General features: G+C 61.2%; 6 protein-coding genes, 2 long non-coding RNA genes and 1 pseudogene across 8 annotated transcripts; 3 read left to right on the forward strand and 6 right to left on the reverse strand.

The window, feature by feature from the left end:
* Positions 1 to 509: 509 nt before the first annotated feature.
* Positions 510 to 8,855, reverse strand: LOC136302913 (Fc receptor-like protein 4). The gene is given in 14 exon segments (XM_066206494.1): positions 510 to 521; positions 766 to 980; positions 1,543 to 1,743; positions 1,983 to 2,213; positions 2,302 to 2,317; positions 4,770 to 5,064; positions 5,286 to 5,307; positions 5,870 to 5,956; positions 6,037 to 6,339; positions 6,429 to 6,698; positions 7,482 to 7,748; positions 8,003 to 8,233; positions 8,322 to 8,342; positions 8,825 to 8,855. Coding segments are annotated over 14 exon segments (2,202 nt in total).
* Positions 8,856 to 11,501: 2,646 nt separating this feature from the next.
* LOC136302914 (Fc receptor-like protein 4) lies at positions 11,502 to 15,113 on the reverse strand. Its single transcript, XM_066206495.1, has 10 exons — positions 15,065 to 15,113; positions 14,579 to 14,599; positions 14,260 to 14,490; positions 13,756 to 14,019; positions 12,987 to 13,256; positions 12,555 to 12,800; positions 12,276 to 12,362; positions 11,865 to 11,886; positions 11,698 to 11,777; positions 11,502 to 11,611 (listed from the first exon to the last, which is right to left on the reverse strand). Exons 1-10 carry the CDS (start codon positions 15,111 to 15,113, stop codon positions 11,502 to 11,504), a joined length of 1,380 nt encoding a protein of 459 aa, XP_066062592.1.
* A 2,716-nt stretch (positions 15,114 to 17,829) lies between these two features.
* On the forward strand, positions 17,830 to 20,720 carry LOC136302915 (Fc receptor-like protein 2). Its single transcript, XM_066206496.1, has 6 exons — positions 17,830 to 17,878; positions 18,613 to 18,843; positions 19,094 to 19,357; positions 19,884 to 20,153; positions 20,243 to 20,545; positions 20,626 to 20,720. Exons 1-6 carry the CDS (start codon positions 17,830 to 17,832, stop codon positions 20,718 to 20,720), a joined length of 1,212 nt encoding a protein of 403 aa, XP_066062593.1.
* Positions 20,721 to 26,092: 5,372 nt separating this feature from the next.
* Positions 26,093 to 27,131, reverse strand: LOC136303193 (uncharacterized). The gene is made up of 4 exons (XR_010724166.1): positions 27,046 to 27,131; positions 26,674 to 26,695; positions 26,508 to 26,587; positions 26,093 to 26,426 (listed from the first exon to the last, which is right to left on the reverse strand). It is a non-coding gene; the product is annotated as an uncharacterized lncRNA (long non-coding RNA).
* Positions 27,132 to 27,159: 28 nt separating this feature from the next.
* Positions 27,160 to 30,133, reverse strand: LOC136302916 (Fc receptor-like protein 2). Its single transcript, XM_066206497.1, has 7 exons — positions 30,124 to 30,133; positions 29,554 to 29,574; positions 28,708 to 28,971; positions 28,306 to 28,584; positions 27,606 to 27,875; positions 27,242 to 27,516; positions 27,160 to 27,180 (listed from the first exon to the last, which is right to left on the reverse strand). The coding sequence occupies exons 1-7, from the start codon at positions 30,131 to 30,133 to the stop codon at positions 27,160 to 27,162; spliced, it is 1,140 nt and encodes a 379-aa protein (XP_066062594.1).
* A 3,237-nt stretch (positions 30,134 to 33,370) lies between these two features.
* Positions 33,371 to 35,846, forward strand: LOC136302917 (low affinity immunoglobulin gamma Fc region receptor III-like). Its single transcript, XM_066206498.1, has 6 exons — positions 33,371 to 33,419; positions 34,042 to 34,062; positions 34,151 to 34,381; positions 34,621 to 34,884; positions 35,384 to 35,653; positions 35,833 to 35,846. Exons 1-6 carry the CDS (start codon positions 33,371 to 33,373, stop codon positions 35,844 to 35,846), a joined length of 849 nt encoding a protein of 282 aa, XP_066062595.1.
* Positions 35,847 to 36,575: 729 nt separating this feature from the next.
* Positions 36,576 to 37,409, forward strand: LOC136303090 (uncharacterized). The gene is made up of 2 exons (XR_010724160.1): positions 36,576 to 36,740; positions 36,825 to 37,409. It is a non-coding gene; the product is annotated as an uncharacterized lncRNA (long non-coding RNA).
* Positions 37,410 to 52,172: 14,763 nt separating this feature from the next.
* Positions 52,173 to 56,113, reverse strand: LOC136303099 (Fc receptor-like protein 4; annotated as a pseudogene).
* Positions 56,114 to 61,497: 5,384 nt separating this feature from the next.
* Positions 61,498 to 65,936, reverse strand: LOC136302919 (Fc receptor-like protein 6). Its single transcript, XM_066206499.1, has 9 exons — positions 65,906 to 65,936; positions 65,111 to 65,341; positions 64,600 to 64,851; positions 64,220 to 64,498; positions 62,570 to 62,872; positions 62,403 to 62,489; positions 61,804 to 61,825; positions 61,668 to 61,729; positions 61,498 to 61,586 (listed from the first exon to the last, which is right to left on the reverse strand). Exons 1-9 carry the CDS (start codon positions 65,934 to 65,936, stop codon positions 61,498 to 61,500), a joined length of 1,356 nt encoding a protein of 451 aa, XP_066062596.1.
* Between the last annotated feature and the right edge of the window lie 418 nt (positions 65,937 to 66,354).

Genomic DNA, 66,354 nt, shown 5'->3' on the forward strand with positions numbered 1-66,354 from the left:
CCAAGGACCCCCAGGCGAGATCACTGTGGGCTCAGTTTCCTCCATCTCTGCCCCCACTCTGGGGGCTTCCCCTCACTCCAGGACCCCCACCCCCCCACTGTCACCCACCCCGGCGGTGCCAGCAGTGACAGCCCCCGATGACAGCCAGGAGCAGGAGCAGGAACAGGAGGGTCCTGCCGACATTCACAGCCACTGCTGGGGACAGAGGGGGACACATTTGGGTCAGTGTGAACCCTGGGGGTCCTGAACACCCCGGTGACCCCGTGTGACCTCACCTGTGACCCAGGGTGAGCCAGGGGTCACCTCCAGGGCCAGCTCAGGGCTGAGTGCCCGGAACACGCGGTGCCCGTCCTGTCCCAGCTGGTTGGTGGCCACGCACTGGTAGGTGCCCGAATGTCCCACACTGACGTTCCCAAGCTCCAGGACGGGACCCCGGGCCACCTCCTGGCCGTTGTGCAGCCAGGTGAAGGTGACAGGGGCTGACCCCACCTGCACTGAGCAGCGCAGGGTCACGGGGTCACCTGCGTGCACCGGGTGTGACAGGGGACCGGGGGTGATGGTGACATTGGCCACGGGCACTGCGGGGACAGAGACAGGGTGAGGGTGGGGGGAGGGGCTGGCAGCCAGCAAGAGGGACAGGGACACGGGGATGAGAGTTTCCTGGAGCATGCTGTGGGTGAGGCCCCCCCCAGCCTGAGGGTCACACTCACCAAGGACGGTGACATTCAGGGGGACAATCTCGGCCGTGCTGCCCCCATCACTGACCCAGCACTGGTATTGGCCGCTGTCATTGTCCCCAACATGGCGCAGCTCCAGGCGGGGTCCACTGCCCTGCGGAGTTCCTGAGCCCCCCCGGTGCCAGGTGAAGGACCGGGGACCTGTCCCCATGGCCACTGCACAGCTCAGCACCAGGCGGTCCCCCAGTGCCACCTGTCCCCCGGGGGGCCGCACTGACACGGACACCCCCGAGACGGGGACCCCTGCGGGGAGACACAGGTAAGATGATCTTGCCATGATGGGTGGAGGACACAAGACGGGAAGGAGGGGGGATTGGAGGGGAGCACAGAGGACCCCAGTGAGAAGTGGACCCTGGGAGGTGCGTTGGGATCTGGTGACCATGGAGTGACCCCATGGAAAGGTGGAGAGAGTCAGGCAGGGATGGGGGACTACACAAGAGACTGAGGAGACTCAGGGAATGATGTGGGGTTTGGAGAGGGGTGGGTGGACCCAGGGACGGAAGTGCAACCAGAGGGTTGAGCAGAGACCTTGGAAGGGGTGTGGGATGCCAGGGAGGGGTGGGGGGACAGAGAGAGGGATGAGGGATGCGGAGAGGGAACCGGGCAGTCATGGGGTAACAAGGAGGCACTTGGGAAATTTTGGGTGACCCAGGGAGGAGTGAAGGGAAGGATGAAGGATGCAGGTAGAGGGGGGAAACCCTCGGAGGATGTCAGGGTTGCCTGTCCCCATTCCTGCACTCACTGCGCACTGTCACTGTCACCAGCTGTGACTCCATCCACTCTGGCATTACAGCCCCCACCCTACCCCTGCAGCGGTAGCGGCCGCTGTGGTGCAGCTGCAGGGGGGACAGGGACAGCTCGGTCCTGTCATGGGGCCCTCCCAGATCCTTCCCTTCATGGAAGAAGTGCACACTGGTGAGCGATTTGTCCTGCCAGCTCCGGCAGCACAGTGTCACCCTGTCCCCCTCCAGCAGCGGCCGCGCCGGCACCTGCAGCACCAGCCAGTCTGGGGGACAGAGGGGTCCTGTCACACCAGGGGCATCTGAAGAGTCCTGATGACACTGGGGGGCAGCAGGGGCCACCCATTGCAAGGGAAGAGTCCCCTCAGACCTGGATGCTCTGGGATGTCCCCGTGTGCAGGGGACGGGCTCTGGTCACCCCAGGAGGTGACCCATGGAGCGGAGACAACCCAGAGCCCTCAGGGTCTCACAGGTTCCCGGCTGGAGACCCTGAAACCCCCCTTACCATTTAAGACTGTCACGGGGGGGCTGCGCCCACTGCCGGGTCTGTCACACTCGTAGCTGCCACTCTCGGTGACAGCGAAGTGTCCGGATCTCTGCTGTCCCCAGCGCTGCCCATCCTTGTACCAGGTGGTGGCACCGGCAGTCCCTGAGCCCTGGCAGGTCAGTGTCACCTGGTCCCACAGCACTGCTGGTGTCCAGGGAGGCTCCACCAGGATCTCAGTGGTCTGGGCACCTGTGGGTGACAGGGGACACCAGCCTGCCAGGGCCACCACGGGTCTGGGGACAGTGGGGTGGGGACATGGCATCTGCCAAGGACTCACCAGCGAGGCCGAGGGTCTGGGCTGGAAGGGAGAAGGGACAATGGCTGGATGGGAGTGGCCCTGCAGGGACAGCAGCACCTGGGGAATCCGGTGCTGTGTCTCACTGCAGACTGTCCCCAAAGGAACACTGGTGTAGCACAGAGGTGTTGAGGTAAGACACACCTCAGTCACCCTGGGCTGAGGCAGGACATGGGGACACTGTGGACACCCCATGCTCATCCAGGACACCACCACCATCCTCACAGCTCCTGTCCCAACAGCCACATCGTCATTGCCCTGTGCCCATGATCCCATTCTAATGGCACCTGTCTTCATGCCCCATCCCCATGGTATGTGGCCCTTGTCCCTGTCCCTGCATCCCTGTTCCCCTGTCCCTGCCTTGGGGACCTCAGGGGACCCCGCAGCCCCCCTGTGCCCCCTCCCCACCGGTCTCTGCCCCACCAGGGCCCATCCCCGGGGTGTCAGGCCCGTGCCCGGGGCACTCACCCCACAGGAGCAGCGCCACCTTCCCGGCCATCCCCGTGTCCCCGGCCATGTGCACTGGCTGTCACTCGCTGCTGTGGCCACCGGTCCCCTGGGTGGTGGCTCTTTGGACAAAGGGGAAGGAAACGAGTTCACGTCTCGTCCCCACGTGTAGGTGGCCCTTGGTGGGGGCAGGGTGGGGGAACAGGCTGTGGGCAGGCTGGGGACACTGAGGGACATGTGGGTGATGGTGGGACGTGGTGGGGACACGGTGGGGACCCGGTAGGGCCACGGTGTTGCCAAAATTTGAAGGATGGGAGCTGTAGGAAGCCAAGTATAGGTCTCCTGGGGGAATCAAGGTCCCCAGGCTGTGGGGTCCTCTGAGGTCCCCAGTGGAGGTCCCAGGGGCTGGAATTCCCAGGATGGGGGTCCTTGGGAATGGAGGTCCTGAGGAATGGCACTCCCGGGATGGGGGACCCAGGGAGGGGGGGCAGAAGGAATGGGGGCTCCCATGGTTGGGTTGGCAGGGAAATGGGGCTCCCAGGGATGGGCAGTGGCTGGGTGGGCCTGTGGGTTGCAGCTCCTTCCCTGGCTGCCTCAAATTTTGGGGTGACCCATGGCCCAGAGCTGCCCCCCTGGTGTGCTCGTGGTTTGCTGGGGGTCACCACAGGTGGATTCTGAGGGGCTCTGGGTCTGTGTTCCCCTGCCCCCAAGGAGCATTTTTCCTCTCCTCATTTCCATATTCTTCCTTTTATCCCTCAATTTCACAGCCCCCCAGTTCATGCCTTGATAAACCCTGGGGAGCTCCTGAGCCGGTACCAGGTGCAGGGGAACCCGTGGAGGGGAAAAGGAGGTGTGTGGGCTGGAGGGGAGGTGGGGGGGTTTGGGGGCTGGGAGTGTCCGGCCGTGTCCCCCCACACTTTCACTTTCTCTCTCCCGCAGCAGAAGGAAGAGGCTGTTTGTGCTGAGTCAGGGAGGGAGGGGCGGGTTCTGTCCTCGTGGGACACATCCAGGGGGTCCTGTCCCTGTTCAGGGATGTCCCTGTTCTGTGGGTGACACATCCTGGGGGTGGCACATCCCAGCCGGTGGCGTCCTGTCCTGGGAGAAGGGCAGGGAGGGCTCAGCCCGCGAGCTCCGTCACGGCCGAAATGGACTCGACTTGGGGAAATGAATTGAATTTATCTTTCCTCAGTTCAGAGTTGAAAAAGGAGAAGTGAAACACCTTCCCCTCTCGGGAACTGCTCCAGCGGGGGCTTCCCGGCCCTGGCAGCGCGATGGCAGCCGCGACGTGCGACAGTGACCCGAGGCCGGGACTCGGCTCCCGCCGTGCCGGGGGCTCCTCCCCGGGCTCCCGGGTCCCCTCGGCCCTCCCGGCACCTCCGTCCCGGCGCCCCCCGCCCGCCCCGGGGCCGCGCCCGGCGGAGGCTCCGCGGCAGCTCCGGGGCTCAGACGCCGCTCGGGGAGCGCCGGGTGCGGGGCTCTGGGCACCGGGGGTCTCCGGGGGGCACCGGGCAGGGCTGGGGCTGGGGCTGGCTTTGGGTTTGGATCTGGGGACACCTCCGGCTGCCCTCAGCTCTGTCCCGGGGCTCCAGCTCGGCCCGAGGGGTTCGGCAGCTGCGGGATCGGTGCCCGTGGCCACGGGGCGGCACCGCCGCAGGACCCCGAGCCCTTGGCCGGTGTCACCGAGAGGGGACAAACAGGGAGCGGCAGCTCCTTCCCCTGAGCGGGGCAGCTGCGACGGAACCAGTCCGGAAATGCCCCAACTGATCATTTTGTCCCTGTCCCCAAGGGACTGAGGGAGTCCCAAAAATCCTGCAAATCCCACACGGATCTGCTCAACAACCTGACCGGGACCCTCCTCCGTCCGAGCTGACCGGGCACATCTGAACAAACAAAAACCATTTCTCCCGGTTTAATCAAAATGCTGCGTTTTGGGTGCAATGGGAGGGACAAGGGTCCTGTGCCCCCCGGCACTGGGGGAGGGAGTGGGGAGTCCCTGGGGGTACTGGGAGCACTGGGAGCACTGGAACGGGGAGCTCTGGGCAGCTCCACATGGGACCCCCCACTCGTGGCCCCCACCCAGGCACGGTGGGCACCCATGGGAGCCGGGTGTGGGAGGGGGCGACACACTGGGGGTGCCCTTGTGCAGGGACCGGCAATGCCCCCAGTGCCCCCAGTGTCACAGCACGTTCTCATAGATGTCACTGGGGTCCTGCTGTCCTGTGTGGGTTCCCAGCAGCTCCACATTGGTCACTGGTGGATCCAGAGGTGGGGCAGGGCGCAGGGATATCTGTGGGTGCCCTGAGAGTGACACTGGTTGTGTGAGGACCTGGGTGGAGGGTGACACCCGTGGGTGACTTTTCCTTGTGTCCCCCTGTACTCACCCCCTGCCCTCTCGGTGCTCACGATGTGGGGGTCCAGCACTGCCACCTCCACTGGGTGGGGTCCTGTGGGGATAAGGGGGATCTGAGGGGTGTCTGGGGAGGGGGAAAGGGGAGTCCTGGCTGGAGCCCTCCACTCACCTGTCCTGGGGCTTCCTGGCGGCTGCAAGGAAAAAAGGAGGGGGTGACCGTGGGGAGCTTGGGACCCCTGAACCTTCCTGGGACCTCGGCAGCCCCAACCACGCATAGGACAGCCAAATCCCCACTGGAGCCCTGATTCCCACTAGCCCCCTGAGTCCCCTAGGCCACTACAAGCACCCCTGGAACCCCCCAGAACTTCTACACCACCTCAGTGCCCCCAATTCCCCCAGCGTCCCGCACCTTCTGAGCCCCAGAATCCCAAGATCAGCAGGGAGGGTCACCCCCCAAACTCCCACGGGACCCCAGAAAGATCACCCAACGTCCCTGCACGGCTCTCCAAGAGTTCTCCAAACCCACCAGAAGCTCCCAATGCCATTCCAATGTCCCTCAAAGCCCACCCAAAAATGGCCCTGGAGCCCAAACAAGACCCTCCAAATTTACCCCACAACCCTCAGCAACCCAGCCGAGGTCACTGTGGGCTTAGTTTCCCCCAGCTCAGGGGCCCTGGGTGCTGCCCTGTCTCTGCCCCCACTCTGGGGGCTTCCCCTCACTCCAGGACGCCCATCGCCCCCATTGTCACCCACCCCGGCGGTGCCAGCAGTGACAGCCCCCGATGACAGCCAGGAGCAGGAGCAGGAACAGGAGGGTCCTGCCGACATTCACAGCCACTGCTGGGGACAGAGGGGGACACATTGGGGTCACCTTGAACTCAGGGGATCCTGAACACCCCAGTGACCCCTTGTGAGCCCACCTGTGACCCAGGGTGAGCCAGGGGTCACCTCCAGGGCCAGCTCAGGGCTGAGTGCCCGGAACACACGTTGCCCGTCCTGTCCCAGCTGGTTGGTGGCCACGCACTGGTAGGTGCCCGAATGTCCCACACTGATGTTCCCAAGCTCCAGGACGGGACCCCGGGCCACCTCCTGGCCATTGTGCAGCCAGGTGAAGGTGACAGGGGCTGAGCCCACCTGCACCGAGCAGCACAGGGTCACGGGGTCACCTGCTTGCACCTGGTGTGACAGGGGACCGGGGGTGATGGTGGCATTGGCCACGGGCACTGTGGGGACACAGACAGGGCTGGCACCTCGGGACGTGGGATGGGAGTGCTGTGGATTGGGTCGGCCCCAGCCCGAGGGTCCCACTTACCCAGGATGGTGACATTCAGGGGGACACTCTTGGCCACGCTGTCCCCATCACTGACCCGGCACTGGTATTGGCCACTGTCATTGTCCCCAACATGCTGCAGGTCCAGGCGGGGGCCGGTGCCCAGTGGTGTCCCCGAGCCCCCCCGGTGCCAGGTGAAGGACAGGGGACCTGTCCCCATGGCCACGGCACAGCTCAGCACCAGGCGGTCCCCCAGTGCCACCTGTCCCCCGGGAGGCTGCGCTGACACGGACACACCCGAGAGTTGCACCCCTGTAGGAGAGGGGACACCAGAAGACACTCAGGGACCCGCGGGGGCAGGCAGAACAGAGAAGGGCAGGAGGACCCAGTGAGGAAGAAAGGGCACAGAGCTATAGGGGGCTTGGAGAGGAACCCCAATAAAGGATGCGGAGTTTAGGGAGACAACACTTAAAGAGGGATGGGGGGGACACCTGGGAGGGTATGGGGACACAGGAAAGACATGATGGGACCTGGGGACCAAGCTGGGAGATCAGAGAAGGATGTGGAGAGCCATGTAGCAGTGAAGGGACCTCCAGATGGGAGGACATGGAGGGGGACCTGAGCAGTGAGGGGGAGACGTTGAAGAAGTTTAAGAGGAAGATGGGAGTACCCACGTAGCACTGGGGGACCCAGGGAGGCTGTGGGGGCTCCCCGTGCCCATCCCCGCACTCACTGCGCACCGTGACGCGGAGCCGGGCGCTGCTCTTCTGCACGGTTCCCCCCTTGGAGCGCACCTGGCAGCTGTAATTCCCCGAGTCGGAGACCCCCACGGCGGGCACCAGGAGCTGCGAGGACACCTGCGGGCCCCCCACCAACTGCTCGTCCCGGTAGAAGAGGTGCAGGAGGGGGGCTGGGGCCCGCAGGGGCCTGGGGCTGCTGAGGCAGCTGAGATGGAGGGGCGTCCCCTCGGTGAGCTTGCGGGGACCCTCCAGCACCGGAGAGAGCTCTGGGAAGGAGAGGGGAGGAGGATTTGTGACCCCGAGTCCACAGGGAGGGGCTCTGGGGGTGTCAGGCTGGGGGCTGGGGCGTGCTCACCGTGCACTGTCACTGTCACCGGCGCCGACTCCTGCCACCCCCGTGATACCACGGAGTCCATCTGGCCCCCACAGCGGTAGCGGCCGCTGTGGTGCAGGTGCAGAGGGGACAGGGACAGCTCAGTCCCACGGAGGGACTTTCTGACCTCCTCATTCACATGGTAGAATCGCACCCCAGTGACCAACATGTCCCACCGGAATCGGCAGCGCAGTGTCACCGTGTCCCCCTCCAGCAGTGGCCACGCCGGCACCTGCAGCACCAGCCAGTCTGGGGGACATGTTGGTTCCGTCACATAGCGGAGGCCCGGGAGATCCTGATGGAGCCCCCCATTGGGTCACAGCCAGAGCACCAGAGGTCCCCAATTCCATAAACAGGGTCCCCCTGCACTGGGATGCTCTGGGATGTCCCCGTGTGCAGGGGATGGGCTCTGGTCACACCAGGAGGTGACCCATGGAGTCCAGCCCATCCTCAGCCCTGGGCATCCCCGCAGGTGCGAGGCTGGGGACACGTACCCCCCTCACCATTTAAGACTCTCACGGGGGGGCTGAGCCCGGTGCCAGGTCTGTCACACGTGTAGATTCCTCGCTCAGTGACAAAGAAGTTGTCACGTCCCTCCTGCCCCCATCGCTGCCCGTCCTTGTACCAGGTGGTGTCACCGGCTGTGCCCGAGCCCTGGCAGGTCAGTGTCACCTGGTCCCACAGCACTGCTGGACTCCAGGGCGGATCCACCAGGAGCTGGGTGGTCTGGGCACCTGCGGGTGACAGGGGACACCAGCCTGCCAGGGCCACCACGGGGCTGGGGACAGCGAGATGGGGACATGGCATCCCCTGAGGACTCACCAGCGAGGCCGAGGGTCTGGGCTGGAAGGGAGAAGGGACAGGGCTGGGTGGGGTGGCCCCGTGGAGACAGGTGTCATGGGGACATGGAGTGTGGGGCCTAGCCACAAACTGTCCTTGTGTAGCATGGACCTCTCGGGGACAGGGACACCTCAGCCAACCCATGCTGTCACAGATAAGCCCCACCAGCCCCAAGGCCTCTGTCCCCACGGCCCATCCACATGGTGCTTGTCCCCTTGTCCCTGTCCCGTCATCCTTGTGCCCCATGCCTGTCCCCACTGCTGCCACAGCCCCATAATTCCTCTCCCCACATTCCTGTCTTTCCAGTCCCTGCCCCATCTCCTGAACCCACAGCCAACCTACAGCCCTGGTCACCATATTGCACTGGCTCTGCTGGCCTTGGGGACCTCAGGGGACCCCACAGCCGCCCTGTGCCCCCTCCCCACCGGTCTCTGCCTCACCAGGGCCCATCCCCGGGGTGTCAGGCTCGTGTCCGGGGCACTCACCCCACAGGAGCAGCGCCACCTTCCCAGCCATCCCCGTGCCCCTGGCCATCCAGACTGGCGGTCGCACACTGACAGTGGCGGCTGTCCCCTGGGTGGTGGCTCTTCGGCCAGGGTGGAAGGAAGGGAGGTCAGGTCTCATCCTCATGCGTAGGTGGTACCTGGTGGGGGCAGGGTGGCCACAAACTGGGGACAGGATGTGGGCAGGCTGGGGACAAGGCTGGGTGGCACATGGTGGGACATTGGGTTCTCAGGAGTGGGGGGCTCAGGGGTTTGGGGAGCCAGGGATGGGTGTCCAGGGGAATGGGGGGTCCCAGGGATGGGGAGACTCAGGGCTGGGAGTCCCAGAAGAATGTTGGCTCCAGGGATTTGGGGTCATACGATGGGGGTCCCAGGGATGAGGGTGCCGGGGGAATGGGGGATTATGTGGGAATGTGAGGGTCCTGGGAGAAACAAATCCATGGGTGAAGAGGGATTGTAGGGGATGGAATTTGGGGGAGACTGTTCCTTGGGAATGGGGGTCCTGGGCCATGGAGATATTGGAGAATGGCAGTCCTGGGATGGGGGTCCCAGGGAGGTGGAACATAAAGAATGGGGGTCTGATGGTTGGGTTCCCAGGGGAATGGGGGTCCCAGGGAAGCGCACTGGCTGGTTGGGTCCATGGATTGCAGCTCCTTTCCTGGCTACCTCAGATACTGGGGTGACCCAGAGCCACGCAGAGCCCACACAAGGTGCTGGTGACCTGGGGATCACCACAGGCAGATTCCGAGGGGCTCTGGGTCGCTGTCCCCACAGCCCTCCAGGAGCTTTTTCATCTCTTCTTTCCCATTTCCTTCTTTTCTCCCACATTTTCACACCTCTCAGTTGCATGGCTCGATGAGTCTGGGGAGCACCTGAGCAGGGAACAGGTTGAAGTGACTCTGGGGAAGAGGAAAAGTGGGTTCTGGTCCAGCAGGAGGAGATATGGGGGCTGTGGCGGATGGGGGTATCCAGCTTTGCCCCCCCCCAACACTTTCTCTCTCCCGCAGCAGAAGGAAGATGCCGTTTGTGCAGAGGGAAGAGTTCTATTCTGGGGTCATCCAGGAGGGTTGTGTCCTGTTCAGGGGTTCCTTGTTCTGGGAGTAAAACATCCTGCGGGGATCCTGTCCTGGGGGGGACACATGCTGGCCAAGGGGATCCTGTCCTGGGGGATGGCAGCCCCAGGAGGGTTCCAGACTCCTCCATTCTCACTCATCCCCTACAGGATGTGAGCCGGCAAGAGCAGCTTGGGAATGGAGCCCCAGGCAGGAAGGAGCTCCCCAACTCCTCCTCCTTGAGGCCAGTGGCCGTCCAAGTGCGGGGCCCAGCCATGGCCCAGCCCCAGTGCACAGGGATGGGCATTGGCCAGCCCTGCTCTGGCCAGCCCCAGGTGGCAGCCACGACCTGAGGCTCCCCCCGCCCCCTTGGCTTTGATTCTGGCAGCTTTCGAGCTGCTGCAAAGATGACAATTCTGTGGCAGGAAAAGGCCTGGCTGTGGTTTGCTGGGCCCTGCAAGAAGCACAAAAGCCAATGGGAGCCCAAGCAGTGGCTCTGTGAGGGCCTTGGATGGTTTTCAGAGCAGGGCTGGCTGCAAACCCCCCTGCAGGGGCAGCTGTGAGGGAAGCAGTCCGGAAATGCAGCAATTGATCATTTTGTCCCTCTCAGCAAGGGGCTGAGAGAGCCCCAGAAGTTCTGCAAATCCCACATCCATCTGCTCAACATCCTGACCGGGACCCTCCTTCCTGAACAAAACCTCAAGCCCTTCGGAACCTCTTGGAAAGAATATTTGGGTTCTGGCTGCAGCCACCAGACCAGAGGGAAAAGTGTGGAAATGTTGAGCCGGGGCTCTGCCCACAGTCATGGTGTGGCTCTGGGGAATGACCTTGTATCGATTCCAGGTGTCCCCAAAGCTGCTCCATCCCTGCCCTCCTCACCTGCACAGGGCACGGGGAATGGACAGGGCTCTGCCCCGCCCCTGCCCCGCCCATTCCGAGTGCCCAAAGCTGTGGGGGCGTCACCCTGGCCACGGGCTGTCCCGACACATGGCGACAGTAGCTTGGGACACGCTCTCACAGTCGGTTCATGCGCGCCGTGACAGTCCCGGCACTCGCAGCGCCATGGCAGCTGGGCCCCTTCCCCGTGCTCTGGGACCACCGTGCCGGTCCCTCCTTTCCGCAGAGCCCAGCCCAGGGTCTCCGCTCCCCCGCCCTGCCGGGGTCTCCCCTCGGCCGTTTCGGGCCCTCCACCCTCGGGGCTCCCCAGGCCCCTGGTTGTTTAGTGGAAGCCAGAACTGGAGAATTCCATTCCTAAAGCCCAACAGGGCTGAACAAACACCACTTGTGCCAGTTTAACCAAAAAGCTGCATTTTGGGCTGAAGTGTATCGAAACCGACCGTGTGCCCTCCTTGCACTGGGAGGGGGAATGTGCCGCCACTGGGACTATGGGAGTACTGGGAAGGGAAAGGGGGAGCCCCTGGGTGTACTGGAACAATGGGAGGGGGAATGGGGAAGCCGTGGTGGTACTGGGAGATGGAATGGGGAGCACTGGGTGCTCTGTGCACCAGCCCCTTCTCCTGACCACCACCTCAGGCTGGATGGCAACCACAGAAGCCCAGGGTGAGGGGATCCCCGGTGTCCCCCAGTGCCCCCCAGTTTCCTCAGTGTCACGGCACACTCTCGTAGATGTTGCTGGTATCCTGTGGTCGTCCATGGGGTCCTGGCAGCTCTGCATAGGTCACCGTGGTGTCCTTGGGCGGGGCAGCACTGGGGAGCCCTGTGAGAGACACTGGCTGGGGGGACCCGGCTGGGGGTGACCCCAGCGGGTGACGTGTCCCTGTATTTCCCTGTCCCCGTACTCACCCCCTGCCCGCTCGGTTTTCACAACATGGGTGTACAGAACCTCCTCCTCCTCTGGGGGGGCCAGGGGCTGTGGATCTGCCCTGTGGGGATGGAGGAGTTTTGGGAGCACATGGAGGGTTCAGGGTGTGAGAGGAGACGAGGGGTTGTGAATGGAGCCCCCCACTCACCTTTCCTGCTTCTTCCTGGTGGCTGCAAAGGAGAGGGAAGGGGTGACTGTGGGATCCCCAGGGCCCTGACCACCCGTGGGAATCCTGAACCACCACCAGACCCTCAATTCCCCCAGGACCTCTGAGCATCTCTAGAGCCCCCCAGAACCCCTGAACCGGTGCCCTGAGCACCCAGAACCCCAAGTGCAGCAGGGAGGGAGACCCTCAAAAATCCCCCAGGACCCCAAAAGAAAACCCAACATTGCTGTGTGGTCCTCCCACACCTGCCCAAATCGCCCAGGACACTCAGCCAAGGACACTGGGGGCTCAGCACAACCCAAGTCAGGAGCTGTGGGTACCACCCTATCACCCCTTCAGTCTGGGGGCTTCCCACCCCTCTCGGGGAACCCCGTCAGCCCCATGGTCACCCACCAATGCGGTGCCACCAGTGCCAGGCCATGATGACACCCAGGAGCAGGACCAGGAACAACAGGGAACCACTGACTCCTGCAGCCACTGCTGGAGACAAAGGGGAACACAGAGGGGTCATCCATCACCCCAGGGGTCCTGCAACCATTGTGACCTCAGGTGACCCATCCTGTTTCCTGTTCCCTGTTCCCTTTCTGTCACTGCCAGAGAGAGTGGGGGAAAACTGAGGTCACCGACAACCTGGGAGTGTCAGACCACCAGGGTGACCCCCTGTGAGCCCACCTGTGACCCAGGGTGTGCCAGGGGTCACCTCCAGGGCCAGCTCAGGGCTGAGTGCCCGGAACACGCGGTGCCCGTCCTGTCCCAGCTGGTTGGTGGCCTCGCACTGGTAGGTGCCCGAATGTCCCACATTGATGTCCCCAAGCTCCAGGACGGGACCCCGGGCCACCTCCTGGCCATTGTGCAGCCAGGTGAAGTTGACAGGGGCTGAACCCACCTGCACCGCGCAGCGCAGGGTCACGGGGTCACCTGCATGCACCTGGTGTGACAGGGGACCGGGGGTGATGGTGGCATTGGCCACGGGCACTGTGGGGACACAGACAGGGTGAGGGTGGGGGGAGGGCTGGCAGCCAACAAGAGGGACAGGGACATGGGGATGAGTTTCCTGGAGCATGCTGTGGATGAGGCCACCCCCAGCCTGAGGGTCACACTCACCAAGGACAGTGACATTCAGGGGGACACTCTCGGCCGTGCTGTCCCCATCACTGACCCGGCACTGGTATTGGCCGCTGTCATTGTCCCCAACATGGCGCAGCTCCAGGCGGGGTCCACTGCCCAGCGGTGTCCCAGAGCCCCCCCGGTGCCAGGTGAAGTACCGGGGACCTGTCCCCATGGCCACCGAGCAGCTCAGCACCAGGCGGTCCCCCAGTGCCACCTGTCTCCCGGGGGGCTGCACTGACACGGACACCCCCGAGACGGGGACCTCTGCGGGGAGACACAGGTAAGATGATCTTGCCATGATGGGTGGAGGACACAAGACGGGAAGGAGGGGGGATTGGAGGGGAGCACAGAGGACCCCAGGGAGAAGTGGACCCTGGGAGGTGCGTTTGGATCTGGTGACCATGGAGTGACCCCATGGAAAGGTGGAGAGAGTCAGGCAGGGATGGGGGACTACACAAGAGACTGAGGAGACTCAGGGAATGATGTGGGGTTTGGAGAGGGTAGGGTGGACCCAGGGACGGAAGTGCAACCAGAGGGTGGAGCGGGGACCTTGGAAGGGGTGTGGGATGCCAGGGAGGGGTGGGGGGACAGAGAGAGGGATGAGGGATGTGGAGAGGGAACCAGGCAGTCATGGGGTAACAAGGAGGCACTTGGGAAATTTTGGGTGACGTAGGGAGGAGTGAAGGGAAGGATGAAGGATGCAGGTAGAGGGGGGAAACCCTCGGAGGATGTCAGGGTTGCCTGTCCCCATCCCTGCACTCACTGCGCACTGTCACTGTCACCAGATGCGACTCCCTCCACAGTGGCACTGCAGAGTTCACCCAGCCCCTGCAGCGGTAGCGGCCGCTGTGGTGCAGCTGCAGGGGGGACAGGGACAGCTCGGTCCTGTCATGGGGCCCTCCCAGATCCTTCCCTTCATGGAAGAAGTGCACACTGGTGAGCGATTTGCCCTGGTAGCTCCGGCAGCGCAGTGTAACCGTGTCCCCCTCCAGCAGCAGCCGGGCCGGCACCTGTAGCACCAGCCAGTCTGGGGGACAAAGGGGTCCTGTCACACCAGGGGCATCTGAAGAGTCCTGATGACACTGGGGGGCATCAGGGGCCACCCATTGCAAGGGAAGAGTCCCCTCAGACTGGGATGCTCTGGGATGTCCCCATGTGCAGGGGACGGACTCTAGTCACACCAGGAGGTGACCCATAGAGCAGAGCCCACCCAGAGCCCTTGGGGACCCTGCAGGTGCCAGGCTGGAGACCCTGAAACCCCCCTCACCATTTAAGACTCTAACGGGGAGGCTGCGCCCATTGCCGGGTCTGTCACACTCGTAGCTGCCACTCTCGGTGACAGTGAAGTGTCCGGATCTCTGCTGTCCCCAGCGCTGCCCATCCTTGTACCAGGTGGTGGCACCGGCGGTCCCTGAGCCCTGGCAGGTCAGTGTCACCTGGTCCCACAGCACTGCCGGTGTCCAGGGAGGCTCCACCAGGATCTCAGTGGTCTGGGCACCTGTGGGTGACAGGGGACACCAGCCTGCCAGGGCCACCACGGGTCTGGGGATAGTGGGGTGGGGACATGGCATCCCCCGAGGACTCACCAGCGAGGCCGAGGGTCTGGGCTGGAAGGGAGAAGGGACAAGGGCTGGATGGGGGGGGCCCTGCAGGGACAGCAGCACCTGGGGAATCCGGTGCTGTGTCTCACTGCAGACTGTCCCCAAAGGAACACTGGTGTAGCACAGAGGTGTTGAGGTAAGACACACCTCAGTCACCCTGGGCTGAGGCAGGACATGGGGACACTGTGGACACCCGATGCTCATCCAGGACACCACCACCATCCTCACAGCTCCTGTCCCAACAGCCACATCGTCATTGCCCTGTGCCCATGATCCCATTCCAATGGCACCTGTCTTCATGCCCCATCCCCATGGTATGTGGCCCTTGTCCCTGTCCCTGCATCCCTGTTCCCCTGTCCCTGCCTTGGGGACCTCAGAGGACCCTGCAGCCCCCCTGTGCCCCCTCCCCACTGGTCTCTGCCCCACCAGGGCCCATCCCCGGGGTGTCAGGCCCGTGCCCGGGGCACTCACCCCACAGGAGCAGCGCCACCTTCCCGGCCATCCCCGTGTCCCCGGCCATGTGCACTGGCTGTCACTCGCTGCTGTGGCCACCGGTCCCCTGGGTGGCGGCTCTTTGGACGAATAGAAAGGTCGCACCTCATCCCCACGTGTTGGTGGGGGCAGGGTGGGGGAAAGGTGGAGACACAGCAGGGGACAGGCTGGGGACATTATGGGATGGTCTGGCGGCTAAGTGGGGGATGGTGTTCCCAGGAGTGGGGGTCTCAGGGGTTGTGGAGAGCCAAAAATGGGTGTTCTTGAGAATAGGGGTCCAAGGGAATGGGGGTCTCCATGTCTAGGGGGAATTCAGAGATGGAGGTGAATTTGCTCTAATTACCAGACGCCCAGTTGGTTGAGACAAAATTAGACATGCAGGAAATAAAGGCAAAAATGTTTCCCCACAGCATTTTTATCCCAGTGAAAAAAAAAATCAGCAAAATCACGCTGAAAATGTAGAAAACGATCTGGCTGATAGAATACTTTTAATTGTTGCCCTCCCAACAAGTCACAATAAAAACATAAACAAATCACAGAGAAACGAGACTTTCTGGTTCCCTTTAGGAGCCCATTGGTGCATCCCACAGCAGCGTTTGCTTGTGGATAACACAGTGTGGAATCTCCCTGAGTCTCCAGCAGGTCCATGGGATTGTTCCCGGCCTGCTGGCAGCAACCCAGCCCACAGGGAAGGCTTTGGTTGGGCCACATTTAGGAACTCTGCCCATTTTCCTCCTTCCCACCCTGAAACTTGATTTACTTCCCATGGCTTCTGCTCCCAACAGGGGAGAAGCTCTGTCCATCCTTGGAACAGAGCACAGGAATCCGTGGAAATGCCCGTGTGCCCCACAGGGTCTGCTTCCCTGGGAAATGCACTCCACCCTGCCCTGAATTCCCCTGCCTGGGCACTCCCTGCCCCTGCTGGGACACCCCTGTTCCCCAGATCCATGGCTGGAGCCCCTGCTCAGTATTTCCACACTTTTCCCTCTCTTCTGGTGTCTACATTCAGAACACAAACATTCTTTCTGGGAGGTTCCAAAGGGCTTCAGGTTTTGTTCAGAAAGGAGGGTCCCGGTCAAGTTGTTGAGCAGATGGGTGTGGGATCTGCAGAACTTCTGGGGTTCTCTCAGCCCCTTGCTGAGAGGGACAAAATGATCAATTGCTGCATTTCCGGACTGCTTCCCTCACAGCTGCCCCTGCAGGGGGGTTTGCAGCCAGCCCTGCTCTGAAAACCATCCAAGGCCCTCGCAGAGCCACTGCTTGGGCTCCCATTGGCTTTTGTGCTTCTTGCAGGGCCCCGCAAACCACGGCCAGACCTTTTCCTGCCACAGAATTGTCACCTTTGCAGCAGCTCTAAAGCTGCCAGAATCAAAGCCAAGGGGGCGGGGGGAGCCTCAGGTCGTGGCTGCCACCTGGGGCTGGCCAGAGCAGGGCTGGCCAATGCCCATCCCTGTGCACTGGGGCTGGGCCATGGCTGGGCCCCACACTTGGATGGCCACTGGCTTCAATGAGGAGGAGTTGGGGAGCTCCTTCCTGCCTGGGGCTCCATTCCCGAGCTGCTCTTGCCGGCTGACATCCTGCAGGGGATGAGTGAGAATGGAGAAGTCTGGACCCCGCCCAGAGCTGCCATCCCCCAGGACAGGACCCCTTGGACAGCATGTGTCCCCTGTGAGGCAGAACCTACCCCCCGTGTGACACTCAGCACAAACGGCCTCTTCCTTCTGCTGCAGGAGAGAGAAAGTGAAAGTGTTGAGGGACACAGCCCGACACCCCCATCCCCCACAGCCTCCCACCCTCCCTGCAGACCCCTCACCCCTGCTTCCCCCACGCTGGGGTTCTCCCAACCCGTTCCCTGCTCAGGTGCTCCCCAGGGTTATCAAGGCATGAACAGGGGGGTTGTGAAATTGAGGGGAATGAGGAAGAAAATGGATAATGTGGAGAGGAAAATATCACTGGGGGTTAGCCCCTCAGAATTGCCTTGTGGTGCCTCCCCCAAACCAGACACATATGAGGGGGTCAGAGCGGGGCCCTGGGTCTACCCAAAAGGTGAGGTACACCCCTTGAAGGAGCTGTGACCCATGGGCTCATCGGGCCACTGTCCATCCCTGGACCCCCATTCCCATGGGAACTCAAACATAGGACCTCCATTTCTTATGTCCCCTCTCCCTGGAACCCCCACCCGAGTACTTACATTCCCTAAGATCTCCATGGCCCAGGACCCCCATTCAGAGGAACCCTCTCCACAAATGACATGCCCTACAACCCCCCTTCCCCCAGGACATGAATTCTCTCAGAAGATCCCCATTCCCACGAGCCTGACCCATTCCCCCTGCACTCCATTCCTAGTACACCCATCCCATGACTCGAAGTCCCTGTAGCCCATGTTCTCCTGGGACTCTCATCCCTGAGTCCCCCAGCCCTGGGGACCCCAAGTCCCATGACACCCCCATCCCTGGTGACTCCCACTCCTCAGTAGCTCCATTCCCCTGGACACCCATCCTTGGCTCCCCAAAACCATTAAGCCCCCCACTCCTGGAACCCCCTGTCCCATCTTGTGCCACCCAGCCTTGTCCCCACCCTGTCCCCACCCTGCCCACAGCCTGTCACCAGCTTGTGGCCAACCTGACCCCAGCAAGTGCCACCTACACATGAGGATGAGATCTGACCTCACTTCCTTCCCATTTTGCCAAAGAACTGCCACTGAGCCGACAGCCACCCCTGGCAGTGAGTGACAGCCAGTGCACATGGCTGGGGACACAGGGATGGCCGGGAAGGTGGCGCTGCTCCTGTGGGGTGAGTGCCCAGGCACGGGCCTGACACCCCGGGGATGGGCCCTGGTGAGGCAGAGACCGGTGGGGAGGGGGCACAGGGGGGCTGCGGGGTCCCCTGAGGTCCCCAAGGCCAGCAGAGCCAGTACATGGGCATGGACCCCAGTGTGAGCAGAGGAGTGGGGTGGCTGTGGGGACAGGAAAAGGCGGACAGGAAGAGGGGAAATGGGATGTGAGGTCAGGAAAAGGGGGATAGAGATGTGGGGACAAGGATGTGGCCAAAGGAACCTTGGGGCTGGGGCAGCAGTGGGGACAGGGACAGGGGCACAGGGATGCAGGAACAGGGACAAGGGCCATGTACCATGCAGATGGGCTGTGGGGATGAGTTCCATTAGAATGGGATGACGGGCCATGGGGATGTTGCTGATGGGACCAGGGCTGTGAGGATGGTGGTGGTGACCTGGAGGAGAATGGGGTGTCCACAGTGTCCCCATGTCCTGCCTCAGCCCAGGGTGACCGAGGTGTCACTGTCCTCAAGACCTCTGTGCTACACCAGTGTTCCCACTGCAGACAGTCTGGGGACAGACACCACACCATGTCCCCCAGGTGCTGCTGTCCCCACCCAGCCCTGTCCCTTCTCCCTTCAAGCCCACACCCTTGGCCTCGCTGGTGAGTCCTCGGGGGATGCCATGTCCCCACCCCGCTGTCCCCAGCCCCATGCAATGGCCCTGGCAGGCTGGTGTCCTCTGTCACCCGCAGGTGCCCAGACCACCCAGCTCCTGGTGGAGCCCCCCTGGAGGCCGGCGGTGCCGTGGGTCCGGGCGACACTGACCTGCCAGGGCTTGGGGCCTGCCGGTGCCACCACCTGGTACAGGGACGGGCAGCGCTCGTGGCTGGAGGGGCCCGACCACTTCACTGTCACCGAGAGTGGCAGCTACGAGTGTGACAGACCTGGCAGTGGGCTCAGCCCCCCCGTGACTGTCTCAGACGGTGAGGGGGATTTGGGTGTCCTCAACCCACCACCTGTGGCACCCCGAGGGCTCTGGGTGGGCTCCGCTCCATGGGTCACTTCTTGGTGTGGCCTGAGCCTGTCCCCTGCACACGGGGACATCCCAGAGCATCCCAATGCGGGGGGACCCTGTTTGTGGAATTGGGGACACCTGGTGCTCTGGCTGTGACCCAATGGGGTCCCCACAAAAATGAGACCCCCCCAGTGTGATGGGACCCCTCTGTCCCATAGGCCCCTTGGTGCTGCAGGTGCCGGCACGGCCACTGCTGGAGGGGGACACAGTGACACTGCGCTGCCAATGCCAGTGGGACCTGTTGGTCACTGAGGTGCGATTCTACCATGGGAACGAGCTGATTAAGACCCTCCCCAGGACCGAACTGTCCCTGTCCCCTCTGCACCTGCACCACAGCGGCCGCTACGGCTGCCGGGTCTGGGTGAACTCCGGGGTATCACGGGGGTGGCAGGAGTCAGCGCCGGTGACAGTGACAGTGCACGGTGAGCCTCACCCCCACAGCCTCCCTGGGTCCTCTGGCTGGGGACACTCAGCCCTGCCTGCAGACCCCCATTACTGCCCAGATCCCCCATCTCTGCTACATGTCTTCAATCCATTCCCGCTTCTCTCACAGGATCCCCCAGCCCTACGTGGGCATCCCCCATCTTTCCTGTAAACTTTTCCTATGTCCCCCCATCACTGCTTGACTCCCCCTCCTCATCTACACATCCCTCACTGGGTCGCTTCGCCCATCTCTGAGTCAACCCCACTCCTCCCTGCTCTGCCCTCACGGTCCCCAGGTCACACCATCCCCTCCCTGGGTCCCCACACCCTCCCTAGGTTCCCCCCGCCCTCTCCAGGTGTCCCCTCCCTGAACCTCCTCATGTTCTTTAGGGTTCCTTTCCAGGCTCTGCCCCCCCCCCTTATTCATTGGGATTCCCCTGCCCCTCTCCACCCCCCCCTCCTGCCCCGTGTTCCTCACTGTCCCCTGGTGTCCCTCACTGACCCTTGCTGTCCCCTCTCCTACAGAGGTCCCGCTCTCGGGGGTGTCCGTGTCAGCACAGCCCCCTGGGGCACAGGTGGCACTGGGGGACTGCCTGGTGCTGAGCTGTGCGGTGGCCGCGGGGACAGGTCCCCTGTCCTTCACCTGGCACCGTGGGGGCTCAGGGACACTGCTGGGCACCGGCCCCAACCTGGAGCTGCGCCGCGTTGGGGACAGTGACAGTGGCCAGTATCACTGCCAGGTCAGCGATGGGGACAGCGTAGAGGAGAGTGTCCCCCTGAATGTCACCGTCCTGGGTGAGCAGGACCCTCGGGCTGGGGGTGATCCCAACCGCAGCACCCCCATCCCACCTCACCAGATGCCAGCCCTGTCTGTGTCCCCACAGTGCCTGTGGCCAATGTCACCATCACCCCCGGTCCCCTGTCACACCAGGTGCATGCAGGTGACGCCGTGACCCTGCGCTGCTCGGTGCAGGTGGGCTCAGCCCCTGTCACCTTCACCTGGCTGCACAATGGCCAGGAGGTGGCCCGGGGTCCCGTTCTGGAGCTTGGGAAAATCAGTGTGGGACATTCGGGCACCTACCGGTGCGTGGCCACCAACCAGCTGGGACAGGACGGGCACCGCGTGTTCCGGGCACTCAGCCCTGAGCTGGCCCTGGAGGTGACCCCTGACTCACCCTGGGTCACAGGTGGGCTCACAAGGGGTCACCGGGGTGTTCAGGACCCCTAGGGTTCACACTGACCCCAATGTGTCCCCCTCTGTCCCCAGCAGTGGCTGTGAATGTCGGCAGGACCCTCCTGTTCCTGCTCCTGCTCCTGGCTGTCATCGGGGGCTGTCACTGCTGGCACCGCTGGGATGGGTGACAATGAGGAGGATGGGGGTCCTGGAGTGAGGGGAAGCCCCCAGAGTGGGGCAGAGCTGGGCCAGCACCCAGGGCCCCTAAGCTGGGGAAAACTGAGCCCACAGTGAGCTCGGCTGGGGGTCCTGGGGGATTTGGGGGGAATTTGGAGAATTTGGAGAATTGGTTGTGTTCCAGGGCCATCCCTGGGTGGGCTTTGAGGAGCATTGGGGTGCCACTGTGAACTCCTGGATGGTTTGGGGACGTCTTCAAGGGCCATGCAGGGATGTTGGGGATCTTTCTGGTGGCCTGGGGGAGTTTGGGGGGTGCCTCTCTCTGCCTGGCTTGGGGTTCTGGGGCACAGTGGGTCACAGACACTGAGGGGTGGTGGGGGCACTGCAGAAGTTTTGGGGGGTTCCAGGGGTGCTTGGAGTGACTGGGGGGGAATCAGGTGTCTGTTGGGAATCAGGGCTTCAGTGGAAATTAGGGGTCCTGTGGGTGTTTGACGCTGCCAAGTTCCCAGGAAGGTTCAGTGGTCCTGGGGTCCCCAAGGTCACCCTCTCTCCTTAATCTTGCAGCTGCCAGGAAGCCCCAGGACAGGTGAGTGGGGGGCTCTGGCTGGGACTCTCCTTTGCCCCTCCCCAGACACCCCTCAGACCCCTCTTATCCCCACAGGACCCTCCCAGAGGAGGGGGCAGTGCTGGACCCCCACGTCATGGGCACTGAGCAGACAGGGGGTGAGTACAGGGGGGACACGGAAACATCATCCCCAGGTGTCACCCCCCACTCAGGTCCCCACAACTGGTGTCACTCTCCGGGCCCCCACTGGTGTCCCCTGGTCCTGCCACACCTCGGGATCCACAAGTGACCAACGCAGACCTGCCAGAATCCCATGAGGGACAGTAGGATCCCCATGACACCTTTGAGAGTGGGCTGTGACACTGGAGACACTGGCAGCGCTGGGGACATCGATTCCCCTCAGTGGTCCCTTCTTCCTCTTCACTGCACCCCACTGGGCTCGTCCTTCCCTCAGCCAGTGCCAGGCCAGCCCATGACCCTTTTCCCTCTACTGTACCTGAACTTCAGCATTTTGATTAAACTGTGTGAGAAACAAGGCACACTCCTTACTATCTTTAAATATTAATAAGGTAGAAAAGGGACAGCAAACAGCGTGCTGGGTGCTGGGCAACAGCCCAAGGCGCACAGTTCTCTATAACAATTCTTCTTGTGTACCTTTTTCATTGTATTGATTGAATACATATTCAAGAAGATTATACATATTTCAAAAATACTTTTGAGTTTACATGTTCTGGGAGTTCTTTTGCTTGGTTTCACCCATGACTCATTTTCTTATAGTACATGCCTGTGCTGGTTTTGCATTGATTGAAGAATAGCTTTGGCAAAACAAATCAGCGATTAGCTTTGAATATCGACAACCTATTGAACCAATTAATGAGCTAGGTATGCCTCTGTGGCCACACAGGTTGAAATCAGAAGAATCCCGGGAAAGTTCTCTTCCCTTCCCGCCTGGGCAGAGGTCCCCAGGTGCCGGCGGGGTCGGCCCCGCTCCGCCGCGTGGCCCCGGGCCTGGTGCGGCCTGGCCGGGCCCGGCCGCTGCTGGAGCCTTGGCAGGGCCGGGCCCGGCGGCGCCCGGGCAGGGCAGGGGAGGAGAGAACGCCCCGTCCCGGCCGGATCGGGCCTCCAGCGGCTGCTGACATCCTGCCGCTAAAGCCGCCCCCATGGCGGCCCCGGGAGGCCTCGCAGGGCCGGGCCGGGCCCCCAGCGCAGTCGGGCAGAGGAACGGGGGAAGCCCCCAGCGCGGCTTTGGAAGAATTCTTTACTATGAACAGCTCCAGACACCGGCACCAAGACCCCTTGCGGAGGGAGAGGCCCCAGCAGCTGGAGAGATCTTGCGGCCAAGAGCAGGGGCAGCTCTGCAGCCGTGCGGAGCGGCCCCGCAGCTGGAAATTGAATGCAGCCAGAACCCCGGAGATCCTGGCCCAGCCCCGGCACAGCCTGAATTTACCACCTTTGGCCACTGCCCGGGAGAACCATCACGGCCTCTGCAGACTGGGAGAATGGAAACTCCTCCTTTGCTCTGATGGAACTTGCAAAGCACTAATCCTCTCTTAAGTGAGACAAAAGGACAGAGTGAAGCTAAATAGAGAGACAATATGAAGACATCAAAGTCGGTGAAGGAGAAGTTGAATCTTAGATGGAAAGAGAAGGAAAAGATGCCTTGATTTTGGCTGAAATTCTTTTGTAAGCCATGGGAATGGACTGTGATATCCTAGAATATCCCTCTAAGTCCTGGAAGGCATGGATGGCGAGATCAGAGTATTCAGATTTTAGATCTGAGCAAAGGCATTTGTGGTCAACGAAGTAAATACTGAAGTAGTTGTGATCTTATGAGACGCTTGAATAGAGAGAGAGAGATGAGATGAGATGAAGACCTGCCCCCAAAAAGAGGAAAGATCTCTGTTCCTAGAGTTGAAGAAAACCTTTGCTTTTGAACCGTTCATCTTTAAAATGATACCCCATGAGTTTACATGGCCCATTACGCAGCTGTGGGAAGGCTGTGTGATATGGGAGGGACTTCACAAATGCAGATTCAGAGGCGGCTGGTTTTGTGAGAATGAAAAAGCCACAAGAGAACTGTTCTTTCTTGTGGGGAAGTTTCCATGACAGACCCAATGAGACTTGTCTCTCTGAGAGAACTGATGAAAGACTATTTTAGAGGTAGTGACTGACATGAAGTCTAAGTTTTGTTTTCTCTGGATGTTGTCAGAGAGAAAGAAAGGAGTTTGTGGGGAAGAGAGGAAGTGTTTTGAAGGTTTTTTTCCAATTCTTGGGTTTTTTTTCTCTCTTGTAGTTTTCTTAATAAACCTGTCTTTAGATCCTTGAAAGGACTTTTTCTCTCCAATTCTGATGCTGTTTTACCTATTACAGGATTTGATGAGTGATCTCTCCTGGTCCTTGTCTCAACCCAGGAACCCTCTCCGCTGCCACCATTCCATCTCTGCCATCCCCACTTCCCAGTGCACCCCCGGGTCCCGGGTGAGAGGGAGGAAGGGAAGGGAAAGGAAGGGAGAAAGCAGGAAGGAAGGCGGGAAGGAAGGCGGGAAGGAAGGAAGGAAGGAAGGCGGGAAGGAAGGCAGGAAGGAAGGCAGGAAGGAAGGCAGGAAGGAAGGCAGGAAGGCAGGAAGGCAGGAAGGCAGGAAGGAAGGAAGGGGTTGTTCCTTCTGCAAGCTCAGGCAGGCAGTGGCCGATGTCAGCACTGCCAGCAGACCCTTCTCAGCAGAGACATTCCCATGGGTGATTTTCTCCTGCTTCTGGGTGGGGGGAAAGAAGGATGAGGACCCTCAGTGTGGCTCCGCACACTGGGCTGGGCTGGTGCTGGCCACAGGAATCACCAGGAATATGTGGGAGCTGAGAGAGGTGGATGCATTGGGAGGTGTGAGGTGTCAATGCATGGGATCCAAGGGATATGGGTGTGTGGGGGCTGTGGGGCATGGAGATGTGGGAGATGGATGCCTGAGAGTCAGTGGACAGGGTTACAGGACAGGTTGGGGAGGGGAGTGCTGTGAAAGCCCCTCCCCTGAAGGCCCTTTTGGTGGTTGCTGTCCATGACCTCGAACACCACTGGGGGCTGGCGGGGTCTGTCCTCCTCATCCTGGTCCTGTCTGGGGCCTTTGTAGCTCTGGGGAAGGAGCCCTGGCCCAGGCTCCCCAACGGGGTGAGACGGGAATGCTGCTGGGGGGTCCCTGTTCTCCGGTCCCACCCCATCTGTGGCTCCAGCCGTCATCCCCGTGTCAGGCTCTGGGGACTGATCTTGTGGAACGTCCTCCGGGGCAGGCTGTGCTGCTGGGGGGCAGGAGGGAACCTAGGGGGACAGGGAACCAGACTCTGCATGAGGAGCACAGGGGGGCTTCTCTGCAGGGCAGCTTTGAGAGGGGAGTGCAGCAGTGACCAATCCAGTGACCTCAAAGACCTGCTGTGAGCCTGCTCTGTGATGTAACAACCTCCTCTATGATGTGACACCACCACTCTGAGATGTCACAGTCATCTCTGTGAATGTCAAACAACTATCATAGGATGTCATCACGTGCTCTGTGATGTCATACACAGCTGCCCTGTGATGTCACAGCCCACTCTGTGATGTCACATATTTCCCTTCTATGATGTCAGACTCTGCCCCAGGAATCCTTGGCACTGATTCTCCCAGGAGAGGGGATTTCAGGGAGCCCAAAAGACTTCGTTGGGCATTGGCAGAGCTGTTGTGGAGACAGAGGGAATTCCACAGCTCAATCTGCCTGGGGTTCTCCCAGGACCCTTCTGCTGTGGGGCTCCTCAGGGTGCAGGAACAACATCTGTTGGCAAGGGCAGACATACCACGAGATTTTGGCTGGAGGGTGAGTGGCTGATCTTGGCTCCTCTCTCTCTTGCTCCTGGCACTGGAGGTGGGACAGTGCTGCTGTTGCTCTGGGGACAATTGGCCGCCACCGCAGAGTTCCACCCTTCACTGCTTCTCCTACCATGAGTGAGGCTTTGCTGAGAAGGGCAGCCCTTGAACTGGCATCTTTTAAACTCCCTCAGGGAAAGGACCCTCACCATATTCTCAGGTGTCTCAGAGGAGAACCCAGCACCCAGAGCACCTCACCCTTCCCAGAGGGCGCGTCTCCTGGCTGCGTGCGGCAGCTGTTTGCGGGAGCACGGCTGTGGCTGCCCAGCTCCGCTGTTTTCTGTGACTGCTTTGGGCTTTTTGCTACCCTTGAACCCAACACCCCGTGCCCCACCCAAGCCCCACGGCTCCTGCTACAGCTTCAGAGTTTTTGCTACACCTCCTTTGCCACCCTGGGTGTGCCTCCTCCCACCGTTCCAGCCGCCACTCCGAGGGTTCCTGCCGCAGTCCATTTTGCCATCCGGAGCGGCACCGTTCCCAGCTGCCCCCCAGCTCCGTCAGTGAGGGAAGGGCGCTTCTCTCTCTCTCCCGCCCGCTGAGTCTCCATTAACCATGGAGAGAGAGACAGCCGAGCTGTTGCCACAGCGCCCCCTGCAGCCGCGGGGGAATCATCGCACCCGCCCTGCCTGGCCGGGAGCCACCAGCGCCCCTGCCGGCTGTGCCCGGAACTGCACCGCAGGGGAAGTGCCTGCAGCCCCGAGAGGGCTGGGACTGGGTTTGTGCTTTTGTTTGTTGTTGGTGGCGGTGTTGTTGTTTGTTTGTCTTGTTATAGATATTCTAGTGAAGAATTGTTATTCCTGTTCCCATATCTCTGTAAACCCCACACCAATCTCTTCAACAGCCTGACTGGGACCTTCCTCCGTCCGAGCTGACCTGGCAGTGCTGAACAAACAAAAACCATTTCTCCCAGTTTAACCAAAAATCTGCATTTTGGAACCAATGAGAAGGACAAGGGTCCTGTGCCCCCTGGCACTGAGGGAGAGAATGGGGAACCCCTCTGGGTACTGGGAGCACTGGGAGCACTGGAACGGGGAGCTGTGGGGCCAACATGGGACCCGCCACTCGTGGCCACCCCCTGGGTACGGTGGGCACCCACAAGAGCTGGGAGAGGCACACAGAGGGGGTGTCCTTGGACAGGGACCTCCAGTGCTCCCAGTGTCCCCCAGTGTCACAGCAAATTCCCATAGATGTCACTGGGGTCCCGTTGTCACCTGTGGGGTCCCAGCATCTCCATGTAGGTCACCTGGGGGGATGTGGCCCGGGGCGGCCCTGCGAGAGATACCAGATATGAGGACCTGGGTGGGGGGTGACACCCGTGGGTGACATGTCCCTGGCCCCTCCTGTACTCACCCCCTGCCTGCTCGATGCCCACGATGTGGGTATACAGCAGATCCTCCACTTCTGGGGCGGCCGGAGGATCCTGGGGGGCCCTGTGGGGATAAGGGAGTGTCTGTGGGGCTGGGGGGAGTCTCAGGTGAGGGTAAAATGAGGCGTCAGATCTTGAGACCCCACTCACCTTTCCTGCTGCTTCCTGAGGGCTGCAAAGGGAAGAGGGGAGGGTGACTGGTGGGGTCCTCACGGGCTCTGAATAACATCGGGTCCCCTGACTGCCCCTGGGAGCCTCGAGCATCTCTGAAGCTCCTAAAAAACCTCGAACTACCCTTGAACCCCATGAGCCCCTAAACTGCCCTAAAACCCTGACAGAACCCGCAACATCCCTGCATGACCCTCCAGGAGCTCCCCAAATCTCCCAGGGCCCCCAGTCAAGGTCTCTGGGGGCTCAGCTTCACCCAAATCAGGAGCTGTTGGTGACACCATATGGCCCGTGTGTTCTGGAGGAGCTTCATCCTAATCCCTGGGACCCCCATTCCCCCTCATTGTCACCCACACAGGCGGTGCCGCCGGTGCCAGCCCACGATGACAGCCAGGAGCAGGAGCAGGAACAGGAGGGACCCGACGACCCCTGCAGCCACTGCTGGGGACAGAGGGGGACACAGTGGGGTCACCGAGAAATCCAGAAGTCCTGCATCCCCCGTGTGACCCTGTGTCAGCCCACCTGTGACCCAGGGTGAGCCAGGGGTCACCTCCAGGGCCAGCTCAGGGCTGAGTGCCCAGAACACGCGGTGCCCGTCCTGTCCCAGCTGGTTGGTGGCCACGCACTGGTAGGTGCCCGAATGTCCCACATCGATGTCCCCAAGCTCCAGGATGGGACCCTGGGCCACCTCCTGGCCATTGTGCAGCCAGGTGAAGTTGACAGGGGCTGAGCCCACCTGCACCGAGCAGCGCAGGGTCACGGCGTCACCTGCATGCACCTGGTGTGACAGGGGACCGGGGGTGATGGTGGCATTGGCCACGGGCACTGCAGAGACACAGACAGGGCTGGCACCTGGCAAGGTGGGCTGGGGGTGCCGTGGGTGGGATCACCCCCAGTCCGAGGGTCCCACTCACCCAGGACGGTGACATTCAGGGGGACACTCTCGGCCATGCTGTCCCCATCGCTGACCCGGCACTGGTAGTGGTCACTGTCATTGTCCCCAACGCGGCGCAGCTCCAGGTGGGGGCCACTGCCCAGTGGTGTCCCTGAGCCCCCCCGGTGCCAGGAGAAGGACAGGGGACCTGTCCCCTCGGCCACTGTGCAGTTCAGCACCAGGCGGTCCCCCAGTGCCACCTGTCCCCCGGGGGGCTGTGCCCACGCGGACACCCCTGAGAGTGGGACTCCTGAGGGGAGAGGGGGACACCAGGGGACAGTGAGGGACTTGGGGATGTTCTGGGAGGAGCAGAGGATTCCCAGTGAGGAAAAGGGGATGCAGAGCTAGGGGCTTAGGAATGAATGCCAAGAAATGATGAGGGGTTCAGGGAGGGGACACCTGGAGAAGGATGATGGTAGACTCCAGGGAGGGTGTGGGGATGCAGGGAGGGGATAGGGGGGACATGGAGGGGGACCAGAGCAGTGATTGGGGAACATGGAAAAAGTTTACAGGATAGATGGGGGTACCCACGCAGGGCTGGGGAACCCGGCAAAGGATCCAGGAAAGCATGGGGGACCCACCACCGGTATGGGGTGTCCGGACAGTAATAGAGGTCTCCAGGCAGGGCTGGGGGACCCAGGGAGGCTCTGGGGGCTCCCCGTGCCCATCCCCGCACTTACTGTGCACTGTGATGCAGAGCCGGGCGCTGCTCTTCCACACCTTCCTCTCCTCAGAGCGCACCTGGCAGGTGTAATTCCCCGAGTCGGAGACCCCCACGGCGGGCACCAGGAGCTGTGGGGACACCTGCGGGCCCCCCACCAACTGCCCATCCCGGTAGAAGAGGTGCAGGAGGCGGGTTCGGGGCCGCAGGGGTCTGGGGGTGCTGAGGCAGCTGAGATGGAGGCGGGACCCCTCGATGGGCTCGGGGGGACCCTCCAGCACCGGCACAGTGAAGAGCTCTGGGAAGGAGACAGGAGATTAGGACTGTGACTCTGAGTCCACTGGGAAGTGGCTTTGGGATTGTCAAGGCATAAGGTGTTGGGGTGTTGGGATATCAAGGTGGCAGCTGTGCGGATGCTCACCATGCACTGTCACTGTCACTGGTGCTGAGTTGTGCCACTGTGACATTCCCGAGCCCACCAAGCCCCCGCAGAGGTAGTGACCGCTGTGGTGCAGCTGCAGGGGGGACAGGGACAGCTCGGTGCCGCTGACGGGCCGCCCCAGATCCGTCTCCTTGTGGTAAAATCGCACCCCAGTGACCGACATGTCCTGCGTGACCCGGCAGCGCAGTGTCACCGTGTCCCCCTCCAGCAGTGTCTGTGTTGGCACCTGCAGCACCAGTCGGTCTGTGGGGCAGGGGGGTTCTCACACTGAGGGACTCAAGAGGGGTCCGGGGGGTCCCCATTACACCAGAGGCCCCTAAGAATACCAGGGGGAAACCCATCACCCTGGGATGAACTGGTGTGCACTGGAACAAATTGGTGTGCACAGGGGTACAGTGTGATGCACTGGCATGTCCACATGTGCTGGGGACTGGGACATGAAGCCACACGTGGACAGGAGCCCACGCTGAGCCCTCATGGGGCACCAACCTCACAGCCCCACTAACCATTTAATACTGACACGGGGGGGCTGAGCCCACTGCCGGGTCTGTCACATGTGTAGTTGCCACTCCTGGTGACAAGGATGCGGTCAGATCCCTTCTGCCCCCAGCGCCGCCCGTCCTTGTACCAGGTGGTGGCACCGGTGGGCCCCAAGCCCCAGCAGGTCAGTGTCACCCGGTCCCACAGCACCGCCGGCCTCCAGGGGGGCTCCACCAGGAGCTGGGTGGTCTGGGCACCTGCAGGTGACAGAGGACACCAGCCTGCCAGGGTCAGCGCAGGGCTGAGGACAGCGAGGTGGGGATGTGGCGTCGCCCGAGGACTCACCAGCGAGGCCGAGGGTCTGGGCTGGAAGGGAGAAGGGACAGGGCTGGGTTGGGGTGGCAGGCCAGCAAGAGAAGCTCCTGGGGGATGGGATGTGGAGACTATCACAGAATTGTCCCAATGGGGAATGGTTTGGCATGGAAATTTCGAGGACAGAGACATCCTGGCAACTCGGCTGAGGCAAGACACGGGGACACTGTGGACACTCCGGGAATGGGGACACCACAGCCACCCCATGTTTTCAAAGGTCACCACCACCATCCTCACAGCTCCTATCCTCACAGCCCATCTGCATGGTACATGGCCCTTCTCTCTGTACCGGCAGCCCTGTTCCTCTGTCCCTGTTCCCACTGCTGCACCACCCCAAGGTTCCTTTGGCCACATCCTTGTCCCCACATCTCTATCTCCCTGCTCCTGCCCCCACATCCCAGTTCCCCTTTTCCTGTCCACACAGCCACCCCACTCCTCTGCTCACACTGGGGTCCATGCCCATACACTGGCTCTACTGGCCTTGGGGACCTCAGGGGACACCCCAGCCCCCCTGTGCCCCCTCCCCACCGGTCTCTGCCTCACCAGGGCCCATCCCCGGGGTGTCAGGCCCGTGCCCGGGGCACTCACCCCACAGGAGCAGCGCCACCTTCCCGGCCATCCCCGTGTCCCCGGTCATGTGCACTGGCTGTCACTCGCTGCTGTGGCCACCGGTCCCCTGGGTGGCGGCTCTTCGGATGAAGAGGAAGGAAGAAACGTCACACGTCGTCCCCATGAGTAGGTGGCCCTTGGTGGGGGATGGGTGGAGACACAGCAGGGGACAGGCTGGGGACATTATGGGATAGTCTGGGGGCACAGTGGGGGATGGTGTTCCCAGGAGTGGGGAGCTCAGGGGATGTGGGGAACCAAGGAGGGGTGTCCAAGAGAATGGGGATCCAGGGGAATTGGGGTCTTCATGCCTGGGGATATTCAGGGATGGGGCTCCGGGGTGATCATGGTCCCCATGAATTTCGGATAATGGGATGTAGGTCCCAGAGTTGGGGGTGAAGGGGAAAAAAATAGGGGACCCTTGGGAAGAGTGGTTATGGAAGAAGAAGCAGCCCATGTGATGGGATCAAGGCAATGGTGGTCCTGGGCAATGGCAGTCCTGGGATGGGGGTCCCAGGGAGCAGAGACCAAGGGAATGGGGGTCCCATGGTTGGGTTCCCAGGGGAATGGGGGGCCCAGGGATGGGCAGTGGCTGACACACAGGGGGAGAGGTCCTGTCCTGGGGGGAACAGCAAGGGGGGTCCTGTTCTGGGGGGATCCTGTCCCGGGGGGGACACATGCTGGCCAAGGGGATCCTGTCCTGGGGGATGGCAGCTCCAGGCGGGGTCCAGACATCTCCATTCACACTCGCCCCCTGCAGGATGTCAGCCGGCAAGAGCAGCTCGGGAATGGAGCCCCAGGCAGGAAGGAGCTCCCCAACTCCTCCTCCTTGAAGCCAGTGGCCATCCAAGTGCGGGGCCCAGCCATGGCCCAGCCCCAGTGCACAGGGATGGGCATTGGCCAGCCCTGCTCTGGCCAGCCCCAGGTGGCAGCCACGACCTGAGGCTCCCCCCGCCCCCTTGGCTTTGATTCTGGCAGCTTTCGAGCTGCTGCAAAGGTGAGAATTCTGTGGCAGGAAAAGGCCTGGCTGTGGTTTGCTGGGCCCTGCAAGAAGCACAAAAGCCAATGGGAGCCCAAGCAGTGGCTCTGCGAGGGCCTTGGATGGTTTTCAGAGCAGGGCTGGCTGCAAACCCCCCTGCAGGGGCAGCTGTGAGGGAAGCAGTCCGGAAATGCAGCAATTGATCATTTTGTCCCTCTCAGCAAGGGGCTGAGAGAGCCCCAGAAGTTCTGCAGATCCCACACCCATCTGCTCAACAACCTGACCGGGACCCTCCTTCCTGAACAAAACCTGCAGCCCTTTGGAACTTCCCAGAAAGAATGTTTGTGTTCTGGATGTGGACACCACAAGAGAGGGAAAAGTGTGGAAATACTGAGCAGGGGCTCCAGCCGTGGATCTGGGGAACAGGGGTGTCCCAGCAGGAGCAGGGAGTGCCCAGGCAGGGGAATTCAGGGCAGGGTGGAGTGCATTTCCCAGGGAAGCAGACCCTGAGGGACACACAGGCATTTCCACGGATTCCTGTGCTCTGTTCCAAGGATGGACAGAGTTTCAACCCTGTTGGGAGCTGAAGCCATGGGAAATAAATGAAGTTTGAGGGTGGGAAGGAGGAAAATGGGCAGAGTTCCTAAATGTGGCCCAGCCAAAGCCTTCCCTGTGGGCTGGCTTGCTGCCCAGCAGGCCAGGAACAATCCCATGGACCTGCTGGAGACTCAGGGAGATTCCACACTCAGTGTTATGCACAAGGAAACGCTGCTATGGGATGCACCAATGGGCTCTTAAAGGGAACCAGAAAGTCTCATTTCTATGGGATTTGTTTGTGTTTTTATTGTCAGTGACTAGTTGGGAGGGCAATGATTAAAAGGATTCTATCGACCAGACCATTTTCTACATTGTTAGTTTGATTTTTGCTGAGTTTATTTTTTCTTGGGAAAAAATGTGATTTGGGAAAGTATTTTTGCCTTTATTTCATGGTTGTATAATTTTGTTTCAGCCAATTGGGCATCAGGGAATTGAACCAAATTTAGCCGGGCATTTACCATCATCTGGGTAAGGTCGTAACAGATGCCCCCTTATGTTTAAACACCCCAGAGGATACAGGGCCCCACTGGGGACAGTGGGAATGCTCAGTGCCCCCCCAGGATATGCCACCTCTGGGACAGGAATCCCCAAGGACATGGCACCCCCAGAATGAGGAACCCTCTGGGACAAGACCCTGGGACACGACCCAGGTGTCACCACAGCAGAGGAGCCCTTTTCCCTCAGGGCAGGACCCCTCTGGATGTGCCCCCCAGGACAGAACCCACGGCCTCAGCTCAGCATAAACGGCCTCTTCCTTCTGCTGCAGGAAAGAGAAAGTGAAAACCTTTCATCCCCCACAGCCCCTGAACACTGCCTGCACACCCCAGCCCCCTTGGCCCCTTCCTGGGATCCCCCCACCGTTCCCTGCTCAGGTGTTCCCTGGGATGGCTGAGCCAGGAAATGGGGGGATGGGAAAAGCCCAGGGGTGTGTGGGGCACAGACCCAGAGCCTCCACCCTGGGGTGCCCCCCTGGCCATGAGCACACTGTGGGGGCTGTGCTGGGCTCTGAGTCACCCCGAAATCTGAGGCACCCAGGGCAGGAGCTGTGACCCCCGTGCCCACCCAGCCACTGCCCATCCCTGGGAACCCCATTCCCCTGGGAACCCAACCATGGGACCCCCATTGCCTTGGTCTCTGCTCCCTGGGACCCCCATCCCAGGACTCCCATTGCCCAGGACCACCATTGCCTTGATCCCATCCCATGGGCTGCTTCTCCTTCCCCTCAGAACCCTAATTCCTCAGGGTCCCCTTTTCTCTACTGGACCCCCAACCCTGGGACACACATCCCATGACCTGAAATCTCTGAGGTCTATGCTCCCACAGGACCCCCATCATTGAGTCCCCCCAGGCATGAAGACCCCAATTCCCCTGGACCCCATTCTCCTGGACACCCACCCTTGGTTTCCCACATCCCCTGAGGCCCCCACTCCTGGGAACACCATCCCCCACTGAGCCCCCAGACCATCCCATAATGTCCCCAGCCTGTCCCCTGCTGTGTCTCCACCCATCCCCCACCAAGGGCCACCTACACGTGGGGACGAGGTGTGACCTTTCTTCCTTCCTCTTCATCCGAAGAGCCGCCACAGCAGTGAGTGACAGCCAGTCCACATGGCCGGGGACACGGGGATGGCCGGGAAGGTGGCGCTGCTCCTGTGGGGTGAGTGCCCCGGGCACGGGCCTGACACCCCGGGGATGGGCCCTGGTGAGGCAGAGACCGGTGGGGAGAGGGCACAGGGGGGCTGGGGTGTCCCCTGAGCTCCTCAAGGCCAGCAGAGCCAGTCCATCATGTCACCACAGTTACAGGATGGCCATGGGGAAAGTAACAGGGGAACTGGAATGTGGGGACAGGTACATGGGGATAGAGATGTGTGGTCAAGGATGTGGCAAAAAGAACCTTGGGGCTCTGCCAGCGTTGGGGACAGGGATAGGGAAACAGTGATGCGGGAACAGGTGCAAGGGCCACGTACCTTGCATATGCCATATGGGGAGAGGTGCCTTCGGAATGGGATCACGGGCACCGGGCCATGGGGATGTGGTTGTGGGAACAGGCGTTCTGAGGATGCTCGGGGGGACCTGTGCAAACATGGGATGTCCACAGTGTCCCCATGTCCTCCCTCAGCCCAGAGTGATTGAGGTGTTCCTGTCCTCATGACCTCTGTGCTACACCAGAGTTCCATTCGGGGCAGTATGGGGCAGGCACCACACTTTGTGCTGTGCCTGCTGTCGCTTCTTTCCCACCAGGGCCACCCTCACCCAGCCCTGTCCATTCTCCCTTCCAGCCCAGACCCTCGGCCTCACTGGTGAGTCCTCGGGGGATGCCATGTCCCCACCCTGCTGTCCCCAGCCCCATGGTGGCCCTGGCAGGCTGGTGTCCCCTGTCACCCGCAGGTGCCCAGACCACCCAGCTCCTGGTGAAACCCCCGTGGAGGCCGGCGGTGCTGTGGGACCAGGTGACACTGACCTGCCAGGGCTTGGGGACCGCCGGTGCCACCACCTGGTACAAGGACGGGCAGCGCTGGGGGCCGAACAGACGCGACCGCTTCACTGTCACGGAGAGTGGCACCTACAGGTGTAGCAGACCTGGCAGTGGGCGGAGCCCCCCTGTGAGAGTGGTCATTGGTGAGGGAGGTTGTGTGTCCCCAGCCTGGCACCTGCAGGGACCTCGTGGGCTCTGGGTGGGCTCCAGTCCATGGGTCACCTCTTGGTGTGACCAGAGCCCGTCCCCTGCACACGGGGACATCCCAAAGCATAACAGTGCAAGGGGGCTCCTCTCTTGCAATGGGTGGCCTCTGGTGGCATCCGGTGACATCAGGACCCTCCAGATGCCCCCGGTGTGACGGAAAACGTCTGTCCCCCAGACTGGCTGGTGTTGCAAGTGTCAGCATGGGCACTGCTGGAGGGGGATACGGTGACACTGCGCTGCCGGTGCTGGCAGGATAGCACAGCCACTGGAGTACGATTTTACCATGAGGAGCAGGACCTGGGAGGGCCCCAAGACAGGACCGAGCTGTCCCTGTCCCCCCTGCAGCTGCACCACAGCGGCCGCTACTACTGCAGGGGCAGGGTGAGCTCTGCAATGCCACAGTGGAGGGAGTCGCAGCTGGTGACAGTGACAGTGCGCAGTGAGTGCAGGGATGGGGACAGGCAACCCTGACATCCACCGAGGGCTTCCCCCTTCTACCTGCATCCTTCATCCCTCCCTTCACTCCTCCCTGGATCACCCAAAATTTCCCAAGTACCTCCTTGTTCCCCCATGACTGCCCGGTTCCCTCTCCGCATCCCTCATCTCTCTCTCTGTCCCCCCACCCCTCCCTGGCATCCCACACCCCTTCCAAGGTCCCCGCTCAACCCTCTGGTTGCACTTCCGTCCCTGGGTCCACCCACCCCTCTCCAAACACCACATCATTCCCTGAGTCTCCTCAGTCTCTTGTGTAGTCCCCCATCCCTGCCTGGCTCTCTCCACCTTTCCATGGGGTCACTCCATGGTCACCAGATCCCAACGCACCTCCCAGGGTCCACTTCTCACTGGGGTCCTCTGTGCTCCCCTCCAATCCCCCCTCCTTCCCGTCTTGTGTCCTCCACCCATCATGGCAAGATCATCTTACCTGTGTCTCCCCGCAGGGATCCCTGTCTCGGGGGTGTTCGTGTCAGTGCGGCCCCCCGGGGGACAGGTGGCACTGGGGGACCGCCTGGTGCTGAGCTGTGCAGTGGCCATGGGGACAGGTCCCCGGTCCTTCACCTGGCACCGGGGGGGCTCTGGGACACCGCTGGGCACCGGCCCCCACCTGGAGCTGCGGCACGTTGGGGACAATGACAGCAGCCAGTATCACTGCCGGGTCAGCGATGGGGACAGCGTTGCTGAGAGTGTCCCCCTGAATGTCACTGTCCTTGGTGAGTGTGACTCTCAGGCTGGGGGTGGCCTCACCCACAGCATGCTGCAGGAAACTCTCATCCCCGTGTCCCTGTCCCTCTTGCTGGCTGCCAGCCCCCCGCCCCAGTCTCACCCTGTCTGTGTCCCCACAGTGCCCGTGGCCAATGCCACCATCACCCCCGGTCCCCTGTCACACCAGGTGCACGCAGGTGACCCCGTGACCCTGCGCTGCTCGGTGCAGGTGGGCTCAGCCCCTGTCACCTTCACCTGGCTCCACAACGGGCAGGAGGTGGCCCAGGGTCCCGTTCTGGAGCTTGGAAACGTCGATGTGGGACATTCGGGCACCTACCAGTGCGTGGCCACCAACCAGCTGGGACAGGACGGGCACCGCGTGTTCCGGGCACTCAGCCCTGAGCTGGCCCTGGAGGTGACCCCTGGCACACCCTGGGTAACAGGTGGGCTCACACAGGGTCACACGGGGGATGCAGGACCCCGGGGTTCTGGGTCACCCCACTGTGTCCCTCTCTGTCCCCAGCAGTGGTCGCCGGGGTCGGCGGGTCCCTCCTGTTCCTGGTCCTGCTCGTGGCTGTCATCGTGGGCTGGCACCGGTGGCACCGCCGGGGTGGGTGACAATGAGTAGGAATGGGGGTCCCAGGAATTAGGGTGAAGCCCACCCAGAGTATGTGGTCATAGGGTGCCAACAACAGCTCCTGACTTGGGTGAAGATGAGCCCCCAGAGTCTTTGGATGCGAGTTTTTGGAAGTTTGTGGGATTTGGGGGCTCAGGGGGTTCAAGGGGTGCTTCAAAGATTTCTGGGAGCTTCAAGAATGCTTGGGAGTCCTGGGGGTAGTCAGGGGTCCCGGGGGTGTTCAGAGGCCCTGAGGACCCCCCATTCATGCTTCCCTGTTCCCTTTGCAGCCCTCAGGAAGCAGCAGGAAAGGTGAGTGGGGGGCTCCAGGTCTGACCCCCCCTTTTACCCTCACCCCAAACTCCCTTCATCCCCACAGACACCCCCTTATTCCCGCAGGGCCCCCCCGGATCCCCCGGCCCCCCCAGAGGAGGGGGAGGTGCTCTACACCCACGTTCTGAGCACCGAGCGGGCAGGGGGTGAGTACAGGGTGGGGACACAGGGACACGTCACCCACGGGTGTCACCCCCCACCCATGTCCCCACACCTGATGTCTCTTGCAGGGCTCCCCCGTGTCACATCCCCCCAGGTGACCTACGCGGAGCTGGCGGGATCCCACAGGCGACAGCAGGACCCCAGTGACATCTACGGGAACATGCTGTGACACTGGGGGCATTGGGGGCACTGGGGGTCCCTGTGTGAGGGCAACTCCCGTGTGTGTCCCCCCCAGCTCCCGTGGTGCCCACCGTGCCTGGGTGGGGGCCACGAGTGGGGGGTCCCATGTGGGGCTGCCAAGAGCTCCCCGTCCCAGTGCTCCCAGTGCTCCCAGTACCCCCAGGGACTCCCCACTCCCTCCCCCAGTGCCGGGGGGCACAGGACCCTTGTCCCTCCCATTGCACCCAAAACGCAGCATTTTGATTAAACCGGGAGAAATGGTCAAAGTCGCAGGGGAACCCCGATAATGAAGGGAAATCGTCAAAGCAAATGCAGGTTCGATCAATATGATTACTGCTACATTTCTCTTTTATTGTGTGTAAGAGGGCCAGTTTTATACACTCTATATAGTTTACAGTTACAAGTGAATTCTAATAGGCACACGGCACAGGAAAGAATGCAAACACTTATTGTTTAATAAACTGTTTAAGGTAGCTACTGTGTCCACGCCAATTACGATACTTACTAACTACTATAAAACCCTTTGACCCTTGTTAACACCTTAAGTGATAATTCCTAAATGCGACACACTCCTGGCACTGAATTTCTAACTGCGCCACAACCTCTACAGGCCTCAGTGCCACGGCCTAGAGGCCTCAGCAATATGGCTCAGTCTGGATGATTCAAATACAGCTTATCTTCTACAAATGGTTTTTGTTTGTTCAGCTGTGCCCGGTCAGCTCGGACGGAGGAGGGTCCCGGTCAGGTTGTTGAGCAGATCCGTGTGGGATTTGCAGGATTTTTGGGACTCCCTCAGTCCCTTGGGGACAGGGACAAAATGATCAATTGGGGCATTTCCGGACTGGTTCCGTCGCAGCTGCCCCGCTCAAGGAAGGAGCTGCCGCTCCCTGTTTGTCCCCTCTCGGTGACACCGGCCAAGGGCTCGGGGTCCTGCGGCGGTGCCGCCCCGTGGCCACGGGCACCGATCCCGCAGCTGCCGAACCCCTCGGGCCGAGCTGGAGCCCCGGGACAGAGCTGAGGGCAGCCGGAGGTGTCCCGAGATCCAACCCCAAAGCCCGCCCCAGCCCCAGCCCTGCCCGGTGCCCCCCGGAGCCCCCCGGTGCCCAAAGCCCCGCACCCGGCGCTCCCCGAGCGGCGTCTGAGCCCCGGAGCTGCCGCGGAGCCTCCGCCGGGCGCGGCCCCGGGGCGGGCGGGGGGCGCCGGGACGGAGGTGCCGGGAGGGCCGAGGGGACCCGGGAGCCCGGGGAGGAGCCCCCGGCACGGCAGGAGCCGAGTCCCGGCCTCGGGTCACTGTCGCACGTCGCGGCTGCCATCGCGCTGCCAGGGCTGGGAAGCCCCCGCTGGAGCAGTTCCCGAGAGGGGAAGGTGTTTCACTTCTCCTTTTTCAGCTCTGAACTGAGGAATGATAAATTCAATTCACTTCCCCAAGTCGAGTCCGTTTCGGCCGTGACGGAGCTCGCGGACTGAGCCCTCCCTGCCCTTCTCCCAGGACAGGACGCCACCGGCTGGGATGTGCCACCCCCAGGATGTGTCACCCACAGAACAGGGACACCCCTGAACAGGGACAGGACCCCCTGGATGTGTCCCACGAGGACAGAACCCGCCCCTCCCTGTCTGACTCAGCACAAACAGCCTCTTCCTTCTGCTGCGGGAGAGAGAAAGTGAAAGTGTGGGGGGACACGGCCGGACACTCCCAGCCCCCAAATCCCCCACCTCCCCTTCAGCCCACACACCTCCTTTTCCCCTCTCCGGGAACCCCTGAACTCGGTACCTGCTCAGGAGCTCCCCAGGATCGCTGAGCAGGGAACTGGGGGGATGCGAATGTGAGAGAAAAAAGGAGGGCAATGGAAATGAAGAGAAAAAAGGCTCTGGGGTCTGGGGGGGTCACAGACCCAGAACCCCTAAGAATCCACTTGTAGTGACCTCCAGAAAACCACGAGTACACCAGGGGGGCAGCTCTGGGCCGTGGGTCACCCCAAAATTTGAGGCAGCCAGGGAAGGAGCTGCAACCCACGGGCCCACCCAGCCACTGCCCATCCCTGAGACACCCATTTCCCTGCCAACCCAACCATGGGAGCCCCCATTCCTTCTGCCCCCCCTCCCTGGGTCTCCCATCCCGGGAGTGCCATTCCTCAGGACCTCCATTCCCAAGGACCCCCATCCTGGGAATTCCAGCCCCTGGGACCTCCACTGGAAACCTCAGGGGACCCCGCAGCCTGGGGACCTTGATTCCCCCCGGACATCCATGCTTGGCTTCCTACAGCTCCCAGCCTTCAAATTTTGGCAACACCGTGGCCCTACCGGGTCCCCACCACGTCCCACCATCACCCACATGTCCCTCAGTGTCCCCAGCCTGCCCACAGCCTGTTCCCCCACCCTGCCCCCACCAAGGGCCACCAACACATGAGGACGAGACGTGAACTCGTTTCCTTCCCCTTTGTCCAAAGAGCCGCCACCCAGGGGGCCAGTGGCCACAGCAGCGAGTGACAGCCAGCCTGGATGGCCGGGGACACGGGGCTGGACGGTAAGGTGACACTGCTCTTGTGGGGTGAGTGCCCCGGGCACGGGCCTGACACCCCGGGGATGGGCCCTGGTGGGGCAGAGACCGGTGGGGAGGGGGCACAGGGGGGCTGCGGGGTCCCCTGAGGTTCCCAAGGCAGGGACAGGGGAACAGGGATGCAGGGACAGGGACAAGGGCCACATACCATGGGGATGGGGCATGAAGACAGGTGCCATTAGAATGGGATCATGGGCACAGGGCAATGACGATGTGGCTGTCGGGACAGGAGCTGTGAGGATGGTGGTGGTGTCCTGGATGAGCATGGGGTGTCCACAGTGTCCCCATGACCTGCCTCAGCCCAGGGTGACTGAGGTGTGTCTTACCTCAACACCTCTGTGCTACACCAGTGTTCCTTTGGGGACTGTCTGCAGCGAGACACCGCACCGGATTCCCCAGGTGCTGCTGTCCCTGCAGGGCCCCCTCCATCCAGCCCTTGTCTCTTCTCCCTTCCAGCCCAGACCCTCGGCCTCGCTGGTGAGTCCTCGGCAGATGCCATGTCTCCACCCCACTGTCCCCAGCCCCGTGGTGACCCTGGCAGGCTGGTGTCCCCTGTCACCCGCAGGTGCCCAGACCACCCAGCTCCACGTTCAGTCCCCCTTGACACCAGCAGTGCTGTGGGACCAGGTGACACTGACCTGCCAGGGCTCGGGGACCGCCGGTGCCACCACCTGGTACAAGGATGGGCAGTACTGGTGGCAGAGGGGACCTGACCACTTCACTGTCACGAGGAGTGGCAGCTACGAGTGTGACAGAGCCGGCAGTGGGCACAGCCCCCCCATGAAGATCTTAAATGGTGAGGGGGGATTCAGGGTCTCCAGCCTGGCACCTGCACAGTCCCCGAGGGTTCTGGGTGGTCTCCACTCTATGGGTCACCTCCTGGTGTGTCCAGAGCCCGTCCCCTGCACACGGCGACATCCCAGAGCATCCAGGTCTGAGGGGACTCTTCCCGTGCAATGGGTGGCCCCTGATGCCCCCCAGTGCCATCTGGACTCTTCAGATGCCCCCGGTGTGACAGGACCCCTCTGTCCCCCAGACTGGCTGGTGCTGCAGGTGCCGGCGCGGCTGCTGCTGGAGGGGGACACGGTTACACTGCGCTGCCGGTGCTACCAGGACAAATCGCTCACCAACGTGCACTTCTTCCATGAAGGGAAGGATCTGGGAGGGCCCCATGACAGGACCGAGCTGTCCCTGTTCCCCCTGCAGCTGCACCACAGCAGCTGCTACCGCTGCAGGGGCTGGGTGGGGGCTGTAATGCCAGAGTGGATGCAGTCACAGCTGGTGACAGTGACAGTGCACAGTGAGTGCAGGAATGGAGACAGGCAACCTCGACATCCTCCGAGGGCTTCCCCCCTCTACCTGCATCCTTCATCCTTCCCTTCACTCCTCCCTGCGTCACCCAAAATTTCCCAAGTACCTCCTTGTTCCCCCATGACTGCCCGGTTCCCTCTCCACATCCCTCATCCCTCTCTCTGTCCCCCCACCCCTCCCTGGCATCCCACACCCCTTCCAAGGTCCCCACTCAACCCTCTGGTTGCACTTCCGCCCCTGGGTCCATCCACCCCTCCCCAAACCCCACATCATTGCCTGAGTCTCCTCAATCTCTTGTGTAGTCCCCCATCCCTGCCTGGCTCTCTCCACCTTTCCATGGGGTCACTCCATGGTCACCAGATCCCAACGCACCTCCCAGGGTCCACTTCTCCCTGGGGTCCTCTGTGCTCCCCTCCAATCCCCCCTCCTTTCCGTCTTGTGTCCTCCACCCATCATGGCAAGATCATCTTACCTGTGTCTCCCCGCAGGGGTCCCCGTCTCGGGGATGTTCGTGTCAGTGCGGCCCCCCGGGGGACAGGTGGCACTGGGGGACCACCTGGTGCTGAGCTGTGCGGTGGCCATGGGGACAGGTCCCTGGTCCTTCACCTGGCACCGTGGGGGCTCTGGGACACCACTGGGCACCGGCCCCCACCTGGAGCTGCGCCATGTTGGGGACAATGACAGCGGCCAATACCAGTGCCGGGTCAGTGATGGGGACAGCACGGCCGAGAGTGTCCCCCTGAATGTCACCGTCCTTGGTGAGTGTGACCCTCAGGCTGGGGGTGGCCTCATCCACAGCATGCTCCAGGAAACTCTCATCCCCGTGTCCCTGTCCCTCTTGCTGGCTGACAGCCCCTCCCCACACCCTCACCCTGTCTGTGTCCCCACAGTGCCCGTGGCCAATGCCACCATCACCCCCGGTCCCCTGTCACACCAGGTGCACGCAGGCGACCCCGTGACCCTGCGCTGCTCGGTGCAGGTGGGCTCAGCCCCTGTCACCTTCACCTGGCTGCACAATGGCCAGGAGGTGGCCCGGGGTCCCGTCCTGGAGCTTGGGGACATCAGTGTGGGACATTCGGGCACCTACCAGTGCGCGGCCACCAACCAGCTGGGACAGGATGGACACCGTGTGTTCTGCGCATTCATCCCCGAGCTGGCCCTGGAGGTGACCCCTGGCACACCCTGGGTCACAGGTGGGCTCACACGGCGTCACCCTGGTGGTCTGACACCCCCGGATTGTCGTTGACCTCAGTTTTCTCTCACTTTTTCTCTGGCAGTGACAGAAAGGGAACAGGAAACAGGAGGGGTCACCTGAGGTCACAATGGTTGCAGGACCCCTGGGGTGATGGATGACCCCTCTGTGTTCCCCTTTGTCTCCAGCAGTGGCTGCAGGGGTCAGTGGTTCCCTGTTGTTCCTGGTCCTGCTCCTGGGTGTCATCATGGCCTGGCACTGGTGGCACCGCATTGGTGGGTGACCATGGGGCTGACGGGGTTCCCCGAGAGGGGTGGGAAGCCCCCAGACTGAAGGGGTGATAGGGTGGTACCCACAGCTCCTGACTTGGGTTGTGCTGAGCCCGCAGTGTCCTTGTCTGAGTGTCCTGGGCGATTTGGGCAGGTGTGGGAGGGTCACACAGCGATGTTGGATTTTCTTTTGGGGTCCTGGGGGATTTTTGAGGGTCTCCCTCCCTGCTGCGCTTGGGGTTCTGGGTACTCAGGGCACCGGTTCAGGGGTTCTGGGGGGCTCTAGAGATGCTCAGAGGTCCTGTGGGAATTGAGGGTCTGGTGGTGGTGCAGGATTCCCACGGGTGGTCAGGGCCCTGGGGATCCCACAGTCACCCCTTCCCTCTCCTTTGCAGCCACCAGGAAGAAGCAGGAAAGGTGAGTGGGGGGCTCCATTCACAACCCCTCTTCTACTCTCACACCCTGAACCCTCCATGTGCTCCCAAAACCCCTCCATCCCCACAGGGCACATCCACAGCCCCTGGCCCCCCCAGAGGAGGAGGAGGTTCTGTACACCCATGTTGTGAAAACCGAGCGGGCAGGGGGTGAGTACGGGGACAGGGAAATACAGGGACACGTCACCCGCTGGTGTCACCCCCAGCCGGGTCCACCCAGCCAGTGTCTCTCACAGGGCTCCCCAGTGCTGCCCCGCCCAAGGACACCACGGTGACCTATGCAGAGCTGCCAGGATCCCATGGACGACCACAGGATACCAGCAACATCTACGAGAGTGTGCCGTGACACTGAGGAAACTGGGGGGCACTGGGGGACACCGGGGATCCCCTCACCCTGGGCTTCTGTGGTTGCCATCCAGCCTGAGGTGGTGGTCAGGAGAAGGGGCTGGTGCACAGAGCACCCAGTGCTCCCCATTCCATCTCCCAGTACCACCACGGCTTCCCCATTCCCCCTCCCATTGTTCCCAGTACACCCAGGGGCTCCCCCTTTCCCTTCCCAGTACTCCCATAGTCCCAGTGGCGGCACATTCCCCCTCCCAGTGCAAGGAGGGCACACGGTCGGTTTCGATACACTTCAGCCCAAAATGCAGCTTTTTGGTTAAACTGGCACAAGTGGTGTTTGTTCAGCCCTGTTGGGCTTTAGGAATGGAATTCTCCAGTTCTGGCTTCCACTAAAAACCAGGGGCCTGGGGAGCCCCGAGGGTGGAGGGCCCGAAACGGCCGAGGGGAGACCCTGGCAGGGCGGGGGAGCAGAGACCCTGGGCTGGGCTCTGCGGAAAGGAGGGACCGGCACGGTGCTCCCAGAGCACGGGGAAGGGCCCCAGCTGCCATGGCGCTGCGAGTGCCGGGACTGTCACGGCGCGCATGAACCGACTGTGAGAGCGTGTCCCAAGCCACTGTCGCCATGTGTCGGGACAGCCCGTGGCCAGGGTGACGCCCCCACAGCTTTGGGCACTCGGAATGGGCGGGGCAGGGGCGGGGCAGAGCCCTGTCCATTCCCCGTGCCCTGTGCAGGTGAGGAGGGCAGGGATGGAGCAGCTTTGGGGACACCTGGAATCGATACAAGGTCATTCCCCAGAGCCACACCATGACTGTGGGCAGAGCCCCGGCTCAACATTTCCACACTTTTCCCTCCGGTCTGGTGGCTGCAGCCAGAACCCAAATATTCTTTCCATGAGGTTCCAAAGGGCTGCAGGTTTTGTTCAGGAAAGAGGGTCCCGGTCAGGTTGTTGAGCAGATGGGTGTGGGATCTGCAGAACTTCTGGGGCTCTCTCAGCCCCTTGCTGAGAGGGACAAAATGATCAATTGCTGCATTTCCGGACTGCTTCCCTCACAGCTGCCCCTGCAGGGGGGTTTGCAGCCAGCCCTGCTCTGAAAACCATCCAAGGCCCTCGCAGAGCCACTGCTTGGGCTCCCATTGGCTTTTGTGCTTCTTGCAGGGCCCAGCAAACCACAGCCAGGCCTTTTCCTGCCACAGAATTGTCACCTTTGCAGCCGCTCGAAAGCTGCCAGAATCCAATGGGCACCTAAACTGAACCAGAAAGTTTCATTTCTGTGGGATTTGTTTGTGCTTTTATTATGAGTGACTTTTTGGGAGAGTAGCAATTAAAAGGATTATATCGACCAGACAATTTTGCATGTCATCTGATTTTAGTAATTTTCTTTTTAGTGGGAAAAAAGGGTGTGGGAAAAAGACGTTTGCCTTTATTTCCTGGGTGTCTAATTTTGTCTCAGCCAATTGGGCAAGAGGGAGTACAAGCAAATTTCGCCTGGCATTTACCATCATCAGGGCAGGATTCCACTAGATGCCCCCTTAAGTTTGGGCAGCGCAGAGATCACAGGGCCCCACTGGGGCCGGAGGGAATGCTCACGGTTCCCCCCAGGATAGAGGCCCCCAGGATGTGCCACCTCTGGGACAGGAATCCCCAAGGATGTGGCACCCCCAGAACGAGGAGCCCTCTGGGACAAGACCCTGGGACACGACCCAGGTGTCACCACAGCAGAGGAGCCCTTTTCCCTCAGGGCAGGACCCCTCTGGATGTGTCCCCCAGGACAGAACCCACGGCCTCAGCTCAGCATAAACGGCCTCTTCCTTCTGCTGCAGGAAAGAGAAAGTGAAAGTCTTTCATCCCCCACAGCCCCCAAACACTGCCTGCACCCCCCAGGCCCCTTGGCCCCTTCCTGGGATCCCCCCATTGTTACCTGCTCAGGTGTTCCCTGGGATGGCTGAGCCAGGAAATGAAGGGATGGGAAAAGCCCAGGGGTGTGTGGGGCACAGACCCAGAGCCTTCACCCTGGGGTGCCCCCCTGGCCATGAGCACACTGTGGGGGCTGTGCTGGGCTCTGAGTCACCCCAAAATCTGAGGCACCCAGGGCAGGAGCTGAGACTCCCATGCCCACCCAGCCACTGCCCATCCCTGGGACCCCCATTCCCCTGGGAACCCAACCATGGCACCCCCATTCCCTTGGTCTCTGCTCCCTGGGACCCCCATCCCAGGACTCCCATTGCCCAGGACCACCACTGCCTTGATCCCATCCCATGGGCTGCTTGTTCCCATAGAACCCAAATTTCCAAGGGTCCCCTTTTCTCCCCTGGACCCCCAACCCTGGGACCCATATTCCATGACCAAAAACCCCTGGGGAAACCTTTTCCTGCAGGACCCCCATCCCTGAATCACCCAAGACATGGAGACCCCAATTCCCCTGGACCCCCATTCCCCTGGACACCCACCCTTGGTTCCCCACATCCCCTGAGGCCCCCACTCCTGGGAACACCATCCCCCACTGAGCCCCCAGACTATCCCATAATGTCCCCACCCTGTCCCCTGCTGTGTCTCCACCCATCCCCCACCAAGGGCCACTTACACGTGGGGACGAGGTGTGACCTTTCTTCCTTCCTCTTCATCCGAAGAGCCGCCACCCAGGGGACCGGTGGCCACAGCAGCGAGTGACAGCCAGTGCACATGGCCGGGGACACGGGGATGGCCGGGAAGGTGGCGCTGCTCCTGTGGGGTGAGTGCCCCGGGCACGGGCCTGACACCCCGGGGATGGGCCCTGGTGAGGCAGAGACCGGTGGGGAGGGGGCACGGGGGGGCTGCGGGGTCCCCTGAGGTTCCCAAGGCCAGCAGAGCCAGTGCATGGGCATGGACCCCAGTGTGAGCAGAGGAGTGGGGTGGCTGTGCGGACAGGAAAAGGGGGACAAGAAGAGGGGAACTGGGATGTGAGGACAGTAACAGGGGGATAGAAATGTGGGGACAAGGATGTGGCAAAGGAACCTTGGGGCTGTAGCAGTTGTGGGGGCAGGGACAGGGGCACAGGGATACAGGGACAGGAACAAGGGCCATGTACCATGCAGATGGGCTGTGGGGATGGGTTCCTTTAGAATGGGATGACGGGCCATGGGAATGTTGCTGATGGGACCAGGGCTGTGAGGATGGTGGTGGTGACCTGGAGGAGAATGGGATGTCCACAGTGTCCCCATGTCCTGCCTCAGCCCAGGGTGACCGAGGTGTCCCTGTCCTCAAGACCTCTGTGCTACACCAGTGTTCCCACTGCAGGCAGTCTGGGGACAGACACCACACCATGTCCCCCAGGTGCTGCTGTTCCCACCCAACCCTGTCCCTTCTCCCTTCTAGCCCACACCCTCGGCCTCGCTGGTGAGTCCTCAGGGGATGCCATGTCCCCATCCCACTGTCCCCAGTCCCGCACTGACCCTGGCAGGCTGGTGTCCCCTGTCACCCGCAGGTGCCCAGACCACCCAGCTCCTCGTGGATCCCCCCTGGAGGCCGGCGGTGCTGTGGGACTGGGTGACACTGACCTGCCAGGGCTTGGGGACCGCCGGTGCCACCACCTGGTACAAGGACGGGCAGCGTTGGGGGCAGAACAGAAGCGACCGCTTCACTGTCACCGAGAGTGGCACCTACACATGTGACAGACCTGGCAGTGGGTCCAGCCCTGCCTTGAGAGTCATGAATGGTGAGGGGGGATCTTAAATGATCAGGGTGGCCTCTTGTTGGGTCTGCGTGGGCTCCACTCCAAGTGTCGCCTTACACCGCTCGTGTGGCTAGAGCCTGTCCCCTGCACTCAGGGTCATCCCAGTGCATCCCAGTGTGATGGGGCCCCCGTGGTGACACCTGTGCCACGGAGCATCTCCTGGTGTTCCTGGGATCCTCCCGTGCAATGGAGACTCCACCCAGATTTCCGCAGTGCCATGGGCACCCAACTTGGAGAGGTCCCGTGCCACTCAGTTTGAAGGGACTCTCCTGTCCCACAGACCGGCTGGTGCTGCAGGTGCCAGCACAGACACTGCTGGAGGGAGACACGGTGAAACTGCGCTGCCGGGTCAGGCAGGACATGTCGTTCAGCAGGGTGCGGTTTTACCAGGACGGGAAGGATCCTGGAGGGTTCCTCACTGGGACCGAGCTGTCCCTGTCCCCCCTGCAGCTGAACCACAGTGGCCGCTACCACTGTGGGGCCTTGATGAGCTTCGGGCTGTCACTGTCAATACCAGTGACAGTGACAGTGCACGGTGAGCACCCCCACTGCTGGAACTCCAATATCCTGACACCCCCAAAGTCACTTCCCAGGGGACTCAGAGTCACAGCCCTCATCTCTCCTCTCCTTCCCAGAGCTCTTCACGGTGCCGGTGCTGGAGGGTCCCCCGGAGCCCATCGAGGGGTCCCCCCTCAATCTCAGCTGCCTCAGCACCCCCAGCCCCCTGCGGCCCCCAGTCCCCCTCCTGCACCTCTTCTACCGTGATGGGCAGTTGGTGGGGGGCCCACAGGTGTCCCCGCAGCTCCTGGTGCCCGCCGTGGGGGTCTCCGACTCGGGGAATTACAGCTGCCAGGTGCACTCCGAGGAGGGGACTGTGCGGAAGAGCAGCGCCCGGCTCCACGTCACGGTGCGCAGTGAGTGCGGGGATGGGCACGGGGAGCCCCCACAGCCATCCCAGGTCTCCCATCCTTGCTCAACCCTCTGTGTCTTGCCCTGCCTTCCCTGGGCTCTCCCTGCGTCCTCCCATCACCTTCCCTGCTGCCTGCATCCCTCACCAGGTCCCCTCACCCCTCCCCAGCTGCACCTCTCCCTCTCTGAGGTCCTTCCATTGTCCACAGGTCCCACTATCCCTGTCTGGGTCCCCAAAACCTTCCCTGTGGCTCCCTTCAACCCTCTCTATGTGTCTCCTGGCTGAATCTCTCACCCTGCCCTGGGGTCCCTTCCAGTCTTTTCCAAGCCTCTTTCATATCTCTGGGCCCCTTTCTTCCTCACAGGGATCCCCCCATCCCTCTCTGATCCTCCCCCTCCCTAAGTCCTTCTCTGCTCCCTGGTGTCCCCCACTCCTCATCCCATGTCCCCAATCCCTCGTGTGTCCACCCGCAGGTGTCCCACTCTCGGGGGGAGTGCAGCCCCCTGGGGGACAGGTGGCACTGGGTGACTGCCTGGTGCTGAGCTGTGCAGTGGCCACAGGGACAGGTCCTCTGTCCTTCACCTGGCACCGGAGGGGCTCAGAGGCACTGCTGGGTGCCAGCCCCCACCTGGAGCTGTGGCACTTTGGGGACTAGGAGAACAGCCACACCAGTGCTGGGCCAGTGATGGGGACAGTGTGGCCAAGAGCCCCACATGGAACCTCACTGTCCTTGGGCTGAGGGTGATCCCACCCACAGCATCCCCAATTCCACACATTCCCATTCCACCCCAACCCCCCACACCATCCCCAATCCACCCCAGGTCACAGCCCCCACCCCTGGCTGTCACAGCCCAGGGGAACTGGGACCGTCTGGCTCCAGGTGTCCCCACCCAGGACATCCAGGCCATGGATCCCTAATGCCAGCTGTCACATGCCCCACTCCCCATCAGGTCACATTCACCCTACTGAGCGTGACTCTCCAGGCGAGTGAGTCCCTTGGCACTGGGGTGATGTCCCCATTGCTTTGCCTCATCAGACCCATCACATCCCACCCACGCCATTCCGTGCCCCCCACGAGGTGACGGCCACCACCACCCTTGGACACAGCAGCCCTCATCCCATCCTCACCTCAGCCTCATCCCATCCTCAGCCCTCCCCCCTCATCCATCACATGCCCTCATCCCACAGCACATGATGGCTCCACCCCATGGGGTCACTGTCCTGGCTGAAGGAGACCCTCTGTCTCCAGGTGCCACCACACAGACTCCCTCATTCCCCCAGGCCGGGTACAGCCCCTCCTCCTGGCCTCAGCCCTGTCTGTGTCCCCGCAGTGCCCGTGGCCAATGCCACCATCACCCCCAGTCCCCTGTCACACCAGGTGCACGCAGGTGACCCCGTGACCCTGCGCTGCTCGGTGCAGGTGGGCTCAGCCCCTGTCACCTTCACCTGGCTGCGTGATGGGCAGGTGGTGGCCCAGGGTCCCATCCTGGAGCTTGGGAACGTCAGTGTGGAACATTCGGGCACCTACCAGTGCGTGGCCACCAACCAGCTGGGACAGGACGGGCACCGCGTGTTCCGGGCACTCAGCCCTGAGCTGGCCCTGGAGGTGATCCCTGGCTCACCCTGGGTCACAGGTGAGGTCACATGGGGTCACCGGGGTGTTCAGGATCGCCGAGGTTTAATGTGACCCCAATGTGTCCCCCTCTGTCCCCAGCAGTGGCTGTGAATGTCGGCAGGACCCTCCTGTTCCTGCTCCTGCTCCTGGCTGTCATCGGGGGCTGTCACTGCTGGCACCGCCAGGGTGGGTGACAATGGGGGGGATGGGGGTCCTGGAGTGAGGGGAAGCCCCCAGAGTGGGGGCAGAGACAGGGCAGCACCCAGGGCCCCTGAGCTGGGGGAAACGGAGCCCACAGTGATGTCGGCTGGGGGTCCTGGGGGGTCTGGGGGGAATTTCGATGGTCTTGGTTGGGCTCCAGGGCCATCCCTGGGTAGGCTTTGAGGAACATTGGGGTGGCATTGGGAGCTCCTGGAGGGTTTGGGCAGCTCTTGGAGGGCTGTGCAGGGATTTAGGGAAATCTTTCTGGGGTCCTGTGGGAGTTTGGGGGTCCTGTGGCTGGTTGGACCTGCTGGGGTCCCAGGAAGGTTCAGGGGTCTCGGGGTCTCCATGGTCACCCCCTCTCCTTTTCCTTGCAGCAACCACGAAGCCCCAGGAAAGGTGAGTGGGGGTCTCCAGCAAGGACTCCCCTTTCCCCGTTTCACAGACACCCCTCAGACCTTCCTTATCCCCACAGGACCCCCCCAGAAGAGGGGGAAGTGCTGGGACCCCACATTGATGGCACCGAGTGGGCAGGGAGTGAGTACAGGGGGGGACAGGCACACGTCACCCACCAGTGTCACCGCTCACCCAGGCCCTCACAACCAGTGTCACTCTCAGGGCCTCCCCAAGTGACCCCAGGCCCTGCCCCTCCTCGGGATCCACAAGTGACCAACATGGAGCTGCCGAGACCCTACAAGCGACAGCAGGACCCTGATGACACCTTTGAGGGTGTGCTGTGACACTGGGGACACCGGCAGCACTGGGAGGCATCGGTTCCCCTCAGCAGTCCCTTCTTCCTCTTCACTGCACCCCACAGGACTCCTCGTTCCCTTGCCCAGTGCCGGGCTGGCACGTGACCCCTTATTGTACCCAAAATTCAGCTTTCTGATTAAATTGCGAGAAACAAGGCTCCTGGCTGCAGGCGGCAGCTGTTTTGCTGGAGCACGGCTGTGGCTGCCCAGCTCCGCTGTTTTCTGTGGCTGCTTTGGCTTTTCCTACACTTGAACCCAACAACCCGTGTCCCACCCGAGCCTCGTAGCTCATGCTACAGCTTGGGAGGTTTTGATAAACTTCCTTTGCCACCCTGGGTGTGCCTCCTCCCACCGTTCCAGCCGCCACTCCGAGGGTTCTTGCCGCAGTCCATTTTGCCATCTGGAGCGGCACCGTTCCCGGCTGCCCCCCAGCCCTGTCAGTGAGGGAAGGACGCTTCTCTCTCTCTCCCGCCCGCTGAGTCTCCATTAACCATGGAGAGAGAGACAGCCGAGCTGGCGTCACAGCGCCCTCTGCAGCCGCGGGGGAATCATCGCACCCGCCCTGCCCGGCCGGGAGCCACCAGCGCCCCTGCCGGCTGTGCCCGGAACTGCACCGCAGGGGAAGTGCCTGCAGCCCCGAGACGGCTGGGACTGGGTTTGTGCTTTTGTTTGTTGTTGGTGGCGGTGTTGTTTGTTTGTCTGGTTATAGATATTCTAGTGAAGAACTGTTATTCCTCTTCCCATGTCTTTGCCTGGAAGCCCCTTAACTTCAAAATGATAATACTTTGGAGGGAAGGTGGTCAAATTTTCCATTCCAAGGCAGGTTCCAGCCTGCCTTGGCAGACACCTTTACAGCAGGATACATCTTTTTGGCAGCAGAGGGCAGGTCACAGTTTGCCTTGAGCTGGAGGGATGTCCAAAGCTCTGGAACCGACTGGAAACTCAGACCCACCCTGTGCCATGGACTCACTCATTCTGACTGGCTTGGAAAAGGGGGAGGCTCGGGAACACCCACAGGGCCTTTGAGACATCATCGTGTGCGGAACACAGCAGAGGACATGTTTGGGACAGGGGAGAAGAGAATCCAGAGCCTCCTGAAAGCTGCTTTGGCCATCAGAGCAATGAAAGTCCAGGGCCCTGCCAGGTTCCTCTGGTGGAAGAAACTGTCTGGGGGAAGGATCCCGAGTTTTCCCCTTTCAGGGGCTTTCCCTGGAAATTGTTCCTTTTTTGACCCTCAGGGATTCTGAACCTTGTTGCTGTTGGTTTTGTTCTGTCATTGCTGTTTGCCGGAAATTGTTTTCTGTCAGCCCTTTGGGACATTTGCCTTTTGTGCCTCCACTGGCAAGGGGAGGGGCAGCAGCCCCTGGTTCTAGTGTCAGCCCAGAACTGGAGAATCCCATTCCTAAAGCCCGACAGAACTGAACAAAGAAACACCATTTCTGCCAGTTGAACCAAAAGCTGCATTTTGGGCCAAATAACAGGGAAACGAGTCCATGGGTGTTCTCAGAGTGCTGAGAGGGGGATTGCAGAGCCAGTGGGAGCACAGGGGTACTGGGAGACAGAATGGAAAACACCCGGATCTACTGGGAGCAATGGAGAGGCACTGGGAGGGGAAATAGGGAGCCCCTGAGGGTACTGGGAGCACAGTGAGGAGAGAATGGGGAAGTCTCTGAGGGTGCTGGGAGCACTTGGATGTGGAATGGGAAGCCAGTTGTGGTAGTGGAAGGAGGGTGGGGAAGCCCTTGGAGATTCTGGGGGCATGGGGAGTTCTGGGTGCCCTGTGCAGCCTCACACATGACCCCTCCCTTGTGCTCATCTACCCGTGAATGTTGAGCACCCATGGGAGCAGGAGGGGGGACACATGTGTGACTGCCCATGGGTGGGGTCCCCCACTGCCCCCCAGTTCCCCCAGAGCCCCCCAGTGCCCACTGGAGCCCCGAGTGTCACAGCACATTCCCGTAGGTGTCACTGAGTTCCCACTGTCGCCCATGGGGTCCCCGCAGCTCCGCGTAGGTCACCTGGGGATCCTGGAGCGTGGTGGCACGGGGGAACGCTGTGAGAGACACTGGCTGTGGGATCTGGGTGGGGGTGACACTCTTGGGTGACGTGTCCCTGTGTGTGTGTCCCACCCTGTACTCACCCCCCATCTGCCTGGTGCTCACGACGTGGGTGTACAGCACCTCCCCCTCCTCTGGGGGGGCCGGGGGATCCGGGGGGGCCCTGCGGGGATAAAGGGGATGTGTGGGGGGGAATGGGAGGTCTTGGGGTTGGGGTAAAAGGGGACAGTGTGGTTTGAGCCCCCCACTCACCTTTCCTGCTGCTTCCTGGACTCTAGAAAGGAAAGAGGGGAAAGGTAACTGCGGGATCCCCAAGGCCCCCTCAGAAATCCTGGCACCCTACTGGGCCCTCAGATTCTCCCAGAACCCCTGAGCATCCCTGATGGCCCCCAGAACCCCTGAACCACCCAAGTGCTCTGGACCTTGTGAGTGCCAAGAAGCCAATGCTGGCAGAGTGGGGGATCCTCCAAATTCCCCCAGGATCCCTGAGAGAACCCCCAACATCCCTGCAAGACCCTCCAACAACACCCAAAATCCTTGAGGACCCTGAGCACTCAGCACTGCCCAAACCAGGAGCTGTGAGTGTCACCCATCACCCCCGCATTCCAGGTGGCCTCCCACCTCCCCAGGGCCCCCGTTGCCCCCATTGTCACCCACCCATGTTGTTCCACCGGTGCCAGCCCGCAGCTGCACCCACGAGCAGGACCAGGAACAGGAGGGACACGCCAACCCCTGTGGCCACTGCTGGGGACAGAAGGGACACAGTGGGGTCACCTGTCGTTTTGGGGGTCCTGCAATCCCAATGACCCTATGTGACCCCACCTCTGCTCCAGTGTCCACGTGGTGTCACCTCCAGGGCCAGCTCAGGGCTGAGTGCCCGGAACACGCGGTGCCCGTCCTGTCCCAGCTGGTTGGTAGCCACGCACTGGTAGGTGCCCGAATGTCCCACACTGACGTTCCCAAGCTCCAGGATGGGACCCCGGGCCACCTCCTGCCCGTTGTGCAGCCAGGTGAAGTTGACAGGAGCTGAGCCCACCTGCACCGAGCAGCGCAGGGTCACGGGGTCACCTGCGTGCACGTGGTGTGTCAGGGGACTGGGGGTGATGGTGGCATTGGCCACGGGCACTGCGGGGACACAGAGATGGGTCTGAGGATGGGGGAATGGCTGGCAGCCAGCAAGAGGGACGGGGACACGGGGATGAGAGTTTTCTGGAGGGTGCTGAGGGTGAGGCCACCCCCAGCCTGAGGGTCATGCTCACCCAGGACGGTGACATTCAGGGGAACACTCTCAGCCACACTGTCTCCATCACTGACCCGGAACTGGTATTGGCCGCTGACATTGTCCTCAACATGCTGCAGCTCCAGGCAGGGGCCGGTGCCCAGCGGTGTCCCCAAGTCCCCCCGGTGCCACGTGAAGGACATGGGACCTGTCCCTGCAGCTACGGCACAGTTCAGCACCAGGCGGTCACCCAGTGCCACCTGACCCCCGGGGAGCTGCGCTGACACGAACACTCCCGAGAGCAGGACCCCTGCGGGAGGGAGTGAAACCAGGGGACAGTGAGGGACATGGGTGGATTTTTCGAGGGGCAGGGGGACCCCAGTGAGGAAGAGAGGGCCCAGAGCTGATGGGGGGCTTGGAAAAAAAACCCAAGAAATGGTGGGGAGTTCAGGGAGGGGACAGCTGGAGCGGACTGAGGGGGCACCACAGGGAGGGTATGGTGGGACCTGGGGACCATGAGGGGAGATCAGAGGGGAGTGGGGATGAACCAGGAATGGGTGAAGGGACCCAGAGAGGGATGGAGGGACATGGAGGGGGACCTGAGCAGTGATGCAAGGACGTGGAAAAATTTCATCAGAAAGATGGGGGTACCCAGGAAGGGCTGGCGCACTTGGCGAGGGAGTTGGGAAAGGATGCATGTCCTCCGACAGGCATGGGGGGTCCAAGCAGGAATGGGGGTCCCGAGGCATGGCAGGGGACACGAAGAGGCTGTGGGGGCTCCCCGTGCCCATCCCCGCACTCACTGCGCACCGTGACGCAGAGCCGGGCGCTGCTCTTCTGCACGGTCCCCCCCTCGGAGCGCACATGGCAGCTGTAATTCCCCGAGTTGGAGACCCCCCCGGTGGGCACCAGGAGCTGCGGGGACACCTGAGGGCCCCCGACCAACTACCCGTCCCGGTAGAAGACGTGCAGGAGGGGGGCTGGGGGCCGCAGGGGGCTGGGGGTGCTGAGGCAGCTGAGATTGAGGGGGGACCCCTCGATGAGCTCGGGGGCACCCTCCAGCACCGGCAAGGTGAAGAGCTCTGGGAAGGAGATGAGGGAAGGACTGATTCTGAGTCCCCTGGGATGTGGCTTTGGAGGTTTCAGGATACTGGAATTCCAGCCGTGGGTGCGCTCACCGTGTACTGCCACTGTCACTGGAGATGACGATAATGGCCACAAGCTCACCAAACCCTCACAGTGGTAGCGGCCACTGTGGTTCTGCTGGAGAGGGGACAGGGACAGCTCGGTCCCCCTCAGGAACATCCCCAGATCCTTCTTGTCCTTGTAAAACTGCACCCTGCTGACCGATGTGTCTGGCCTGACCCGGCAGCGCAGTGTCACCGTGTCCCCCTCCAGCAGTGTCTGTGTTGGCACCTGCAGCACCAGCTGGTCTGTGGGACAGGAGAGTCCCATTGAACTGAGATGCACCAGACAGGTCCAAGGTGGGCACCCATGGCACCGGGGACATCTGGGAGGAGTCTCCATGGCATGGGAGGATCTCAGGGGCACCAGGAGCAACCCCACGGCACACGTGTAACCATGGGTGTCCCATCACCCTGGGATACAATGGGATGTCCCTGAGTGCAGGGGACAGGCTCTTGCCACACGACAGGTGTGAGGCAATCCTTGTAAGTGAGCCCCCCAGACCTCTCAGGGAAGAACCCATATCATTTAAGATCCCCCCTCACCATTTAAGACCATCATGGGGGGGCTGAGCCCACTGCCGGGTCTGTCACATGTGTAGGTGCCACTCTCAGTGACAACGAACTTCTCCCGGACCTCCTGCCCCCAGCGCTGCCCGTCCTTGTACCAGGTGGTGGCACCGGCTGTCCCCGAGCCCTGGCAGGTCAGTGTCACCCAGTCCCACAGCACCGCCGGCCTCCAGGGGGGCTCCACCCGGAGCTGGGTGGTCTGGGCACCTGCAGGTGACAGGGGACGCCAGCCTGCCGGGGACACCAGCCTGCCAGGGTCACCACGGGGCTGGGGACAGTGGGGTGGGGACATGGCATCTGCCAAGGACTCACTAGCGATGCCGAAGGTCTGGGCTGGAAGGGAGAAGGGACAGGGGCTGGGTGGTGGTGGCACTGGAGGGACAGCACCATTTGGGGGGACCATGGTGTGATGTCTGTCCCCAAACTCTCCCCAAGGGTAACACTGGTGTAGCACAGAGGTTTTGCTGACAGAGACACCTCAGTCACCCTGGGCTGAGGCAGGACATGGGGACACTGTGGACACCCCATGCTTGCACAGGTCACCACCGCAATCCTCACAGCACCTGTCCCTACAGCCACACCCCCATGGCCCCACGTCTGTGATCCCTTTCCCATGGCACCAGTCCCGCTGGCCCATCTGCATGGTACGTGCGTGACTCTTGTCCCTGTCCCTGCATCCTGGTTCCTTTGTCCCGGCCTTGAGGAGCTCAGGGGACACCCCAGCCCCCCCGTGCCCCCTCCCCACCGGTCTCTGCCTCACCAGGGCCCATCCCCGGGGTGTCAGGCCCGTGCCTGGGCACTCACCCCACAGGAGCAGCGCCACCTTCCCAGCCATCCCCGTGTCCCCGGCCATGTGCACTGGCTGTCACTCGCTGCTGTGGCCACCGGTCCCCTGGGTGGCGGCTCTTCGGATGAAGAGGAAGGAAGAAAGGTCACACCTCGTCCCCACGTGTAGGTGGCCCTTGGTGGGGGCAGGGTGGGGGATGGGTGGAGACACAGCAGGGGACAGGCTGGGGACATTATGGGATAGTCTGGTGGCTCAGTGGGGGATGGTGTTCCCAGGAGTGGGGGCCTCAGGGGATGTGGGAAATTAAGGCCGGGTGTCCAAGATAATGGGGGTCCAGGGGAATTGGGGTCTCCATTCCAGGAGGGATTCAGGGATGGGGGTCATCCAAAACATGGTCCCCAGAGATTTCCGGTAATGGGGTGTAGGTTCCAGAGTTGGGGGTGCAGAGGGGAGAAACAGGGGACGCTCGGAAAGAGTGGTTATGGAAGAAGAAGCAGCCCATGGGATGGGATCAAGGCAATGGTGGTCCTGGGCAATGGGAGTCCTGGGATGGGGGTCCCAGGGAGAAGAGACCAAGGGAATGGGGGTCCCATGGTTGGGTTCCCAGGGGAATGGGGGTCCCAGGGATGGGCAGTGGCTGGGTGGGCACGGGGGTCTCCGGTCCTGCCCTGGGTGCCTCAGATTTCGGGGTGACTCAGAGCCCAGCACAGCCCCCACAGTGTGCTCATGGCCAGGGGGGCACCCCAGGGTGGAGGCTCTGGGTCTGTGCCCCACACACCCCTGGGCTTTTTCCATCCCCCTATTTCCTGGCTCAGTTTCCTTATTTCTTGGATGTATAATTTCATCTCAATCAATTTGGCATCAGGGAATTGAATCAAATTTAGCCTGGAATTTACCATTCCCAGGGCATAGTTGTAACAGGTGCCCTGTAAATTTGGGAACCCCAGAAGTCACAAGGCCCCACTGGGGACAGAGTTAATGCTGAAGGGCCCCCCAGGACCGAGGTGCACAGGATGTGCCACCTCTGGGACAGAAATCCCAAAGGACGTGGCACCCCCAGAACAAGGAACCCCTCGGGACAAGAGCCTGGGACAAGACCCAGGTGTCACCACAGCTTGGGAATGGAGCCCCAGGCAGGAAGGAGCTCCCCAACTCCTCCTCCTTGAAGCCAGTGGCCATCCAAGTGTGGGGCCCAGCCATGGCCCAGCCCCAGTGCACAGGAATGGGCATTGGCCAGCCCTGCTCTGGCCAGCCCCAGGTGGCAGCCACGACCTGAGGCTCCCCCCGCCCCCTTGGCTTTGATTCTGGCAGCTTTAGAGCTGCTGCAAAGGTGACAATTCTGTGGCAGGAAAAGGCCTGGCTGTGGTTTGCTGGGCCCTGCAAGAAGCACAAAAGCCAATGGGAGCCCAAGCAGTGGCTCTGCGAGGGCCTTGGATGGTTTTCAGAGCAGGGCTGGCTGCAAACCCTCCTGCAGGGGCAGCTGTGAGGGAAGCAGTCCGGAAATGCAGCAATTGATCATTTTGTCCCTCTCAGCAAGGGGCTGTGAGAGCCCCAGAAGTTCTGCAAATCCCACACCCATCTGCTCAACAACCTGACCTGGACCCTCCTTCCTGAACAAAACCTGCAGCCCTTTGGAACCTCCCAGAAAGAATGTTTGTGTTCTGGATGTGGACACCAGAAGAGAGGGAAAAGTGTGGAAATATTGAGCAGGGGCTCCAGCCGTGGATCTGGGGAACAGGGGTGTCCCAGCAGGAGCAGGGAGTGCCCAGGCAGGGGAATTCAGGGCAGGGTGGAGTGCATTTCCCAGGGAAGTAGACCCTGAGGGACACACGGGCATTTCCACGGATTCCTGTGCGCTGTTCCAAGGATGGACAGAGTTACTCCCCTGTTGGGAGCAGAAGCCATGGGAAGTAAATCAAGTTTGAGGGTGGGAAGGAGTAAAATGGGCAGAGTTCCTAAATGTGGCCCAACCAAAGCCTTCCCTGTGGGCTGGGTTGCTGCCCAGCAGGCCGGGAACAATCCCATGGACCTGCTGGAAACTCAGGGAGATTCCACACTCCGTGTTATGCACAAGGAAACGCTGCTGTGGGATGCACCAATGGGCTCCTAAAGGGAACCAGAAAGTCTCATTTCTGTGGGATGCGTTTTTATTGTGAGCGACTTGTTGGAAGAGCAATGATTTAAAGGATTCTATCGACCAGACCATTTTATACATTGTCAGTTTGATTTTTGCTGAAGTTATTTTTTATTGGGAAAAAAAGTGTTTTGGGAAAATATTTTTGCCTTTATTTCATGGTTGTATAATTTTGTCTCAGTCAAATGGGCATCAGGGGATTCAACCAAATTTGGCATTTACCATCATCAGGGCAAGGTTGTATCAAATGCCCCCTTAAGTTTGGGCACCCCAGAGGTCACAGGGTCCCACTGGGGACAGCGAGAATGCTCAGGGCCCCGCAGAATGTGCCACCTCTGGGACAGGAATCCCCGAGGATGTGGCACCCCCAGAACGTGGAATCCCCTGGGACAAGACCCTGGGACACGACCCAGGTGTCACCACGGCAGAGGAGCCCTTTTCCCTCAGGGCAGGACCCCTCTGGATGTGCCCCCCAGGACAGAACCCACGGCCTCAGCTCAGCATAAACGGCCTCTTCCTTCTGCTGCAGGAAAGAGAAAGTGAAAATCTTTCATCCCCCACAGCCCCCCTGTCTTGGTTTAGATAGACAGGTATCTTCCAGGGAGGGTTGGAGTCTCCCTTAAAATGTACGCCCCTCTCCCCCGTTTCCAAATTATCATAAATTTGCAACTAAAAGGCTGTCAGGCAAAGATTTTGGGAATAGGTATAGCAGTTCTTTACTAGGGATATAAAAATACAGATGTTGTAGTACAGAAGAATAAGCAAACATATAAACAAACAAGAAATCCTAGAAAACCCTGACGGAGTCAGAAATACATCCTGACACCCTGTCGGTCAGGGTGTTGGAAGCAGTTCAGAGTAAGCCCTCCTGGAGTGGCTGATGCGGTTCTGTTGGAGTAGAGATGGTCCCATTAAAGAAAAAGGGTCCAGTAATGGTGAGATGCGTCCGGTCTTCCACCAGGGATCCGGTGGAAAAACTGGATACCTAGTGGGACTGTGGCTCCTTTGTATCTAGGTTAAGATGGTTTGGCTCCTCCTCCCTCTGTGCAGCAGCTTACAATAGTGCAGTGTAAAGTGTAATGTCATTGATGAGCTCTCAATGGTCCATTAGGAGAAGACATTCACATGGAAGTAGTGAAACAATGAAGAGAGATAAGTAGCACTCCACCATCTGATAAGTGACACTGACCCATTTGGGCAAAGATAAGCAATTCTGCTCCACCCAGATGGAAAAGAATAATATGATCTTTACAAAACCCATGACAAATAGCTAATGTTGATTTCACGTACTGGTAGAGTATCTTATCTCTGTGGTAAGATATCATTGAAAAGAACCAAGTAAAGGAACATTGGAAGTAAGAATGCAAAGAGGAATCTACCACTGACTCCTAGGTCACCAAGATTTGTCAAACCACAGAACAGGGGCCTTGTGAGGAAATAAAATATATCAATTTCCTCTGCAGTATGGCATTGTAGTGGTTTCAGGTTTGCCAATTCCTGTATCCGAGTCACAGCACCAATTAGTGTAGTGGTTTGAGTGCCCACGAGAATGATTCACTTTTTGTTCTGCTGTGAGGTAAGATTAGGAGAAAAGCAAAGCAGGCTCAAAACTTAAAAGGGTATAAAGACAGGTTTAGTAACAAAACGACAAGAAAGAAAATAGTAAGAATCAGAAAAAAACCTTCAAAACACTTCCTCTCTTCCCCACAAACTCCTTTCTTTCTCTCTGACAACATGCAGAGAAGACAAAACCTAGACTTTAGCTCAGTTACAACCTCTAAAATAGTCTTTCTTCAGTTCTCTCAGAGAGAGAAGTCTCTTCTGGTTGGCCATGCAAACTTCCCCACAAGAAAGAACAGTTCTCTTGTGGCTTTTTCATTCTCACAAAACCAGCCACCTCTGAACCTGCATTTGTGAAGTCCCTCCCATATCACGCAGCCTTCCCACAGCTGCGTAATGGGCCATGTAAACTCATGGGGTACCATTTTAAAGATGAACGGTTCAAAAGCAAAGATTTTCTACATCTCTAGGAACAGAGATCTTTCCTCTTTCTGAGGGCAGATCTTCATCTCATCTCTCTCTCTGTTCAAGCATCTCATAAGATCACAACTACTTCAATATTTACTTAGCTCACCACAACAACCTTTGCTCAGATCTACAATTTGTATACTCCCATCTCCTAGAACATCTTAGAGGGATATTCTAGTATATCACAGTCCATTCCCATGGCCTACAAAAGAGTTTCAGCCGAAAACCAAGGCATCTTCTCCTTCTCTTGCCATCTAAGATTCAACTCCTCCATCACCGACTTTGATGTCTTCATATTGTCTCTCTACGTGGCTTCACTCTGTCCTTTTGTCTCACTTAAGAGAGGATGAGTGCTCTGCAAGTTCCATCCGTGCAAAGGAGGAGTTTCCATTCTCCCAGTCTGCAGAGGCCGTGATGGTTCTCCCGGGCAGTGGCCGAAGGTGGTAAATTCAGGCCATGCCAGGGCTGGGCCAGGATCTCCGGGGTTCTGGCTGCATTCAATTTCCAGCTGCGGGGCCGCTCCGCACGGCTGCAGAGCTGCCCCTGCTCTTGGCCGCAAGATCTCTCCAGCTGCTGGGGCCTCTCCCTCCGCAAGGGGTCTTGGTGCCGGTGTCTGGAGCTGTTCATAGTAAAGAATTCTTCCAAAGCCGCGCTGGGGGCTTCCCCCGTTCCTCTGCCCGGCTGCGCTGGGGGCCCGGCCCGGCCCTGCGAGGCCTCCCGGGGCCGCCATGGGGGCGGCTTTAGCGGCAGGATGTCAGCAGCCGCTGGAGGCCCCATCCGGCCGGGACGGGGCGTTCTCTCCTCCCCTGCCCTGCCCGGGAGCCACCGGGCCCGGCCCTGCCAAGGCTCCAGCAGCGGCCGGGCCCGGCCAGGCCGCACCAGGCCCGGGGCCACGCGGCGGAGCGGGGCCGACCCCGCCGGCACCTGGGGACCTCTGCCCAGGCGGGAAGGGAAGAGAAGAATTGTTATAGATAACCGTGTGCCTCTGGTAGTGTCCAAGGACCCAGCACGCTGTTTGCTGTCCATTTTACGCTTTATTTATCCCTTATGAATATTTAAAAATATGAAGGATTGAGCCTTGTTTCTCACACAGTTTAATCAGACAGCCAAATTTTGAGTACAGTAAGAAGGAATAGGGTGATGTGCCCGCTCAGCACTGGGTGAGGGATGGACGAGCCCTGTGGGGTGCCATGAAGAGGAAGAAGGGACCGCTGAGGGGAATCGATGCCTCTGAGCCCTGCCAATGTCCCCAGTGGCGCAGCAGACTCACAAACGTGTCATGGTTATCCTACTGTGCATCGTAGGGTCTCAGCAGCGCCATGTTGGTCACTTGTGGATCCCAAGGTGGGGCAGGGCCAGGGGACACCCGTGGGGGCCCTGAGAGTGACACCGGTTGTGGGGACCGGGGTGGGGGGTGACACCCGTGGGTGACATGTCCCTGTCCCCCCCTGTACTCACCCCCTGCCTGCTCAGTGCCCACGATGTGGGGGTGCAGCACTGCCCCCTCCTCTGGGGGAATCCTGTGGGGATAAGGGGAGGTCTGACAGGTGTCTGGGGAGGGGGAAAGGGGAGTCCCAGCCAGAGCCCCCCACACCTGTCCTGGGGCTTCATGGTGGCTGCAACGAAAAGGAGAGGTCAACGAGAAGGTCACCGTGACCATGAAAACCCCGGGACGCCTGAACCTTCCTGGGACTTTGGCAGCTCCAACCACCCACAGGACCCCCAAATCCCCACTGGAGCCCCAATTCCCACCAGACCCCTGATTCTGCCATGGGACACTCCAAGCACCCCTGAACCCCCCAGAACATCCACACCACTGCAGTGTCCCCAAGCCCCCCAGTGTCCCCGACCCTCTGTGCCCCAGAACCCAAAGCCCGGCAGAGAGAGGTACTCCCCAAATTCCCCAGGACCCCAGAATGATCCCCCAACATCCCTGCACAGCTCTCCAAGAGCTCCCCAAACCCTCCAGGAGCTTCCAGTGCCATCCCAATGTCCCTCAAAGCCCACTCAAGGATGCCCTTGGAGCCCAAACAAGACCCTCCAAATTTCCCCCAAATCCCCCAGGACCCCCAGCCGAGGTCACTGTGGGCTCACTTTCCCCCAGCTCAGGGGCCCTGGGTGCTGCCCTGTCTCTGCCCCCACTCTGGGGGCTTCCCCTCACTCCAGGACCCCCATCCCCCCATTGTCACCCACCCCAATGGTGCCACCAGTGACAGCCCCCGATGACAGCCAGGAGCAGGAGCAGGAACAGGAGGGTCCTGCCGACATTCTCAGCCACTGCTGGGGACAGAGGGGGACACATTGGGGTCACCTTGAACTCAGGGGATCCTGAACACCCCGGTGACCTCTTGTGAGCCCACCTGTGACCCAGGGTGAGCCAGGGGTCACCTTCAGGGCCAGCTCAGCGCTGAGTGCCCGGAACACGCGGTGCCCGTCCTGTCCCAGCTGGTTGGTGGCCACGCACTGGTAGGTGCCCGAATGTCCCACACTGACATTCCCAAGCTCCAGGACGGGACCCTGGGCCACCTCCTGGCCATCGCGCAGCCAGGTGAAGTTGACAGGGGCTGAGCCCACCTGCACCGAGCAGCGCAGGGTCACGGGGTCACCTGCGTGCACCTGGTGTGACAGGGGACCGGGGGTGATGGTGGCATTGGCCACAGGCACTGTGGGGACAGAGACAGGGCTGAGGCCAGGAGGAGGGGCTGCACCCAGCCTGGGGGATTGAGGGAGTCTGTGTGGTGGCACCTGGAGACAGAGGGTCTCCTTCAGCCAGGACAGTGACCCCATGGGGTGGAGCCATCATGTACTGTGGGATGAGGGCATGTGATGGATGAGGGGGGAGGGATGAGGATGGGATGAGGCTGAGGTGAGGACGGGATGAGGGCAGCTGTGTCCAAGTGTGGTAATGGCTGTCACCTCGTGGGGGGCACGGAATGGCGTGGGTGGGATGTGATGGGTCTGATGAGGCAAATCAACGGGGGCATCACCCCAATGCCAAGGGTCTCACTCCCCTGGAGAGTCACGCTCAGTAGGGTGAATGTGACCTGATGGGGAGTGGGACATGTGACAGGCGGCATTAGGGATCCATGGCCTGGATGTCCTGGGTGGGGACACCTGGAGCCAGACGGTCCCAGTTCCCCTGGGCTGTGACAGCCAGGGGTGGGGGCTGTGACCTGGGGTGGATTGGGGATGGTGTGGGGGGTTGGGGTGGAATAGGAATGTGTGGAATTGGGGATGCTGTGGGTGGGATCACCCTCAGCCCAAGGGTCCTGCTCACCCAGGACAGTGACATTCAATGTGGGGCTCTCAGCCACGATGTCCCCATCACTGGCCCAGCACCAGTGTGGCCACTGTTCTCGTCCCCAGCGTTCCACAGCTCCAGGTGGGGGCCACTGCCCAGCAGGGTGGCTGAGCACCCCCACCCCCAGTGTGTAGTGAATGACAGGGGACCTGTCCCTGTGGCCACTGCACAGCTCAGCACCAGGCAGTCACCCTGTGCCACCTGTCCCCCAGGAGGCTGCACTACCCTGGAGAGTGGGATACCTGCGGGTGGACACAGGAAGGATTGTGGACATGGGAGGAGTGGCAGGTCACCATGGAGCAGTGAAGGATTTAGAGAGGGGGAGGATCAGAGAGGGATGGAGGGATCCCTGTGAGGAAGAAGGGGGCCCAGAGATGGGAGAGAGGCTTGGAAAAGGCTGGAAGGGACCCCAGGGCAGGGTGAGAGATTCAGCCAGGAGACACATAGAGAGGGTTGAAGGGAACCACAGGGAAGGTTTTGGGGACCCAGACAGGGATGATGGGACCTGTGGACAATGGAAGGACCTCAGAGAGGGAGAGGTGCAGCTGGGGAGGGGTGAGGGGACCTGGTGAGGGATGCAGGCAGCAGGGAAGGTGATGGGAGGACGCAGGGAGAGCCCAGGGAAGGCAGGGCGGCACACAGAGGGTTGAACGGGGATGGGAGACCTGGGATGGCTGTGGGGGCTCCCCGTGCCCATACCTGCACTCACTGCGCACCGTGACGCGGAGCCGGGCGCTGCTCTTCCGCACGGCCCCCCCCTCGGGGCATACCTGGCAGCTGTAATTCCCCGAGTTGGAGACCCCCACGGCGGGCACCAGGAGCTGCGAGGACACCTGTGGGCCCCCCACCAACTGCCCGTCCCGGTAGAAGAGGTGCAGGAGGGGGGCTGGGTGCCGCAGGGGGTTGGGAGTGCTGAGGCAGCTGAGATTGAGGGAGGACCCCTCGATGAGCTCTGGGGGACCCTCCAGCACCGGCACCGTGAAGAGCTCTGGGAAGGAGAGGGGAGGGGGTTTGTGACCCCAAGTCCCTGGGGAGGGACTGCTGGGGTGTCAGGGTGGAGGCAGTGGGGTGCTCACCGTGCACTGTCACTAGCACTGGCACTGACCTCTTTCCAGTCCTGTGATATCCAGGAGTCCAGCCAGGCCCCGCAGCTGTAGTGGCCGCTGCGGTGCAGCTGCAGAGGCGACATGGACAGCTCCGTCCCATGGAGGAATCTCATACTCTCATCCCCACGGTAAAATCGCACTCTGATGAGCGGTTTGTCCTGCCAGCTGCGACAGCGCAGTGTCACCGTGTCCCCCTCCAGCAGTGGCCATGCCGGCCCCTGCAGCACCAGCCAATCTGGCAGACAAGTGGATCCCGTCACATTGTGAGGGTCTGTGCTTTCCCAATAGCACCGGGGCCCCCATTGGAACATGTCCAGCGCAGCAAGTGTTCCCAGTGCCACAACAGCGTCCCCTCAGATCAGGATGCTCTGGGATGTCCCTGTGTGCAGGGGATGGGCTCTGGTCACACCAGGAGCTTACACACAGAGTGGAGCCCACCCAGAGACCACTGGGTCCCACAGATGCCTGGTTGGGGACACCCAAACCCCCCTCACCATTTAAGACTCTCACGGTACGGCTGCTCCGTGTTCCGGATCTGTCACACCTGTAGGTGCCACTCTCAGTGACAGTGAAGTGGTCGGGACCCTTCTGCCACCATTGCTCCCCATCCTTGTACCAGGTGGTGGCACCGGCAGTCCCCGAGCCCTGGCAGGTCAGTGTCACCCGGTCCCACAGCACCACCGCCCTCCAGGGGGGCTCCACCAGGAGCTGGGTGGTCTGGGCACCTGCAGGTGACAGGGGACACCAGCCTGCCAGGGCCACCACGGGGCTGGGGACAGCGAGGTGGGGACATGGCATCCCCCGAGGACTCACCAGCGAGGCCGAGGGTCTGGGCTGGAAGGGAGAAGAGACAGGGCTGGGAGGGGTGCCACTGCAGGGACAGCAGCACCAGGGCATGAAGTGTTGGGGCTGTCCACAAACTGTGCTTGTGTGGCACAGACCCCTCAGGGGCAGGGACATCACGGCCACCCTATGCTCAGGTAGGACACGGGGATACTGTGGACACCCTGGAAATGGGGACACCAGAACCACCCCATACTGGCACAGGTCACCCCCACCAGCCCCATGGTGCCTCCCCAAATCCCTGTGTTCCATCATTGTCCCAACATTCCTGTCCCATTGTTCCTGTCCCCACACCCACCCCACAACCCTGGCACCATTCGTGCACTGGCTCTGCCGGCCTTGGGGACGTCAGGGGACCCCACAGCCGCCCTGTGCCCCCTCCCCACCGGTCTCTGCCTCACCAGGGCCCATCCCCGGGGTGTCAGGCCCGTGCCGGGGGCACTCACCCCACAGGAGCAGCGCCACCTTCCCGGCCATCCCCGTGTCCCCGGCCATCCAGGCTGGCTGTCACATACTCCCAGGGGTGGCTGTCCCCCGGGTGGTGTCTCTTTGGCCAGGGTGGAAGAAGGCAAGGTCAGGTCTTATCATCATGTGGAGATGGCCCTTTGTGGGGGTGGGGTGGCCACAAGCTGGGGACACGCTGTGGGCAGGGTGGGGCAGGCTGGGGACAAGGCTGGGTGGCCCAAGATGTGACATGGAGTTCTCAGGAGTGGGGGCTCAGGGGGTTGGGGAGCCAGGGATGGGGTCCCTGGGGAATGGAGGTCCTGAGGAGGGGGAGTCACCAGGAATGGGGGTGCAATGGGAAAGGGAGGCCCCAGGGCTGGAGGGACACAAGGATGGGAATGACAGGGGAACATGGGCTCCAGGGATTTGGGGTCATGGGATGGGTGTGCCA

The sequence above is a fragment of the Chamaea fasciata genome, unplaced genomic scaffold (assembly GCF_029207755.1).
Source record: "Chamaea fasciata isolate MVZ Bird 193981 ecotype frontalis unplaced genomic scaffold, bChaFas1.0.hap1 SCAF_31, whole genome shotgun sequence".
Classification (NCBI taxonomy): Eukaryota; Metazoa; Chordata; class Aves; order Passeriformes; family Sylviidae; genus Chamaea; species Chamaea fasciata.

What these genes read in the sequence shown, in the direction of transcription:
- LOC136302915 (XM_066206496.1), top strand. Translation starts at nt 17,830, where the DNA reads ATGGCTGGGGACACAGGGATGGCCGGGAAGGTGGCGCTGCTCCTGTGG. An exon ending in CCCCGTGACTGTCTCAGACG is followed by an intron (nt 18,844 to 19,093) that starts GTGAGGGGGATT and finishes TCTGTCCCATAG; the next exon opens with GCCCCTTGGTGCTGCAGGTG. An exon ending in GGTGACAGTGACAGTGCACG is followed by an intron (nt 19,358 to 19,883) that starts GTGAGCCTCACC and finishes CCTCTCCTACAG; the next exon opens with AGGTCCCGCTCTCGGGGGTG.
- LOC136302917 (XM_066206498.1), top strand. Translation starts at nt 33,371, where the DNA reads ATGGCCGGGGACACGGGGATGGCCGGGAAGGTGGCGCTGCTCCTGTGG. An exon ending in CCAGACCCTCGGCCTCACTG is followed by an intron (nt 34,063 to 34,150) that starts GTGAGTCCTCGG and finishes TGTCACCCGCAG; the next exon opens with GTGCCCAGACCACCCAGCTC. An exon ending in CCCTGTGAGAGTGGTCATTG is followed by an intron (nt 34,382 to 34,620) that starts GTGAGGGAGGTT and finishes TCTGTCCCCCAG; the next exon opens with ACTGGCTGGTGTTGCAAGTG.
- LOC136302914 (XM_066206495.1), bottom strand. Translation starts at nt 15,113, where the DNA reads ATGGCCGGGGACACGGGGATGGCCGGGAAGGTGGCGCTGCTCCTGTGG. An exon ending in GGTGGCGCTGCTCCTGTGGG is followed by an intron (nt 14,600 to 15,064) that starts GTGAGTGCCCCG and finishes TCTCCCTTCCAG; the next exon opens with CCCAGACCCTCGGCCTCGCT. An exon ending in CCCCGTTAGAGTCTTAAATG is followed by an intron (nt 14,020 to 14,259) that starts GTGAGGGGGGTT and finishes TTTGTCCCCCAG; the next exon opens with ACTGGCTGGTGCTACAGGTG.
- LOC136302919 (XM_066206499.1), bottom strand. Translation starts at nt 65,936, where the DNA reads ATGGCCGGGAAGGTGGCGCTGCTCCTGTGGG. An exon ending in TGGCTCACCCTGGGTCACAG is followed by an intron (nt 62,490 to 62,569) that starts GTGGGCTCACAA and finishes CTCTGTCCCCAG; the next exon opens with CAGTGGCTGAGAATGTCGGC. An exon ending in GGGCACTGAGCAGGCAGGGG is followed by an intron (nt 61,587 to 61,667) that starts GTGAGTACAGGG and finishes TGTCACTCTCAG; the next exon opens with GGCCCCCACGGGTGTCCCCT.
- LOC136302916 (XM_066206497.1), bottom strand. An exon ending in CCAGACCCTCGGCCTCGCTG is followed by an intron (nt 28,972 to 29,553) that starts GTGAGTCCTCGG and finishes CCTGCCCCACAG; the next exon opens with ACCGACTGGTGCTGCAGGTG. An exon ending in GCCCTGAGCTGGCCCTGGAG is followed by an intron (nt 27,181 to 27,241) that starts GTGACCCCTGGC and finishes CGGGGGATGCAG; the next exon opens with GACTTCTGGATTTCTCGGTG.